The 72,089-nt window shown below is 45.3% G+C and overlaps 1 protein-coding gene across 2 annotated transcripts; it reads left to right on the forward strand.

The window, feature by feature from the left end:
• The first annotated feature begins 11,731 nt into the window (after positions 1-11,731).
• LOC142591019 (uncharacterized) lies at positions 11,732-54,412 on the forward strand. 2 transcript variants are annotated; one of them, XM_075703395.1, is made up of 6 exons: positions 11,732-11,866; positions 18,519-18,670; positions 28,329-28,402; positions 44,074-44,133; positions 48,178-48,264; positions 54,132-54,412. In XM_075703395.1, exons 1-6 carry the CDS (start codon positions 11,780-11,782, stop codon positions 54,341-54,343), a joined length of 672 nt encoding a protein of 223 aa, XP_075559510.1. In that variant the 5' UTR covers positions 11,732-11,779; the 3' UTR covers positions 54,344-54,412. The 2 variants fall into 2 exon arrangements, with proteins under 2 accessions (XP_075559510.1, XP_075559511.1); XM_075703396.1 differs by lacking the exon at positions 54,132-54,412 and adding an exon at positions 48,352-48,543.
• The last annotated feature ends 17,677 nt before the right edge of the window (positions 54,413-72,089 follow it).

Here is a 72,089-nt window from a genome sequence, read left to right on the forward strand (position 1 = left end):
ACCCTGGCAGAAGCAGCCACTGCTGCTCCGCCCCCTGCAACCAAGGGCCAGCAGGCCTCCGGACCTGCCGGTCCCAGGGCCACTGCTATTACAGACAGGCACGAAAAACCGCGGAGTGTGCCCTCCGAGCAGGCGTCATCCAGCGCCTCCGAAGAGGCGATGGGTGTAAAAAAGACGACTCCGGCGTCTCAGACGCTGAAGGACTGGCGTAGCTCCGTGGAGCACGCCAAGGAAAAACAAAAATGCCGTGTCACGGGGCCTGGAAAGGTCTCGTGAGCTAACCTAACTGATTTCTCTTGACACCGACCACAAAACACTTCCAATATGGCCACACAGATAATGCATAAGAATGGGAGAGGTCTAATACACAATCTCGTTGACATTAAGAAACTCCTTCACAAATTTAATCCAAGGGTGCTGTGTGTGCAAGAGACACACCTCAATCCTTCACACACTAACTTTCTCAGACAATATGCCATTTAGCGCAAAGATTGCAGCGAAGCCTTCGCCTCGTCATGCGGTGTTCTTATAATAGTTGATATGGGTGCCGCCTGCCAGCATTTACATCTGCATACGCCCCTTAGGGCAGTGGCGATCAGAGCCGTGCTGTTTAATAAGCTAGTCACTGTTACCTCTCTGTACATTCCTCCAAGCCATAAACTTTCCAGAACAGAATTTCAGACCTTTCGTCACTTACAACTATCTCACCCAGCACTATAAGTTAACCAAGAGAACCATGCCGCTACCGGAAAAAAGCACTCAATAAAGCAGAAGAGGCCACGTACAAGCGGCTTCAGAAGGCCACATACCCATGCCACTCCTTCCTGCACAATATCATTCCGGAAGCGCTCCCTCCCAGTGTGTGTCGCTTTTGTAAAGATATATCCAGCCTTGCTCCCTTGCTCTGGGGTTGCACCCTGGCGCCGGGATCCAGGACCACCAAGGCTGTGCCCCTCAGGCCCGCTATGCGGCTGAGGGGCACAGCCTCTCTGTCCCGACGTGGGAGCGGCCCACTGCGGGCTAATCTGGCGCACCGAGGGACCTCAAGAAGGTTTTTCATCCGTCCATCAATCGCAGAACTACCCGAACCTTACATCGTAGTGGGCGATATAAATGGACATCAGACCCTCTGGGGCGATTCGCGTTGTCACACGAGAGGACGCTTATTAGAAAACTTCCTTTTTGTACAAAAGTACATGCTTTACTAAACAACAAGGAATCCACATTCTGCAGCGTGGCAAACAAAACGTTGTCATCAATAGATTTAGGTATAATATCAAGTACACTCCTGCCATATCTGGATTGGAACGCGGTGAAAAATTCATATGGGAGTGACCATTTCCTAATTGTCTTAACATTAAAAAAGGCGATAAGTAGTCGCCACATCTGCCCTGTTGGAAGGTTGACTTTGCTGACTGAAAACGATATAGAGAGTTGACACATTTAACCTGGGATGACATCTGTACTCTCTCAATCGATGATGCACCGTAATAAATGACGGCATATAAAACTGACGCTGCATCTGTATGTATCCCTAAAACGAATTGATCGTCCTCTAAACGACGCATTCCCTGGTGGAATGAGCAGTGTAAGGAAGTCCGCAAAAATCAAAATAAGGTTTGGAGGCGCCTTCGCGACTGTCCAACTACCGAGAGTTTGATCAGCTTGAAGAAAATAAAGTCGGAAGGTAGGAAAAACGCGCCGCCGCGCCAGAAGGGAAAGCTGGCAAAAATGCATTTCTACTAGTAATTCATATATAGACGAAAGAAAAGCCTGGAACAGGGTAAACAAAATTGTTTAGTGTACACGCGTACCCGTTAATTTGACGGGGTGAGATTTCGCCGTTTTCAGACATGACGTAACGGAAAGGGGAACTGGGCGCTGCCCGCAAGATCTTGACGAATAATGGAGGGCTAATCGTGAAAAATGCGCAGAATGCGAATAAAATTTTTTCATGTTCCGTACAATCATGCATGAACTGCGACTGCGCGTGACGTCAGACTGGGATGGGTGAAGTGAGGGTGGCCCAAGAATGTTTTTACCAATCGTGAAGATGTGATTGTAGAAATGGTATAGAAACAGTTTGAAATAGCTTTACTTTATGGCGCCTGTGAGAGTGGCCATGTCGGACAATTTTTCCAAATTTACAATAGGTAAAAGGATATCGACGCATTCAAGCATTCAAATATTGGTACAAAACGAAGTGCACTTCATAAAATGCAAACCCCCAAAAATTTAAATAATATCACGATAAATGAACAGATAGGCATTGCATAAAAATGCAAGTTACTTCTTGTTGTTATGTTATACATTTCGCTTTGTTAAAAAGAACGGCACAACACGTGGCAATGCATAATAAACATAAAACGTAATCAGATTGTTATGTACCCATGTGCTAACTCAACCGTAGGCGCAGTGTGGAGAAATATATTCAACCATGCTGCAAAAAGCATCATGAATTCTGAGCGAATAAGGCTATCTTTAAGGCTGTTCTAGAGATGGATAGCGCGAGACAGTGGTGAAAAGTGAAGTGCTTTCGTCGTTTCATGTACGCGGACAAACCTGAAACTCTTTTTCAATCTTTGCGATGTGAAGACGTAAGGCGTCATTGATGGTATGGATAATCCGTCAGAGTGAATGCATTGTCCGCAACAAGTTCATCGAATCACTTAGTGTGGAGAAACTAGGAAAATACGTTTTTTTTAATACCGGACACCTTTCATGCGATAAGGTGTGCGCGACGTGCTTACCCAAATATGTAGTAAAGTCATACGTTTAAAGTGGTCCCTAATTGAATGTGCTTCTACATCTGGAGTCAGTTGTGTAAATATATACAAGAAACCCATTTCTTGGTTCCAGCAGTCTTCCCAACTATTCTCTTCACCAACAGGCCGATATCGGCGATAGACGCGGACAACGGTGTGAGTCCGCTTTGCAACCTTAGTGCGAAGACCCGGCGTAGCGTTAAATACGTAGAAAAATTATAAAGTGCGACTTACACACACACAGCCTACAGACATGAAGCATTAGTTTGGGATTTCAGTCCAGCAGACAACAAAATTCTGCAACGCGACAACTAAAAAAACCACAAACCCATTTTCGAGAACTTCTACCATTCATATAGCAGCCACGGACTGCCGGGTTTGCGCGCTCACATCTCAACGGCCATAAAATGGTGCGCGTGGTTGCTTGCAACATCTCCAGATGGCGCCCGCGTCCCCCGCATCGCGGCCCACGCATGAGGCCGCGTTTCTACCAGAAAGGTCGCCTTCGTGCATAGTATTCGCCGCCAGCGTTTCCCGCTAAGCATTTAAGTCACAGAAGTTGTTGCCAGGAAGCATGCGATTCACAAAGCGATCTTTAAATGCTATGGCGTTCAGCTCTTAAAGGCGAATCTTAAGCGTGTTCAATTAATTTTCTCATTCTCAGCCATAGTTGCTGCGGTCACTGGAAACCAGTGGCAGTGGCGGCGGACACCATCGCCAACCAAAACGGCTATTGCATTGAGCCCATCGGGAGTTCACACTGTGAAACTACCGAGAGTAGAAAAAGCATTCCGACAGATGCCATGCAATGATGACTGTGGGTGGTAATACGATTAGCATTCAAGTAGTGTAGCTATGTTTATTAACACTGAACACAAGCCTATTTAAAAGCTGTAGACATTTTGAGATTTCCAATGATTCTGACACATGCCCATCGAACAGAACAGCGACGAACAGAAAAATGGCGTTCCCGCGTCCACAGCACCTATGCGCCTTCTCAAGATACAGCAGCTCATACATGTAGACAAGCGTCTGGCAAAGGCGGTGCAGCTGTCCTGGTGTGCTGATATGCGCGGTCTGTACCGGGGGAAGCTTACGTAGCCAAATAGACTCCTAAGTTCAAGTGCGTTTTAGGCGCCCGCGCGCGTCGGGATTGCACTCGCACGGCCTCTTTCGAACGAAGCGTCACAAGCAGTACCCGAAGTGGCCGACAACCCCAGCTTTGACACCAGGTTGTGACGAGTCAAAAGTGAGGAAGCGAAGCTACTCATGATCGCCCCTAGAGCTTTCAATGTGTACCCATCGAATACAGCCAAACATTAGTTATCCCGTTCCTCGGAGGAAGTGTTTGGTGTCACCCCAGCGACATAAACAAAGCCCCCACAACCAGACTTTTCCGCGCCAAGTCTTTGAGAACCCATTAACAATATTGTTGGGTTCCGAAAAGCGTAAAAATGCGATGTACTCTAACAAAACTGCAATAAACTTCAACTTCATCAACCACGTGCTCACCAGAGAGGTCGATCTAGGTACTTGCGAGTACGCGTAGACCGCTGTTTTCTATAATGAGTTGTATCCATGCTGTTGAAGGAGCATCAAAGAAAACAAAATAGCATGTAAGAAAGAGTAATTTCGCCCACACATTCGTGCCATCTATTTCTTTTTTTTTTTTCAGATGCTTCGCAGGACATAGATAATTTTCAAAAGGATCTTTCGCCCTTACTACCGCGAAAGCCTTACGCGGCTCGTTGCACTGGCTGATACCCGAAAAAGTGTCATCTTTTAGCCTGTGCAATAGTATGCTACTAATAAATGTCGGATTCACAACTTGAAAGGGAAAATAAAATACTTAAATTATTTTCCATCGCTACACCTTGAATTCATAATCATGCTAACGTATCTGATTTGCCACAACATCAAGGAATTTACAATATCCTATTAATGCAAATCCAATACACGTGCTACAGATGTGCAATACTTCAACAGTAAATATCAAGTAGGCACAGTGTTCATAGCTAGCCCTACAGGGTTTTTTGCAATAAAGGCATGTTTAGCTAACTGGTAATTCTAACTGGTTGCTTCTCAATATGGTCTAACGCAGTTTGTCCCACTGGCTTCTCACTTCAAAGAAACGTAAGTTTATAGGGCAGAAGCTACAGCAAGGATTTCTTTCATGGTCTGCGTATATTCATGATTCGTGGCCCTGTTTTATGGTTAGCTAGAGTTTTATTAAAAATTAAATGATTCTCCAAAAACATTATTCTTACACATTCCTATTTGGATCTCAATAAGCGGCCTTCCAGCACATTTCGGTTTGTCCCCTGTGCCGCTTTATTTCCTCTCGTTAGCGATCAGCAAAAGTAGTTTCAATTTAGAAACACAAGATAAACCCGTGTTCTACTTTCACTTCCTTGAACTCATGAAATTGCAGAAGCTCCACTTTTGAACTATATATCGCCCGCGTGACCAAAATTCTATCCAGTTTAGAACTCAGCATTGTCATTTTACCCTATGTCTCGGCTTAGATTCGATGCGTTAGCTTCTCCTGAGTAGTGGCATAAGGGGGTGGAGTCTGGTGGTTGGCTTTCGCCAATTGCCGTCGTGAACGAGACAAAGCCCTGAAGAAGTCTAGCACAGGGCAGTAATTTAATGCAATTTCGCGCAAATGAAAAAGAAAAAGTATGAAAGTGACAATTCCAAAGAACAGGTGTAACAGCGTTGAACAATTATGATGTGCAATGTCAACGTGAACTATGAACATCAGTTCAAACTACATTTCTGAACAGTAATAGGGAAAGTAAATATTTAGGGTCCACAGTCCACAAAATAAAAAGTGACATGCAGCAAACCGGGCGCGCCGACAGTCTGTCCCAACCGATGCGGCCCGTAAGTTACCCTCGAAGTCGGCGCCTCGACGTCGGCGGCTGGCTTCCACGGCGGCTGGCGGTGTTCGGTGTCGGTGCGTCGTGTGGGAAGCTTATTTGCCCGGGAGGTGCTCGGTGTTCGTTTATCGTCCCCGCATCAGACTGGCGAAGTGTCTGATTGACGTGTTTTTTTATAAACCTCTCGAGGCGTCGGCGTTCACTTCTTGCCTTCTAGACATGGATCATACACGCGCACACCGGATTTCGCTGTAGTTCAGACTCCACTGGCGGCCACCTTCACCGGTAGTCATTTAGATCACACACAAAAGAATAGCTGTGGACTAAGACCGCTTCGCGTACGCCGGCAGTGCTTCCACCGTGGTTTAAATTCTGCTAGCGGTCACCTTCACTGGCAAGCAATTTAATAGCACACAAAACAGCAGCTGCGGACGCAGCCAGTTTCACGTATCCCAGGTGTGTAGCCACCATGTTTTCGACCATACCAGCGGTCACCTTCTCCGGCCAACAATTTAATCACACACAAAACCGAAGTCACGAACGCACATAGCTCACCTGCTCTGGATGTATCCAAGATCACGTTCACTACCGTTTGCGAAACGGTGCAGCACGTAGGCCTGCGGCCAATTCTATTAATAGGCGTGTATACCAGCATGAGGGGGTGAAGGGAGAGAGAAGTAAGCATTATTGTGAGACCAGGCTTCTTAGCCCAAAGGTGGGTGGCCTCCTCAGTCCAGGTAGCCATGGCTCGCTGCCGCCGCCCGAGCCCTGTCCACCAACCGCAGCTGCCTGTCAGGGTCTTGCGTCACCAGCAGAGCCTCTCACGGGTCTTCCAATTCTTCTTCTGAATCCGCCCCTTTCTGCATGTTATCCTCTGGTGGTGATAATGATGGTGGTGCTTCTCGATTATTCCTGCATCCAAGCACCATATGGCGCAAGATGTTGGGCGTGTCCGGCGGGCAGAACTTGCAGTCTCGCCCCTAGATGCCCGGGTACATGGCGTGCAGCAGTGTTCCGTGTGGGTAGGTTCCAGCCTGTAGTCTTCTCCAGGTTACCGCTTGGTCCCTACTCATCCTCTTATGCGCGGGCGGGTAGCGACGCCTCTGCTTCCTGTAGGGCGCCAAGTTATCAGAGTACTTCTTGGATATCCGTTCATCATCCTCGTCACAGTCGTCGGTACGTGTTCTCTGCGCGTCGGAGATGGCTCGGCGGGCATGATCTCGAGCGGCGGCGTGCGCCGCCTGGTTCCCCGTGAGAGACTCGTGTGCCGGTGTCTAGCGGATTTGTGCTGCTTCTATCTTGGTGTCGTTCAAGACCTGAAGTGCTGCCTTTCCAATCCTTCCGTTCATATACCTTCTGCATGCTTCTTGCGAGTCCGTCACCACGGTAACCATGGCCTTCTTGCACGTTGCGATGGCCAGGGCTATGCCCACCTCTTCCGCTGTGCTCACGTCCTTCGCACGTATGGATGTGGCTGTGTGTTATCCGCCCTTCTCGTCGACCACGCTGATTCCGAATCGGTCGATGGTACTGTACGCAGCTGCATCCGTATATCTAACGTTTTCTTCTTTGCTGTTGGTGCGTTCGAGTATGCGCTTGAGCGCCTGTATTCTCGTCTGTCTCCTTTCCTTGTCGTACTCGGGATGCATGTTTCTGGGAATGGTACTTATGTGTAGCTTGTCTCTGATCTCGTGTGGGATACGCTGAGGTAGGTGCCTTTCATCCTCGACTTGGTAGCCCAGATCTTGCAGCAGGGCTCTTCCCGTCTTTGTCAGCTTTAGTCTCTCCAGTTGGTTGATGTTGTGTGCTTCCACAAGCTCTTCCCACGTGTCGTGGACTCCCATTTTGAGTAATTTCGCTGTGGACGTGGAGGGGGACAGGCCCAAGGCAATTTTGTATGATTTTCTTATGAGGGCGTTTACTTTGTCTCGTTGACTGTTCTTCATGTCGACGTATGGGGTCGCGTACGTGACGATGCTCGTGAGCAGCGCTTGTATCATTTTCGTGTATTCTTCCTTGAGTCCGTGGCTTTTGCTCGTCACTCTTTTGATAAGGTGGGTTATTTGTTGCACTGTTCTCTGAATTTTTTCCAATTCTGCTCCTCCGGCCCCGTCCATTTGAATCAGGAGTCCGAGAATGTGGAGCGTGGTAACCTGCGGAATCATGATGCCTCCCACCTTTACTACCGGGTCTGGTATCTGCTGCGATTGTCGGCCTCTTGTGCGCTTTCTTAGCACCAAGAGCTCCAATTTTTCAGGTGCGCACGTCAGTCCACATGCTTCCAGGTACTTTTCCGTAGTGTCAACCGCTTCTTCCAGAGCGTCTTGCTGTTTACCTGTCGACCCTGCCGTAGTCCAGATGGTGAGGTCGTCAGCATATATTGCGTGACCAATCCCTTCTATTTGCTTCAGTTGCTTGGGTAGTGAGCTCATCGCCAGATTGAATAGCATCGGCGAAATGACGGAGCCTTGTGGCTTTCCCATTCGCGGTATGTCGAATTTCTCAGAGCGTAATTTGCCTATCGCCACTGCGGCTGTACGTTCTTTCAGAAAAGCTTTGATGTAATTATATACTTTTTCGCCGCAGTTATATACGTTGAGGTGCTGCAGTATGGCTTCGTGTGACGCGTTGTCGAAAGCCCCTTTCACGTCAAGTGCAAGGATGGCTCTTTTGCTGTGCGTGTCCAGCTTGTCGATGACTTCTTCCTTGATTTGCAGAACACGTCTTGCGCGGACAGGTGAGCTCTAAATCCGAACATAGTGTTTGGGACGTGTTCGTTGGCTTCGAGATAGTCGTTCATGCGGTTGTGCACCATGGGCTCGTAGAGTTTTCCAGCACACGAGGTTAGGGATATAGGTCGAAGGTTCTGCACGCTGATGGGCTTGTTGGGTTTAGGTATCATGGTTACCTCGGCATGTTTCCATTCCGGTGGTACTTTACCGTGTTGCCAGCACTCGTTGATGTATTTTAAGAGCGCGTCTACAGAGGATCCGTGAAGGTTCCGGAGTGTCTTGTTGTTTATTCTGTCGTACTCCGGTGCCATGTTGCGCGTGAGCTTGTTCAAGGCCCTCTCGATTTCGGCTTCTGTGAAGAGCCGATCCAGTTCTATATTTGGGTTGCCTCGATACTCGTAAAAGTGCGAATCTACAGTTATGTTCCGCTCCGTACCGAGGAACTTCTCCTTCACTTCTTTGATAATGCCTTCCTCTTTCCCCGGGTGGTTGTGTATGAGTCGCTGCACTTTCTGTTTTGCGGCGTTCTTGTTCTCCTTCTTTGATAGGAGAGTCTTGAGCACCGCCCAAGTGCGCTTGCTGCTTAAGGTACCTTGAAGCTTGTTACATGTATCGCGCCAGTTCTTTCTTTGAAGTTGTTCAGAGTGCTCTTGCGTTTCCTTGATCAGCTTAGAGATTCGAATTTTTAGTTTCCAGTTGCACTTGTTACGCTGCCAGCGTTTGGCGAGACCCCTCCGCGCCTTGCTTGTTACATGTTTCGCGCCAGTTCTTTCTTTCAAGTTGTTCAGAGTACTCTTGCGTTTCCTTGATCAGCTTAGACATTCGAATTTTGAGTTTCCGGTTGCACTTGTTACGCTGCCAGCGTTTGGCGAGACCCCTCCGCGCCTCCCACAGGTGGAGTAAGTGCGGGTCGACAATGTGGGTGATTTGCGACAGCTGGATTGTCCTCGTATGCTTCTCGGCTCTTTCCACGACTCCTCTGATCCATATGTTTATGTCGTCTATCGTCTCATTAATGGCGCTCTCATCTTTGCGAAAGACCTGCCAGTCCGTGATCTTGGCTTTTCCGATCTTCATCGTTGCTTTGTGGTGCGGAATGATCGTTTGCACTATATAACAGTCGCTACCAAGATTCTCGTCCATGCAGCTCCACTCATACTGTTTGAGTCCGTGTGCGAATGTGAGGTCGGGGCTGGTGTTTCTAGATACACTGTTGCCTATGCGCGGGTGTCTGCGGGTCGTTGAGTAGCGTGAGGAGGTGTTGTTGGGCTACGCTGTGCACGTCTTCTCCTTTTTTCTTTGAGGCCGCATAACCCCAGGCCACATGGGGAGCATTTAAAATCTCCAACGACTATCAGCCCGTTACCCTTGCTCAGCTTCTTCACCTCTCTCATTAGTTTGTCTAGATCCTTTAGGTGGTCCTTTGGTGGGCTGTACACGTTTAACACAAAGAGGCTTTGCTGCTGGTTTTTCTCGGGTATGATTTCGACGAGGGTGTGTTCGATGTGGTGTTGGATGTCATGTCGTTTAGCGTTGATGGCCTTCTTGGTCAGGATTGCTGTCCTCGTTTTACCGTCAGTGACGTGAGTGAGGTAATCACTGACCTTGAAGTCTTCTGCTTCGGTTTCTTGTAAGGCTATAATATCTGGGTCAAACTGCTTGCAGAATTGTACAAGGCTGCTTCTGTTACTTCGGATAGAATGACAATTCCATTGCCAAGTTTTGAGCCGTGGGTGTTGCTTGTAGTCACCTTCCTCTTTAGTTAGCCTCGCCATCTTGTTCGCTTAGGGTCTGCATTATCTTGGCTTCTCTCGCAGGGTACTTAGGTTTCTTGCGAGCATTATCTCTTTCTTCTAGCATGTGAATGCGTTGATTGAAACTTTCTCCGGATTGTGTCATTTTGGTCTGTAGAGCCTGAATCTGGTTCTCTATTTCGTTCTTGAGAGATTGGAAGCCAGTCTGTATCATCTGTGTTACCGTGTTTTGCATAACCTGCGTTACTGTGGACAGTGTGGTTTCCATCATGACGGTCACGTTGCGTTGATGCGGTCTTCAAGTGTCTTGAGGTCGTTCTGGGTTATCATCGCTTGGTTCGACAGTGTTGATGGCTCTGGTCGTGTTGGTGATGGTGGTGGGGGTGGGGTGGGTGGGTCGCGATCCCGACTTGGATCTGGATCTTTTTGTCTGCTCGGCCTCATTCGGTGACTGTGACGTCAGTGACATGGTCATCATGTGCTCGTTGTTGTTGATAGATACTACGCTGGCCTGGTACCAGAAGCGTCTCTGTCTCGATCTTGACCGCTCCCTGACTCTCAACGGTGGCGGAGCCGGTTTCAGCTTCCTTGGAGAATCGAAAAAATAACGCGACTTTTGTGACACTGCACCCCCCCTTCTAGAATATTAGTTTATTATATTTATCATACCACAAAAGTGCCTTAGTAGCCACACAGAATTGAAGTCGATTGATGGTTACATATTCAAATCTATGGGTGCCGAATATGTGCTTTACAATTTGTTCAGGTAATCCGCTCCAACATTTTCTTTGCCCTTAATGAGTTTAATGGCGAACTTGTATTCTTGGAGCAACAAACTCAGTCGAAGGGCTCTAGTGTTCAGTTGCCGTGGCTGTGTTAGTAGCTGAGAGGTTGATGGTCCGGCTGGATGACAAATGGGGCCACATAAAGATACGTCGATAATTTCTGTATCCCCCAAACCAGCGCTAGACATTCTCTTTCAATCGTGCTATAGGCTTTCTCGCTAGGCAGCAGTTTTATGCTAACATAGGCTATGACGTCGAGCATTCCGTCGTGGTGTTGCATTAAGACTGCTCCGAGACTCGTGTCGGAGTTGTCTGTACGTAGCACGAATGGCTTACTGAAATTTGGAAGCCGCAAAATGAAAGCGTTGGAGACCTTGTCCTTCGGTTCTTGTAATGCCTTCTCGAGTATCCGTGTCAAATTTATTATCTTTCTCTCGCCCTTTTTGGTTATCACCGTAACCGGAGCGCTGACCTTGGCGTAGCCAGGAATAAAATCTATGTAGCAGCCAGTCAGTCCAAAGAACGCGTGCACTTGTCACTTCGTCTTTGGCCGTGAAGCTGCTTCTATCTTGTTCGCCCTATAATGATCATTATGCTGGAGTAGATGTCTGACGCTGATGTCAGCAGCGGACGTCGATTTCTAGGCATGACAGATGCGGCAGCGAATATCTGATGCAAGCGCCTACTTGACGTCATTTTCGCGTAGTTTTCGTGTCTAATGCAGCAGGTGGCGGGTAATAGATCGTTAGTAAAAGAAAGAAATTTATTATATATACTTGCGCATTACCTCTTGTGCTGCCTACAAAAAATTTTTGTCCAGCATTCTACTCCACATCTACAAACCAACGAGCCGGCACTATCATGCGCATCTATTGCTTTACCATCGCACATGCGCTATTCTTAAACGTATACGGCAGCCGTATAGCAGCAATGTGGCAGCTTTATGAGGTAAGCATTTCTTCGCTACTTGCGGTCTTTTGTTGTTTCAGTAAGATTGCATATTTTGCCGGCTGATGCAGCGTGCATGAAACTTCGTAAACAAGCCACCGTGTTTGTTTATTTTCTTGTGCTTGATCTAAATGTCCATTTTCCGAAATTACTACATATTTACTTCTTGTCTCTGTTCCATACATAGAACAAAGGACGTTTCATTTATTATTCACTGGCTTTCAGATAGTACTTGTCTGGCTTTGGTGTCGCTTTCTTCATGCGTAGCCAAGCATCCTTGATAGAAACACAGTTTAAATTATATGTTTCGAACTGAGCAAACTAGTGGAGTCTGCATCCGATTTAAGTACCACTCCTTTTACAGCGAAGCTGTATACCCCTGCCATCCAAGAAAATTTTCGTGTCATTGTTGGCAGGGAATGCAAGAACTCCCAGTAAGTGGGCTGATCCCGGAGAAAGTGCATTGCTGTGCCGACCCGCGCCGGAGGTGAAGCAGGCGTGAAGCACTCCCCATACGTGGCCGACCCCGAAGATAGTGCGATGCCGGGCCGATCCGCAGTGGAGGTGAAGCAGCGGCTAATCAAATCCCTATACGTGGACCGATCCCGAAGATAGTGCAATTCCGGCTCGATCGACGGTGGAGGTGAAGCAGGCGTTAAGCACTCCCCATACGTGGCCGACCCCGAAGATAGTGCGATGCCGGGCCGATCCGCAGTGGAGGTGAAGCAGACGTTAAGCAATCCCTGCGCGGGCGCCGATCCGAAGATGCGGCAATGCCGGGCCGACCCGCGCCTGGGGTTCAGTTTGTCATTAAGGAGCCCACATACACAGCTTCGCTGGTCATCCTTCTACACAGAGTGTAAGGGCACTGAGATTTTATCCTTTTTACGATTCTCGTGTAACATGCACTACTGATGCTTATGCAAGGACTCGTTTAGCTCGTGAGAAAAGAAGTTATGTTGATCTCTCTCAACCGTGCCTAGAGGCACTAGCTTACGTAGATGACAAGGACGAGGAGCCGCAAGGAACGGCGGTATGCTCGAGAATACTGGTACACGTCCTACGGTTCGGCTGCGCGATGTGCACGGTTCGATGCCCAGTCAGAACACTGCCTTGGTCCTTGCTCCAAGATAAATGAGCACAGGGGTGACCGTGCGCCCACCTCACTTTGCCGTTTTTGCAGCTAACTGCACTGCGCGCCTTTAAAGAACACATATATGCTGGCAAGCAGCAAATGCTTAGCCTATAGCGCTTAAGCCTGAGGACAACTGCGAAGTCGGTGGCATGAAGGCGTCTGGAGTACCCGTGCAACACATGCGGGGAATGAGCTCTTAAAGAGACTTCTTCTATTCACACAGTACGTGCGTGAATGTCCATCTGTAAGCGTACTGTCACTGCAGCGCACTTATCGTTTCCTAGATTTTTTTAAGAGTATTATGATAGTGCACAATTTCTCTTCATGTTTTCGTGATGTAAAAGCCATTTGTGCGGTATAAGTTCTTGCGTGTCTTGTTGTATCTTTCTTAGCATTTATATGCTTTACTGTTTTACCCCGTCTTGCGTTGTCTCTTAAGTCAATGTGTTTCCCAGATTTATTCTACCGTACGGAAGTTGTGGGTACCTGAATCATTCGTTGAGGAAGGCACAATCTCTATGTCTTACCCAGCATGGTCGAGTGGGAAAAACATCACAATTTCATTCATCTTGAATTATCAAGCGCCTTCGTTGGATAGTCCCTTCGTCCAGGTCCTCTCTACTGTCTTGTGGCTTCCCCGCACAGTCCAAGGCCAGGACGCCGCTAACAACATTTGGAAACCTTATTCTTGCTTGGGACCAAAGTCATGCTGTTTGAGAGCAGCCAGGCAGAGACCGCTGATTTTCTCCCGATGAGGAAATTGTAAGCCAAACCGCAGAAGAGGGCAGCCGGTGAAAATTGAGTAGGAGGGGTAAATGAAATGGGCAAATGCAGAGTCTGCGGCTGTATTAAGGCAAATGTTGCTATTGGCACAATCTATGTAGGTCAGGATCATAGATTGCATCTATGGAAGTCACTACCTTATTTCAATGGTAATTTGAAAATCCTGCGGCCGAACATTTTTCAATGTGCTGGCGTTCGCATAGAAGTATACCTTGTTAGGATTCCTGAGAGCATTTTTAGCCTAGTACAAACGACGGCGTCTGTGTCTTTCGGAAAGCCGGATGGGGTGCATACTCCGAGATAAAGGAGCAATGGGAAGAAACCGCGCTTCTCAGGCGGAGTGGTAGCCGTTTCGGCAGTTATGCTATGACCGGTTTCCTAATGGCATTGAGTAAGGCTTGAACCGGTGACGTGACCGACGGTTACAGCTGTATAGCTCACGGTGAATACATATTATTTATGACAGAGTGTTGCCGTGCTCCTATTTGTCTAATAGGACACGCAAGTGTTGAGAAGCCACAGGAGCATTTTCGTGCCTTTGCAGTAGAGGGTCTCCACCTGTTTAGTTCTTTAGGAAGGCTGGTTTATCGCGGATGATGGACTAGAGGCCGTTCAGATTTGGAAGCGGAGCATTGTAAGCCACGTTTTTGCGCAGCATATTCACAACGTCTGTCGCTTGTGTAAGGGTGCTTCAAGTGTGACCGGGCCAACCTGAGCTAGGCCACTCTAGTCAGATGTTATTCCAAACTGCATGGAATTCACAAGTACTGCTAATCGCACTTCAATACCAAACATTGAACGTGACAACAGCGCTAGAAATGACACTGAAAAAATACAAGTTTCGGGCTGATGTTTCACCACATCCCGCCTGCCAAGACGAGCTTTCGAAAGGCAAAGAAAAACATTTATGCCCTGAATAAATAGATGATAGTTGAAGCATGAACGGTCAATCATAGTCATTTCGGAAGAACTACCAGTTTCATTTGCCATTTGAATGATATTTCCGATGAATAGCTCATTTACCCCACTTGGGTTCACAACCAACCTTTTACATCGTGGTGTCAGGCCTTGTCGCTCCCCACAACCATTTTAATTGCTCTCGGATGAGTCTTTACAAGTCTCTCCATGACACATTCTACTTGCTGTCAAACTAAAGAGGCACTCCTTAGTGCTTGTGTTAGTGTTTCTTTCTTGTGTGCGGGAAGTTACGTAATGGCGATGCAGTAATGGCGAGTGGATCAATATTATATAATGTCTGCATAGTTCTTAGTCAATATACAGCTTTTGTGGGAGCTCTTGTCGCACGTTTTAATTGGCATTTTCTAAGTGCTATCGAACTGTGGCGAACATTTCTACAATTGTGGAAGGCAGAGGTTTGCTTAGAATGACACAAATATTGTAAATTTTGCATTAGGATACCACGAATATGTTAAGTTATTTATGTGTGCACTTTATGCACTGTGCTTTTCTGTGTCGTAGTACTGAACATAATTGCGCCAACTCTGATGTAACTATTTGTTTCTTACGGTCCGATCATGAATTCCCGAGATCGACTTACTTTCATCTCCCTAAAAGCGTGTTTCGGTATTGTTCACCTGTGCCTCTCCCAAATGAGGACGTCAATAGCTGCGAAATTTGGTTCATTCAAACCGAGAACTCACTGCGAGGTTTTAGTGGACTTAGCGACCCTTTAACCATTTAGGGGTCGCTTCTGTAAGTGTACAGCACAACCGATCATTTGAAGAAAACAAACTACCCTTTTCATAACAAAAAGTCGCCTCGCGGCGTTCCAGAGGTGGGGCGACATTTCATGGCTTCTAAATAAACAGTATTCTGGAGCTTCGCGCAGTCCGTTTCCACAAAAACTGATTGTTTCGCTTTCTTCTATAGTGGCTGAAACCACGGTAGTATTGGAGTATTCTCACTTCCCTTACTAGATAGAGCATTGTGGCTATGCCTCCGCTAGCGCACTTTATATTCTGAATTCTTTTGAGCGTCCCATCGAGCAAAGGCTCCCGGAAAACTTGGCTCGGCTTCACAAGAATCTCGTAAGCTCGATGTTTGCGTTAGAAAAGATTACGGCCAATCATGATGCTCGGCATAAAATTAGTGAAGATGGCGCGTCAGTTGCAAAGATCACTTACGAAAGGAAAGCTCCGGGAATTCGGCTCCCGATTTCTACCTAGTTTCTTATGACTAGTAGATCACTGCAAGCACTGCGACCTCTGGGCTCTCCTATAGGCGTGTAATTTCTTTGTTTACTGACGGACGCTCGCAAACGGACAATACTACCAAGAGTTCGGCTCTTTCCGCGAGACGCGCCAGTATTGATAGACCGTAGTTTGGTTATCTAAGTATTACCGCAAGCTTATTACTCGCTTTGCTCACCCGCCGTGGTTGCTCAGTGGCTATGGTGTTGGGATGCTGAGCACGAGGTCGCTGGATCGAATCCCGGCCACGGCGGCTGCATTTCGATGGGGGCGAAAACACCCGTGTACTTAGATTTAGGTGCACGTTAAAGAACCCCAGGTGGTCGAAATTTCCGGAGTCCTCCAATACGGCGTGCCTCATAATGAGGAAGTGGTTTTGCAACGTAAAAGCCCATATAATAATTTTTTACTCGCTTTGCTTTTCTGATAGGTCCGCACCATCGAAGTTGCTAGCCGGAGATCACATGGCATTTCTCACTATCGCTATAGTGCAGAGTTAATTTTTAATATTGCATCAATTGTAAGCATTTACGCGCCAATATGGAGAGACCTTGACGCCGTCATATTTGTCTGCTTAGAATTGTCAACGCATTTTTATACTTTCGAGACACAACGCATATTTGATCGTTAGAAGTGGTCATAGTGGTTGAGCTCCTCATGGTATGTTTGCATTGCATACTTGCAAAACAGTTCTCTATGTTTAGTTATTGAGGCAGACAAGTAACTTAGAGCTATTTTTTCTCGTTTGAACAAACAGGGAATCAAGCAAATACTTAACACGACAACATTGAAAGAGACCAGATCAAGAGAACCACAACAACATTTTCTTTTCTATTTATTAAACATCACCGATTTAATGGGGGGCAATATCTCGGACAAATATTGAGCATTTTAATGAGGAAGGAGCGCCTTGTGTCTCTTGCAGAGTGCGAGACCTGACTGAAGATTCAGGAGACATATTTTGTGAGTTTGTGATTCTTGAAGCTAAGTTAGTTGTTTTGTACCATATAGATTGCCCAAGATTCATGTAAAGAAGCAGTCTTTAAGTATTGGTCCACGTTGGACTGCTACACTATCGGAATTTTTGTTTGTTTCATGGTTATACGCGTTTTCACTAGACAAATGAATAGCTTGTTTTTCTGGCATAACAATGTGTCGTTGATTTTTTTTTCAAGTAACGGACCGCCTATGGTCACATATTTACTGCAGCAACTATGGCAGACTAGGGGCTGTGTTTGCTCAATACGCCCCGTTGCATTACATATGAGACTAAGATTGCTGTCGCCAAGTAAGTCCGTCCGATTCAGCCAAGAAAATGAAAGCGTTTGCCACTGCCACATTGATTCGAACTAGTTTCCCTACTTTATTGGCCGGTTGAGATGTGGACGCTATCACAGCTACGCCGTAAACCAGTTTTGTCGCTTGCTTGCAGATACCATGATATCGTTTGCCTATGTTCATTTGCTTGCAGAGCTACAACCGCCTGTAATGTAGCAGACAAGCAGAAAGTTTTGAGTATAGCAAAGTTCTGCTTGACAATGCGGCTGTGTAGGCTCTAGAAGAAGCCTTCGCATGCGCAGGAGTGGGTGATGCCTACTGAATCTATTGTAATCCAATGCACTTATCATATTTGTAATAAAAAAAAATATGTGGTAGAAGATTCCTTTTACTGCCGCTTGTGCAGGAAAATTCCAAGTAGGCACGCACAATTTAGTCTGCACACTTATAGTAAAGAAGATTTCGGCACATCGGGTCCTCATTTCACACCATCTGGGTCAGCAAGTGTTGGAACTGCATCACGCCTGGCTCCGCTAAGCATGCACATATCCTCAAAAACACAGCAGGATTGTTGCTATAGTACCGCTGCTTGTCGTAAACAGGGGGCAACATCTAGTTTTAATTTATATTCGCCAATCGTCAATAGCGTAGGCACAGTAAGAACGATTGAACGTCGCTCTTTGTGGGACAAAGCACCGCTCCACTGTACGGAAGAACCACCTTGCATAAACAAAGATATCAAGCATTTTGTACGAGAATGTCTTTCTGGTAAACCACATCTACCGGATTCTCGGCACCTTAGACGAGTAAGCGTGAGCAATCAGCGGTTTTATGGTTAATATATTACTTGTTAGACAACACTGTAGAAATCTGAAGAGGCATCACGTCACACTAACGTTTCTATATGGCGGGACACACTTTTAACGCCATTAGCTCTTGCTCATCACGTTCCTCGATTTGTTGTGGTCTGCTACCACCTCCCTTTGGCATGAAATATCGAGGAAAAAGTCCAAGGAATTCAAGATGGCAGTGTCTATAATTAATCGATATAGCAACCAACCAATTGGTGATTGATTGAAGTGCAACACTGAACCTTACAATTGCTGTATATGATTTGTCCTTCTAGCAAGAGTGCCAATTATTTTGAAAACATTTACATTGCTGGTTCCAGTCTAAAACATAGAAATTACTTACTATAAATGTAGCAACGTTAAGATAATCACTGTTTGCATCAATTGTTTTTCAGTTATTGAACACTACTGAGAAGATCTGGATATTATCTAGGACACATAATGAACAATACAAGGGCAAAGATGAGAGTTGCTTGTATTACACGACAAGCGATCTCACTAGGCATAGCGTCACTTTATGGTATAATTTTGTGACTGATCGTCAAATGTAAGTTTTTTTTGTTCCTTTAACACGAGTAACGTGTAATGTTCTTATGTTGTTTTTTTCACTCTTGGTATTCGCATACCTTTGGCGTTTGCAAGATTGAAAATAATAATCATGATGTTAATACCTTAACCTCTATAGGACACTCGACTGTATTTTGCTTCGTGTCAAATGTTTCTGTACATTCTGAAGAACTCTCAAATTAGGAGAATTCTTTTAGGCACGTAATTTCGTAAGGGAAAGTTGCAGGCCAGTTGGTGAGACATTAGAGACGTTTAGCGTGTGCGCTATTCCGGCAAACGGGGCTGGTTAGGGTGGATTACCGGATGGTCGGGGGCGTAACCGTGAACGGGCGGAGCGGTGCTGCCACCTGGTGGCGTAGAGCTCAACCAGACAAACACAAAGCTAAAATTGCCGAAACCTACTATATTCTGCTTCGCTGCTGGTGCAAATTTTCGGCAGCGGTGTAATTGTGAACACGATTACGCCGCTGTAGAAAATTTACACCAGTGGCTAAGAAGAATATAGTAATTGGCTCTGTGTTTATGTGGTTGAGCTCTCCACCACCAGCTGGCGCCACCAATCTTGGCGCTCACGTTTACGCCCCCGCTCATCCAGCAGACCGCGCGCGCTTGCCTGAATACTGGACACACAAAAATTCTCTATTGTAAATAAAACCGCTACAGACATAGGCAGGAGGGAGACAATACATGGCTTTTAGGCACAGATCACTGCCATGCTAGAACGAAACCGCAGATCCCATAGGTTGTGAGCTATTTGTTTAGACCAAGAAGGTTACAACCTACTTGGTTTAAGAGAAGCTTTTGCTAGCATTTGTAAAACGCGCTGTTCTGCTTAACGATCACATTCACGCGAAGACCGCACCGCTCAGTTGGTGTCATTTTCGTTGGGAACAGCCTCGACCGAAACGCTTGCTCTACCTAATCTAGCACAGGGCTCGCATAGATCTCGAAGGAATCACGGCAGTGGAACGGCCATGCTTGCATGACGCATGTACATCGACAACGCAACACCGGTGAAATGGGTAGACAACATGGTGACACCTGCGTGAAGATTAGTGAACGACAACTACGGCATGACGACGTTCGACTGGCAACGATTGTATGACGACAAAGGCGTGATGGCAACGTGATGTCGCTGCTCGAATAATGCCGAAAGTTTGACGGCAACGGTGTAACGACGACAGTGTGACGATGTTGCAATGACGATCACACCATGTCAACGACGGCATCATGACATGGCGATCTGTAAAACAGTATAACTGCAATTCAACGGCAACGATGGCTTGACAAAAACTATGACGACGATGCAATGAGGATAATTGCAAGACGACAACAATGGAACAACGACGGCATGACGGTCATTTGACGATGACGTCACAATGGAAACTAAGGCCTAACCATGACGGCGTGACGGCAACAAGATTCGAACGCTGGGATGATGTCAATGGCGTGATTACCGCGACATTAAGATGAGAGTGTGGCCACAGTGCTATGACGATGTTGGAATGGCGACGAATGCATAAAGAAGGCGATGTGTTGATGACAGCATCACGACGATGGAATTAGAAAGATAAAATAGAAACAGCGGAGTTGCGATGAGGGCGTCACGACAACGGCAGGAAAAGAATAAAATAGCAATAGTAGAATAACTGCAAGAAAATGACCATGACAGAACGACCATGATTTTATGACGGCGATTACGTGCCAATGTCATGAAGACATAATGATGACGACAGACTGATCAGGATTGAGTGACCATGACGGCATGACATCGATGGCATGTCGATACTGGAGATCACGTCGACGTCTACGTGCATCACCTGCCGTCGAGGACGGCCTTGATCACCACTACATCTACAGGTTTTCCCACTCAGTTTAATCGAAGCGCCAGTCAATTTAATCCGAGCGCCAGTCAAGTAAATCCAAGCAACAGCTCAATTTAATCCAAGTGCCAGCGATTTCATTCCGAGCGGCGTTTAATTTAATCAAAGTATCACTAAATTTAATCCGAACGCCAGCCGAAATAATCCAAATGCCAGTGAATTTCATCCAGGCATAACGGAATTTAATAACCTTTGAATTTCAAGACATCCGAAAGTTTGCGAACATGTTATGAGGTAACACCTTGGAAATGAAATAGCAAAGTGAGACACCAGTAGCTTTCCTGCCACGTGATTAACGACTTTTCGAGGTCGTTATCTTCTACTTTGTTATGAGAGTGACACAGCAGATGACAATTCTCAAATAATTGAGAGGAAATGTCATCATCAGTACTCTGAGTTAATGATACAAGTGCTAGTTGGTCGTGGCTATCAAAAGGAACAATAAGGAGAGATTCAATGATAATCACTAGGCTATTGCCGGGAGGCTTCAAGCGCTAGCGAATACGATTCACGATTCAACGGCGATATCCGCCGCCTCCAGTCAAACATCTTGTCGTCGATACCACTAAAACACTCATGAATTACATTTAATTGCACAATACACCTAACTGATATGGTCGGGTCACTAGCGAGCACAAGTGAAATACAATGCGCAGTTCAGGGTTCTCGAATGTTTTGCACAATATAACGTCATGTATACCAAATAAAATGCGATAAAACGATTGACTTACTATGCCTTTGATAAACTCATATGGTTAAGCGTCTGGTTAATATTATTGACCTATTTTACGATAATTGAGGCAGCTTTCACTCATGAGTGTCGGCAGTAGTATCAATAAAGCTGTTGCAAGATCACCACTTTTGAGTTACCGCTGCTAACTGATACTGTCGAGCTTTTAGTGATCGCCAGTGATGCGCTAACTGCGATGTTCTCCAGCTTTCATGCAAAATAGCGTCATAGATATCAAATGAAATGACATTCAGACGGCGATTCAATAACTATATATAGGAGATACTAAGATTGACTCACTAGTGATGAAGGATCACCTTGTGTAGTGGGAGGGTCACAGCGATCATTCATGCACGTCGTCAGTGGTATAAATGAGAGTGTGAATAAATGAGTTTTAATCATTCGACATTGCTAATCGACACCACAGAGTCATTAATGATCACTAGCCATAAGCTCTTTTCGATGTTGTACTTTTATGGAGCATAGCGTAATGCACGGAAAATGAAAACTCTTTTGAACAACGATTCGATTATGATCATTTATGATCAGTGAGCATTTGTTCTGCTACCACTGCTACGTGAAAGTGAAGACTGATTTGTGATCACTAGAGACAAGCTCAGTTCTTTATTTCCTACTTTCTTCAAGCATACAGTCATGGGTATCAAATTAAAATTCAGTCAACTGGCAATTCAAGTTTATTAAAAAGGAGGTGTTTGTCACTAGTGATCACGAGTAATTTTTGTATGGTAGCGGCAGCCATCAATATTCAGTCAACTGGCAATTCAAGTTTATTAACAAGGAGAATTTCTCACTAGTGATCACGAGTCACTTTGGTATGGTAGCGGCAGCCATCAACCATGACGTAATAGTTCTGGGGAAACCCGCAAAGTGGAGAGAATTAATGAAGGGAAAAATCAGACATCCACCCGTTCGTAGGAATTGCTACAAAGGGAAACCATAGGGGTTCCTCGAAAGAAAAGCCTCGCGGTTGAAGAAAAATTAGTCCTGGTCCGGGACTCGAACCCGGGACTACCGCCTTGCATGTAGTCATTGGTATCGATCAAAATGTCATTGAATTAGCATTTCTTATGCTGCCATTACTACCTCATAGTAGAGAGATTAGTGATCACTAGTTATGAGCTCAGTTCAGCGTTCTCTTACAATTACAGATTACAGTGTCATGGATCTCAAATGATAGCTCGAGCCATGATTCAATTGTTACAACCTGGAGATGCTAAAAATTAGTCACTATATTAATCACGAATCACTTTGTCAGTGGTACCCGTCATTCGTTCATTTTGCCATAGGTGAATGCTTTTCTCTGAGATTGCAGATGTGGTCGAAATACTTGTGGTGAATGGTGACTGTGTTAACTACAGTTTTCTTGGCTGCTCACAAATCTGAGCTCATGGACATGAAATGAAAGGTCGCTCAAAAGGGTGATTTAATTATGACAACTACGAACTGAGATGCTTGAGCAAATTGTTGCAAAGCAGCCGAGGTGAGGTTTTAGTTGCCAACTATCTGAGTTTTTAAGTCTTGTTTTCTTGTTTTCACCAGAACAGCGCCACAGGTACCAATTGAAGAAATAAATGGGAACAAAAACGTTAAGATAGCGGCAGCAGCGCTTCATCAATTGGCTTGTAGCAGAATAATGGGGGAAATAGCTAATTCCAAATTTAGCAGGAAAGGTTATCATGTTTAAGTGCCTTCAAACTCTTATGAAGCAACTGATTGCGTTGCAAAGGCGACACCTGTGAGTCGCTTATGCAAATGCTGACCATAAGAGCTATGCGTAGATCTGTGAGAGGAAAAATTTATTATTATAATCAAAAAGGACTTTGTAGGTAGCCTGTCGACTTTCCTTTGAGGGCAGCACTGAGCAGTCTTCAGATATTGTGGCACTCTAGGGTACCTCGCACAAAAGTGTAGTTGTGCCTGTCGTAGGCAGCGCACTCTACTCGCAGCATATGCTGCATTGACACTCCCGCTGCTTCAACCAAGAGTGCCCGGCGATGCTGTTTCGTGGAGATACCCGGTGGTGTCGTGAAAAGACGGTCGCGCCGTTCGGCGAGAAATGCCTTCACACCAGCCCTGAACTTCAAAGAAACTTGTTCGATTGGATTGACGAATGGGTTGTAGGGTGGAAGCGGCTTCACTCAGTGCTCATTGGTGGCCAAGACAACCTCCTCGGCACGGCGGTGCGCTGGCTCGTTGTCAAACAAGAACACAGCTTCAGTGCCAGTTTCCTGATGATGAACCTTTTTGGACAGACCATCGAGAAATTCGTTGAATACAGCCCGGTGTATCTTGAGCACTAAAGTCCAATGCAGAAGGCCATTTGCAGATGTGCAAGCCAGAATATTTACATTCGCGCCCTTTGTGCTTGTTGCAAGACGAATAGCTGGGGTGCGTCATTTTGCTCTGCCGAAACATCTTGAGCATCACACGTTGAAATTCTTTTCGTCAATGTAGTACAACATGACTGTAGTACCCTTGTTTTGAAGCCATTGAGCGAACTTGCGATGCTCTGCCTTGACATCAGGATGGTTACGGTCAACCGGCCACTGAGCAACTAACTTAGGTGTATAACCATGGCCATCGAGAAGCCGATGGATGGTAAATTTTCTGGTTTCGGTACCGGGAAACTTCTCTGTCAGAGACATCCTGATTTGCATAAGTGTGAAGGATGGATAATTCTTTCTAGAATAACAAGCAGGGTCTCGACCACACCTCTGCTAAGCTTTTTTGACGAGCCACCATGTTTCTCGGCTGTTTCGCTATCTGTTGCGGAGATTGAGCGAACAGTCTTGATATTTATTCCCAGTGCTTGGGCCAATTGGTTCAGGTCACCACCGCGTCGGTACGCATCGGTGATGCGGGAACGATCCACGGGGAAACGGGAGCGTACTTGGTCTCGTCTTCATCAGGCATCTTCCTTGGTCTTCCAGACAGCTCGCACCCTGCCTGCTACGATGGTACGAATTCTCAAGATATTCACTTTACGTACAAGCTGAGGCACGTCTATCACGATGATAGCACAACGCCCGGCGCTGGTAATCTGCCTGACCTCTGCACGGTATGCCGCGCGCCTGACAGAATCAGCAGCATGTCGTCTGCTTTAATTAGAATGGTAGTGTTTCGTCTTGAACATTTGTTCAAGAATTGATGTTTTGTACATAGCTGCCATAATTCCCAGATGCAAGCTTTTACGGTTTTCATTACCCAATATAAAGAACTGTCTCATGTAAAATACCCAGACAATCGCGGTAGCACCCGACAGAACACTTTAACTTCATTGATCGTCTGCTCGCGCCATGTAAGAAATGGCTTGCGCTATCTTGAACATTATGCGAAATTTGCGCGAGACACATCGACAAATATCAGTCATGCTTCGTTTCTTCTTCTTGCATTCACTGGTGCAACTTGACGCGTTAACACACATTATTAGGCTCATAAATAAAAAAGTCTTTCAACTTTTCGTCCACCAAAGCACCTTGATGCTCGGAAGACTACCTTTTCCAAAACCCGCCTGGCTTCTTGTGAGCCCAAAGTATACAGCGATATTCTTACTTTTGCCAACTCAGTAGCATATGCCAAAGACAGGAAGCGAAACAGCAATCCTCATACGGCAAAATTCATTGTGACCATTCGAAGGGCTTCTTAAGTTTGAAACACGGGAGCAGCAGGCTCATAGCGGTTGCGAGAGTAAGCTTTCCCGCATTTATAGACTCGCCGTTCTTGTCAGTCATTGATGAAGCTCAGCAACGCCGGTCCTTTGAGACGCAAGCGCGCATCCAGTGAACGCACACAGTGAACAGAATTATACAGGAATATTGGCAAGGAGAGAGCATCAACTACGATGGGCCTGACTGATGTCCATAATGACTGAGAGGGATTATGATAGGCAAGGCCATATTTACAAAGAAATTAAGCTCTCGCTGAAACAAATATTGTAAGCAAAAACACGTCAAAGCAAGACAAACACAACCGTTCTCGGCATCTGTTCAACCTGTCACCCTGTCATTAGTACCTTCCTCTTTAAGTGAAGGAAAACAAAACACAGACCAGGCAACACAGAGCTTTGGTTGCGCCGAATAGCACAGGTAGAAACAAATTAGCCATAATAATTTTTCTTGCTGAAGGCGAAGCATGTATATGAACTACCGTGGTATTCTGCAGTGCGGAAGCAGGCTGAGTAGACGTTATTTCTTGTGAGGTCTTGTTCAGTGACTTGGTAGAATCTCCCGATTCCCGAACATATGAAGCCTGGGTCGTGTTTGGCGTTTTTCCATGTTTTGGTGTGTCAGAATCGACAAGTTTTTTTTTCAGCCGCTCCTCGTTCAGATGCTTTGCGGTCGACACACGTCGGTCTCGTAAACACCAGCTCCGGATGCGAAGGATCTCCCGCACTGATGGGGGTTTACCTTGTACTTGTTCCACTATGTGTACAAGTGTAGCTGTACTTCTCTTTGTGCATCGTTTATACGACGCCGGACGAGGTCTACCGCAGTTATCAAATCGCTGCTAAGCAGAAAAGCGCGATCATTGTGTGAATGTGGATCGGCTTATACTCTGCAGCGGATAGTACCTCTGCAGTATTTTGAAATATGGCCATGCCTTTGGCAGTCACAACATGGGGTTGTAGATCCCATGTACTTAGTCACGCGGTACCTGCTGAATCCAAGTAACACACGTTTTTGCATGGGAGAATCCTTAGCGAAATCTAGAATCACTGATCTTCGACGTGCTTCTGCAATGGTTCCTTCCTCGTTACGAATGTAGGAAACTTGCCTACAAGCTGATCGGACGCCCTGTCCTGAAATATATTCTCGTAACTCTTTGTCAGAGTGCTCAACAGGGTCTCCTTGAATACGTCATTAAGTGGCCGAGTACGAAGATGGGACGGCATGTTGCACGGCCGTCTCTCCTAACGTAGTCTTAGGGAGCAGGTGATTATCCGCGATGAGCGACGACGCTCTCACGATGAGGCTGCCGTCCTTATGAGGCGATAACTGAGGCCTTTTACTTGTGCTGTCAACATGATCGATGATGCTAGAATATTCAGGTTTACTTTCCACAGCGCACACCCAGGTTGCCTTGGCAGGAAGATAACCATAATTTCAGCTGGTCACTTTTTTGTGCGCGAGTGCCATAGAATTTGTCTGATCCGTGTCTTCGGTAACATCGTCTGCCGGTAGGCTTGTGTTCACCTCATCGTGTCGTGGTCCCTTCAAATTGCCTTCCTTGCATAGCGGAGACGTAGAAGGGCCCGCTGTCTCCTCGTTTCTCAGAGCCTTGACGAGGGCTTCATAGAGTGCAGTAGATGGCGGTGGCCCACCTCAAAGCTGGTTCCGTGCACAACGTCCTCTTTGGCTTTTGAAGGGGATCAACCGCCTGCAGGTTATCCTTAACCGTGAACACTCTATTGGGAAATATCGAAGTTTTAAAGGGAAACTGTACAGTCTAAAATTACTAAAAAACTAGCCAAGCAAAAGCATCACGTCTGATACCCGTCGGTCTTGGTCGTCCAAGTCGTAGTGATCGTTTCATTGTCCAAATTTTGTCACAGTGATTCCAGTATCGTTCTGCCACTGTCGTCACACCATCGTCGTTATTCCATAGCCATGGTTGTGTCGTCGTGATGCAGTCAGCTTCATGACGTTGAGATCGATTTCATCGAGTTTTTTCATCTTGGGCGGGGAAGCGCGTCTGACTCAGCATGTAACAATCACAACTGTAGAAGCGAAGTCCAGGTGTTTTTTGGGAAGCAGAAGAGAATTTCTGGTAAAATGGTTATGTTCACTTCGAAAAGTTAATCCTGTTGTAGGAACTGAGTGCTGTATATGCGGATTATCGCCAAGTTTTTTAAAGCATAGCGCATAGGCGCTCGTTCCTACAGCGAGTGTTGGCGCCTCTCGTAACCAAGCGAACGCGCACAGAAGAAGATGAAAGTGCGAGCGCGGAGCGCAGCGAGGAATGAAAGAGGGCGATAGCGCAGAAGGCGCAGGGAGGAAGGCCGAGGGGGAGGGTTAGCCGAAAGCGTGAAAAGAAAAGCGTAGTGCCACGCAAGGTGGGTTCTACGGGGAAGATGGCTAGGAGATGGCACTAGAGTAGCACGCGTCGTCTGTTCACCGATGATGCCACCGATACCATATACGGAAACAAAGCGGTGCATGAGCGGAGATCTCTCTGTTGTGGCTCCTGTGAATCGCACCCATACGTCATCCACTCTCTGCCTCACAATCTCCGGAACAGCGAGGAAGTCGCGCCACACTTCGCTCCGTTTACAACGTGCCGTACGAGGCAGATTGTTCGCACCAGCCACTAAATTTCGCAATAAAAACACATAGAGAGCTGTGCTCAAATTTCGCATTAAGGATTGTTGTAATCTTTGGTGAATTATTTCGCAGCTTTTCAGCTATCAGTAAAAAATTGCTGACATCCCTTACGTGTTTCCTGGGTCATGGCTGGGCCAATGAGAAGAAATAATTGGAGACAATTTATTGCGGGTGTTTTTCAAAACCCTTATAGATAAATATATCTGTCGTAGCGAGATTTTGGAGAGACAAAGAATGTACGAAACATCTCTTTGGTTTACAACGACCTCCCCTTGGAAAAAGGTATCCAAGATAACTGGTTTAATACATACTATTCGCTCAAACGTTCCTTCCTTGAGAGCTGTAGTGAACCTGCAGCTGTAGGACGAAACATAGTGCTCTGTATGTAAACGTCGTCATCTAGCTGACATTGATGATGTCTAAGTACCAACTGTCTAATGAACAGACAATGTTACTCTGAGAGTTCAATGCATGAAATCGTTTCATCTCCTTTTCATAACCTCAGTTAGGTGCATACGTCATGGGTTACGTAAGCACTTGAATCGAATATGATGTATTCCTCGACATTTTCCTGGAGACCCTCGTAAAAGATTTTTAACAGTGCATAGAAAAGTGCCTAGTATTGCACTATTTTGCAACACCAGCAGCACACAGACATTAACCTTTTAACCCTTTTCATTGCAGGAGCGCAATTAGACTTGAAGCAATTTTGTTTTCCCGTGGTTTGAAGGCCGCAATGCAAGTCAGTGAGTGGCATAGTAAGTGGTATACAATTTGCCCCTCTTTTCCCTCATTGTCTTCATAACAGTAGACTTCCTCTTGAATGTATCAACAGTGGCCAGATATTTGAAGAAAAACAGAACACGATTAGTGGACATGAGCTTATGCTCTCACGTTATCTAAGTGCTCAGCAGTATGATGTAAATGTATAGGCCAGTAGGTGGTGAAGGCTTGTACTCCGAAGATTCGCACTTGCAGGATGCAGGCGAAAAATGCCAAGAAACATTCGTGGCAGTCAGTAAGTACTGGTCAGCAACGATTTAAACTGCTACTTTTCTAAAAAATTGAGTATATTCTAATTTCCTAAGAGCTTGCCTCATGAAGAAAGTGCGGTTTTGTGCTTTTGTACTTTCACTCCTGCTGATTTGCACGCCTTTCTCTTCAATTTTGTAAATGGCACACAGCTGGCGTGACAAAAATGGGTATCGCAAATCCTGGTAAACCGCTATGAACTATGCTACGTCTCTCAAGAACCTGCAACGAGTGGACGCATGTGGACAGTTCACGGAAATGAATAAATTGGACGAGAAAAATTGCCACAGACGGGCGAAATTTTTCTTAATCACGACCGTATAAACCAAACATACAATGGAGCCTAGGAAATCGTAGGATTAATAGGCTGTGGTTGAAATTGTAATGTAGACTATAATAAAAGGGGGGAAACGTGAAAGCGAAATGTAAGAAAACTTTTCGCCGAGGCGGGATGAACCCGCAGCCGTATTACGCATGCCATCCGTCACTAAATATAGTACGGCGTGGGCCATGAGCATGTCCAGTGGGTGCATGGGTGTTAAAGCTTGTACTCCTGAGATACGCAGATGCAGGATGCAGACAAAGAATGCCAAAAACACTTTCATGGTAGTCAGTAAGTACTGGACAGCTGCAATTTAGACTGCTACTTTTCTAAGGCAGCGCCACCTAGGGCTATCGCGAGCGGGTGTTGGACACCTTTCTTTAGATAAATATCGTCACGTAACACGGGAACTTAGGACAGCAGGGGACGTGTCTAATAAACCTATCCTCACTAATGGCATAAAAGTTGGCGGAATCAAGACCCTCGCCATGAATGAACCAAGGGAAGAGAAGCACATTGGTAAACCGTTTGTTAACGACAGCCATGTAGAGCCAACTGGCAATGGAGCTAAGCAATGTATTGGTAAAATTATAACGCAGTAAATATCTGTGGTTTAAATTTAAACGTAGAAAATCTTCAGGAAAGGGTGGCAGTGCGTGAAAAGTCATTGTCGCTGGTGAGTCCATAAAATTCGCATTACGTGTGCGATGCACCGCCAATTGTTAGAAGTGGCGGCCATCAATCCATCCATTATTATTGCGATAACAATTATATGGACACTCCAAGCACATTTCTGGCTTCACCGTCGGCCTCGCCATGATGTTCTGTATAAAGTCAAAGGACCATCACATCATCGCTGCATACTGTATGCTGTATAAGCGAGTGAATTGAACACCCGCCCAGCCAGGCCACTGTATCTTGAAAGCCATCTGCGATGGGTACAGAGTCTGCGCTGCGCTGTGCTCTCGCGGCGTAGTTCGCGTGGCCATGAGCGGCTGCACGAGGGCCAATTAATTCAACCGCTGTCGCTGTGTTTCCTGACTGCAACGTTCTGACAGCGAGCTTCCGCGGTCATCGACTGAGACGTGCTTATGTTTGCTTGTGCGCGTGTAACACGATGTTTGTTAACTCAGTAAGTCAGCGTTTCCACGTTTATGCGGCCGATAAACTACTATTCTTCCTTTGCATAACTGTCTAGGAATTTGTTTTCGTAATTGAAGCTTCGCCTCCTGGACAAAACTGCGACACTCTTGGGTATTGACGCCATAGCAATAATGGCCCCGTGTCACAGAAAATCCGGCGTCGGCGTCCAGGGTCGGATGCCATTTCGGCGAAAAGATTTTCTGATCACTCATACCCAGGCGCTCCACGTGGCACAAGGAAGTTATTGAAATAATTCAATTTCTCAAGCTAAAACATGCAGAAAATCGTAAAGTGCGACTTACTCACATTTCATAGTCATGAAAGAGTGGGATTGTAATTTGGATTGTTTTCTATTACGCGAAAGCTCAAACCAACCCCTTTTCTAGCATTTCTACCACCATCCATAGACGGGCTACGGCGTCCGGCATCTGCGCTTCCTGCAGCGCAAGTATCTCGGAGGCCACGGAGCAGATCGTCCATTTCCTTAAAACACTTCCAGATGGCGCTCGCTTACGCTGCATCGCGGCCCACGCAAGAGGCGGCGTTTCTACACGAAAGCCCACCTTCGTGCATAGCGTTTGCAGCGAATGTTTCCTGCTAAACATTACGGTTACATACGCTGCAGTTGCCGGAAAGCGTGAGAAGGAAGCGGGGATCTTTGAATCGTGTCGCTTTCCACTGTTAAAGACGACGCTTCAGCGTCCTCCCAATTTTTTTTTTGTTCTACAGGTTTTCCCGCTCAATATATTCCTTGCGCTTGTCAATTTAATCACAGCGCCAGCCAATTTAATCCAAGCGCTGTCCAAATTATTCGAAGTGCCAGTCATTTTATTCCGAGCGCCGCTTAATTTATTCCAAGCACTGTTGAATTTAATCCAAACGCCACCCGAAATACACCAAACGCTAGTGAATTTTATCCAGGCATAACGAAATTCAAGAACCATTTGAATTTCAAGACCGCTAAAATTTTTCGAACATATTACGGCTTAATACCTTCAAAATGAGAGTGTGAGATGAGGGAGCAGTAGTATTCCTACCACCTTACTAGCGACAAGTTTCGGAGATTTGCTTGTTACTTCGTCATGCGAGTGACACAGCAGAGGACAATTCTTGCAAATAATTTAGGGGAAATGTCAGCATGAGTAAGTTAAGAGAGCCAATGACAAACATGCGATTTGGTCATGCCATCAAACCGAATAATAGAGTGATTCAATAATGATCACCAGGCTTTGGCCGGCAGGCTGCGGTCACTAGCGAATACGATGCACTCTATGACCAGGATATCCGCAGCCTATAATTCAACATCTCGGCATCGATACCACTAAAACGCTTATGAATTAACAATTGATTGAAAACACGCCTGTTATAGTCCAGCCACAATTGAGCACAAGTGAAATACAATGCACAGTTCACGATTCTCGGTGTCTTGCACACCATACATCATGTATGTCAAATGAAATTAGATAAAATAAGTGACTTAACTATGCGTACTATGAACTCGTAGGCTTCAGTCACTGTTGCATATTATTCACTTATTTGACTATCACTGCGGCAGCTTTTTCTAGCTAGTGCCGTCAGTAGTAATCAAGTTGTAGTATCAGTAGTAGTACCAGTAGTAGTATCAATCAAGTTGTAACAAGATGAGCAAATTTTTGTTACCACTCCAAACTGATACCGCCCATTCATTAGTGATCATTAGTGATGCTCTCACTGCGATGTTCATGAACTTTCATGCAGAATTGCGTCATAGATATCAATTGTTAGTCAGCCGGCGATTCAATAACTATAATTTATAACTTAAGGAGATGCTAATATTGAGTCAATAGTGACGAAGAATTCCTTTGTGTAGTGTGAGGGCATTCGCCATCATTCGTACACGTCGTCAATAGTATAAATGACAGTGTCAATAACTGAGAGTTTCAATCAATGAACATTGCTAATGGACATCACAGAGTCATTAATGATCACTAATGATAAGCATTGTTGGGTGTATTGTACTTTTATGCAGCATAGAATCCTGCAGGTCAAATGAAAGGCCTTTTGAAAAACAATTAATTTACGATCATTTACGATAAGTGAGCATTTATTCTCCTACAATTTGTAACTTATGATGCAGGGCGATTAGTCGTCCTTAGTGATAAGCTCTTTGTTTTGGTAGTTTGACACAGCATAAAATGATGGGTAGCAAATGAAAAGTGACTGAAACGGCAATTATAGTTTAATAACTAGGAGGTGCTAGGAATTTGTCACTAGTGACCATGAGTCACTTTGATAGGCAGCGGCACCCATCAGCGTGCACATAGTTATTAATATCTATCAAAATGTAATTGAAATAACATGTTCTCCGCTACCATTGCTATTCTGCTATCACTGATATCATTGTAAAGAGTGAGAACTGATTCCTTTTAATAAGCTCAATTCAGCGTTCACTTACCATTACAGATTATAGTGTCGCGGATGTCAAAAGATAAGTAATTCGAAGGATGATTCAAGATTGGTAACCTTGAGATGCTAAGAATTGTTCACTAGTAATCACGAATCACTTTGACAGCAGTCACCATCTTTCGCTCGCTTTGCGACAAGTATAAATCTGTTTTTTAACTACTTACCTCGGAGATTGCAGAAGTGATCGAATTAGTGGTAGTCAATGGTGACTAAACTCCTTTCAATTTTCTCGACTAATCACAAATCACAGCTACATGGAAATAAAATGAACGCTCGTTCAAAAGGTGATTTAATGATGGCAATTATGAAATCAAAAGTTTGAGCCAGTAGTAAGCATCAATAACTTTTTTGCTATTATAGCGTTTACTTGGACGCGCAGCCATCGAGTAGAATAAAGTGTCAATATAGCAGCAATAATCTGGAGGATATCAGGAACACCAGCGAATCAGTAGCAATAAATAGTGATTTGGCACAGTTCTGTGTTGTCGGGTATTTACGATCCTTCAGTGGAAAAAAATCCCATGAACCGTTGTTAGTGGGGCAAATAAATTATGGTGTGTACGCCCTCACATGCTTTAGTCCCTAGAGATAAAAAATGACGTCACATTTTCCACGCGTAGCACTTATATAAACTGTGGTAATGCTCTACGAAGTGAACACAACGTTAACGATGCTTTACAAGGCGGGAAGTAGCTATGCGTGTCAGAACGTTATGGAAAGTCTGATACTTTCAGGGAAAGGGGGCCGATTAGACGGTGTGCTATTTCAACATATTTCCTCAAATGGCATATGGTCTTTATCAGTAAAAAGTGGGACAACAAAGGACGAAACGCTCAACAGGACTGGGATGGACACATAATTACTCAAGAGGCAATCGCTAAGGAAGGATTTAAAGTAATAATAAAACAAGCATCACTCCTCTTGTAAAGAAAGCATACCTGTATGTTCTTCTATTTGTATTCGGTTTTTATTCCCTTAAAAAGGACCATACTAATAACAGTATGAATAATAAATTCCAAGAACGGTTGCATTTGTTTTCCTTTGAAGTGTTTTTGCGTACATTATTGCTATCAGGGAGAGCCCAATTCATTTCTAAATATGGCCTTGCTTATTAGCATTTCTCTCAGTCATTGTTTGTGGACATCAGTAAAGTCAATCGTCATAGGTGCTTTCTTCGTACCAATATTCCTGCATAATTATGTTCAGTGTGTGTGTCCTCTGGATACGCGCTCGTGTCGCAAAGGCGCGGCATTGCTGAGCTTCATCAATGGCTGACAAGAATGGCGAATGTTGGGTGGTAGAATAGCTTACTCTCACGACAGCCATGAGCCCACCACTTCCGTGGTTCATATTTAGGAACCCCTTTGAATGGCGACAATTAATGTTCCCGTTTAGGTATTACAGTTTCGCTTCCGGTCTTTGCCATATGCAATTCACTAGGCAAAAGTACGAGCACAGCTATATACTGTGGGCTGACAAGAAGCCAAGGTGTCCTAGGATGAGCTAAACTTCTGAGCATCAGAGTATTTTGATGTAGTAGAGCAAAAATCCAAAGTAATTTTTATTCATCAGCCTAGTAGCCTGTGTGAACGCGTCAAGTTGGATCAGCGAATGCAAAGACAAACGAAGCGTGAGTGATATTTGTCGAATGTTTCTCAAGCAAATTAAGCGAAGTTTCAAAGTAGCGCGAACCATTTTTTGCAAGACGCGAGCAGACGATGAGTGAAGCTGCAGTTTCCTGAGGGGTGTTACCGCGATGGTATGGACATCCTAAATGAGACACTTCCTTATATCAGGTAATAAAGACCGTAAAAGCTTGTGTCTGGAAATTATGGCAGCTTTGTTTGTACAAAAGAAAAATTCTTGAACGAATGTTGAAGAGTAAGGCTGCCATTCTAAGTAAGGCATACGACATCTGCTGAATCTGTCAGGGGCGTGGCGCTTCCGTGCAGACGAGAGGCAGGTGACCAGCGTCGGGCGTTGCGCGATTGTCGTGAGTGGAGTGCCCGAGCTCTTATGTAATACGAATATTTTGACAATATGTGCCATGAATGTACCATGGCACATACTACCATGAAGATGCAAGGTGCGGGACGACCAAGAAAGGTCTTTTATGAAGAGAAGACCAAGTACGCTCGCGTTTCTGCCGTGGATTGTTCCCGCTTCGTCGATGCGTACCGACGTGGTGGGGAGTTCAGGCAATTAGCCCAAACACTTGAAATAGATACAGAGATTGTGCGTCCAATTGTGGTAACACATTACGAAACAACCAAGAATTGCGGTGGCTCGTCAAAACATTTTGGCCGAGATGTGGTCGAGACCCAGGGTGAAATTGTAGAAAATAATCCATCGTTCCCATTTATGCAGAACAAGGTGTCTTTGACAGAAAAGTTTCTGGGTGCCGAAATCAGCAAATCGACCATCGATCGGCTTCTCGATTGTCATGGTTATACAGTTATATTTCCTACTCAGGCGCCGGTTTATCGTAATCGCCCTCATGTCAAGGAAGAGCGCCACAGTCTTGCTCAATGGATTCAAAACGAGGGGACCACCGTCACGCGGTACTACATTGACGAAACGAATTTCAAAGTGTAGTGCGGAAGAAGTTTTGGCAGAGAGAAACGAGGTGCCCCAGCTATTGGTCTTGCAACGAGCACAAAGGACGCGAATATAAATGTTTCGGCTAGCATGTCTGCTAACGGCTTTCTGCATCGCACTTTAGTGCACAAGATCCATTCGGCTATTTTCAACAAATTTCTAAAAAATTTGTTCAAGAAGGCTCATCAGAAACCTCGTTTTGAACCATTGTTCTTGTTCGGCAACACGCCAACACGTCTTGTACATCAATCAGCACTCAGTGATGCGGCTTCCACCTTACAGGCCATTCTTCAAACCAGTCGAAGAAGCTTTTTCGAGGTTCAAAGCTGGTGTGAAGGCTTTTCTAGCGGAACAGCTCGACCGTCTTTTCACGACATCACCGGGTATCTCCAAGAAGCAGCATAGCCGCGCTCTGGTGGTTGGGGCCGCGTATAACTCAATGCAGCACATCGACGGTAAGACGGGCACAATAAGTGTAAACTGTATTGTGCTGCACGCAAAGGAAAGTCGATAGTCTTCAAATGAAGTGCTTTTAGTTTATAATGTAAAACGTTGCCTCTCACAGGAGGGGGCGGGATATACGCATAGCTCTTACGGTCAGCATTTGCATAAGCGATTCACAGGCGTCGCCTTTGCAGGGCGGATCATCAATTCCTTCATCAGAATTTGAAAGCAGTTAACCATACTAACCTCTGCTGATAAATATTTATTAGCTCTTGTCCCCATTAATCTACTACACGCCAATTGATGAAGCGCTGCTTGCACTACGTTAAAAACTTTGTTTCCATTTCTTTCTTCTAATAAAGTAATGCTTGGGGCGCCAATCCAGTGAAAGAAGCTATAAAACTATAGTTGGGAACTAAAAAATTACCTAGGGTTCTTTAAATGAAATGGCTCAACTTTGTCAGTTCCTAATTGTCATAAGTGAATCACCTTTTTGACCTTTTCAATTTATATCCATGAAGCTGCGATTTGTGATTACTCGAGAAAATTCAGGTGAACATAGTCACCATTGACGAACATTATAACGACGACATCTGCATTTTCAGAGGAAATGCAGCCATACCTCATAGCTGTGGCAAAATGAACGAACGATGGTTACCGCTGTCAAAGGAATTCATGATTACTAGTGATTAATTCTTAGCGTCTCCAGGTTATTAATTTTGAATCATCGTGCGAATAACTTATCATTTGACATATGGGCACTATACTCTGTAATTTTAAGAGAACGCTCAACTGAGCTTATCACTAGTCGTCAGTAATCACTCTTCATTATCAGGTAATAATGGTAGCAGAAAAAGTGCTATTTCAATGAAATTTTCATTGATATCAATGAGCACGTGCACGATTGATGACTGCCACTGCCAACCAAAGTGACTTGTGATCACTAGTGACAAATTGCTAGCACCTCCTAGTTATTAATCTAGAATTGCCACTTGGCTCACTATAAATTTGCTGTTCATAATTTTATGTTGTGTGAAAGTACGAAAACAAATAACTGAGCTTATCATGAGTGATGTCTAATCATCCTGCATCATCAGTTACCTATTGTATCAGATTAAACGCTCACTAATCGCAAATTATCATAGTTTAGTCGTTGTTTAAGAGAGTTTTCAGTTGACAAGGATGACGCTATGCTGCATAAAAGTAAAAGACACCGAACAGTGCTTATCACTTGTGATGATGAATGACTCTGCAATGTCAAGTAGCAATGTTGACTGTTTCAAACTCTCATTAATAGAAAATTTAATATATACAATTGGCGACGTGCACGAATGACGGCTGCAATCGTCACACTGCACAAAGGGATTCTTCATCCCTAGTGAGTGAACCTTACCATCTCCTTTAGTTATTAAATTATTGTTTCCGAATCGCCGTCTGAATGACATTTCTTTTGACATCTATCACGTTATTCTGTATGAAATTTGCAGAATATCGCAGTGAGCGCATGAGTAGTGATCACCAACAACTCGGCGGTATCAGACTAAAAAGTCCTCATTTTGTTAGAGCTTGATTCGTACCACTGACGACACTGACGAGTGGTGGCTGCCGCAGGGACACTGAAATGGGTGAATAATATTAACTAGTGACTTCAGCATACGAATTTGTAGTAGGCATAGTTGAGTCCCTGGTTTTATTACATTTCATGTGCATTACATGATGTTATGGTTTGCCAGACACCGAGAACAAGAGCTACACATTAAATTTCACTTGTGTTCACTAGTGACTCGACCATAACAGTTCGGTGTAATATGGAATTAATTGATGAGCGTTTTAGTGAGTTTGATGACGGGGTGTTTGATTAGAGGCTGCTGAGAGCTCGGTAAAATAGTAAAACGTATTCACCAGTGGCCGAAGCCTGCCGGCCAGGGCCTTGTAATTACCATTGAATCACTATTAATATTTTCCTCAGATGACCATGGCCAAATCACATGTGTGTCATTAACTCACTTAACGTACTCATGTTGATGTTCCCTCTCAATTATTTGCAAGACATTTCAGCTGCTGTGTCGCTCGCATGACGAAGTACCAAAAGAAAACTCCAAAACTTGTCGTTAGTCACGTGGCAGGAATGCTGCTATTTATTTATTTATTTATTTATTACATACTGCAAACCAATCTGGTCCAAGGAGGACGGGGTATACAATTTACGGAACATCTCTATTACACAAAAAGAGAACAACAAGAAAGCAAACATGTTAGTACTTGAGGAAAGAACCCAAAAAGTAATAGTCATCTAGTTGTACAGTGCATCATAAGGTTCTGTTAGGCTATTCCAGTCGGACACAGAACGCGGAAAAAAGGGAAACTTATAAATGTCTATTGTCGCAAAGAAAAGGATTAGAAAGTGCGTTTGGTAATGTCGCGCAGGGCTTGTGGCGAAAGAGTGAAAGAAAGTGTGTCTTATCAATGACCATTTTACCGTTAAGAAGTAAGTTAAAAAGATTCAGGCGACATCTCCTTCTTCGTCATTCAAGTAGTTCAATGTTGTTAGCTTTCTTGAGCTCAGAACAATCAGTGTACTTTAATTTAGAATATGAATAAATTAATGAAAAACTTTATTTTCGCAAAGGAGGTATACTGGAGAAGGTGGAGCCCTCAGGCCAGGGCCCCTGTGGCCTTTGCCATGTTGCTAGATCTGTCGATCAGCTTGCGTTGTTCTTTGGGCTTCGAGCAGCACAGTGCAGCCTCCCACTGCGCTGGTGTTGGCGTTTTGTGTACTGGCGCTATCTTTGATTTTTGGCAGGCCCATGTAACGTGGTAAAGCGTTGCGTGTTCTCCACATAGCGGGCATTTATTGTCATATGTTGACGGATAGATTTTGCTGAGCAGACTCAGATTGGGGTATGTATTAGTCTGCAGTTGTCTCCTGGCAACTGACTGCTCTCTACTAAAGTCTTTGTGGGGAGGGGGGTAGATCCTCCTTAGGGCTCTTTGGTTTTCTAAAATTGCTCCATAGCGTCTGGTGACTGTGTCCGGTACCCCGTCGTGGTGCGCCCCCAGGTAGGCGTATGCTCGAGCTTTTGGCGTCGGCACGCTGGTTCCCTGTCACAGTCTCATGACCTGGTGTCCTTGTAATGAAGCATCTCGAAAAGGTGATTTTTCTCGTCTTGAGTATCCGGATGGCCGCAGTGGATATGCGTCCACTGCTGTACCTTCTGCACGCTTCTTGCGAGTCCGTACGTATTGCTGTAGTGGGCTCTTCGCCCGGGTGGGTGATATCGAGTGCGAGTGCCGCTTCCTCAGCCTCGAGGATGTCGTTGCCTTTGATCAAAATCAATTGATTTACCTAAGCTGGTGAAAAACAAGGCTGGCTACCAGCCCGGAGTGGTCGTTGTATGTGGTCGCATCGACGTATAACACGGCTTTTCTTCCCGCGACATATATGTTGTGTGCTTCTGATCTTGCCTTTCTTTTCGCCTTGTGTATTTCAGGGTGCATGTTTCTCGGTATCGGGCTGATCTCAATGATCTCTCGAATCGCTTGAGGTATGCTTTCCGAGCTGTTAATTTCTCTGCAAGCATCCCTCATACCTAGTATCTTCAGCCTGTTCCTGTCCGTTTGAGTCAGCATGAGTCCCATTCTCTGAGCGAGAAGGTGAGCTTCGATGTTTTCTTGCACTGTGTTTTTTATGCCCAATTTATGGAATTTCTCCGTCGAAGTGTTGACCAGCAGTCCGAGAGCGCATATGTAAGCTTTCCTAAGGATTGCCTCTAATTGTTCTTTTTCTTGCTCGAGCGGTGTTTGGTAACGGACACTGTATACAATCCTACTAACCCCAAGGGCCTGTATTAGCCTACATGTGACCTCTGCCTTCATACCTCGTCGTATGTTTGAGATTGTTGCGATCATCCTGGTGATCTGAGCTGTATTGTTCGGCAGCTGTCTGATTGTGTGATCCACACGACAGTTGCTTTGTATCCACATGCCAAGGATCCTAACTTGGTATACCTCCGGAATCTTCTTTCCCCCTATAATGATGTCAATGGAGTTTTGCAGATTGTATCCTCTTTCGTAGACTCTGAGCACCTCGGATTTCTCCGGCGAGCAGGCAATTCCGCAGTGTGCAGTGTATGCGTGGACTGTATATGCTGCACTCTGCAGAAGGTCTTGTTTTTCTCCTAAGGTTCCCTTGGTGACCTAGATTGTGACGTCGTCGGCGTATATGGCATGCCTGAGTCCTTCAATTTTTTCGAACTTGCGTGCTAACCCGATCATAACAATGTTAAAAAGCGTAGGGGATATCACCGAGCCTTGCGGTGTTCCCATTTTGGGCATGTTGAAGGTGTCAACCCTGATACCTCCTGTACCAATAATGGCGGTTCTGTCACTGGGGAAAGCTTTAACACAGTTGTGCATACTCTGCCCGCAACGAATGTTGCTGAGACCCTCCAGCACAGCCCTATGACTTACATTGTCGAAGGCAGCCTTAGGATCGAGTGCAAGCAAGATATTTTCTCCGTATTTCGGGATGGTAGTAAGTACCTCCTCTGTAATCTGGAGGAGGATGTCTTGCATTGAGAGGCATTTTACGAATCCAAACATAGTGTGTGGCATGAGCTCGTTATCCTCCAGGTGGGTCTCCAACCTCTGAAGCACAATTCTCCCGTATATTTTTCCCAAGCAGGACGTTAGCGAAATGGGTCGCAGGTTTTCCAGGCACGGAGTCTTTCCGAACTTCGGAATCATTACTGCTTCCGCATGTCTCCAGTCGTCCGGGATAATCTCACATTGCCACTGTTTATTTACGAATTCTGTAAATCGTTTGATAGAGTCTTCGTCTAGGTTCCTTATCATGACGTTCGTGATGCCATCCTTGCCTGGCGTGGTGTTCTTTGTGGCAGACATGAAAGCGTGTCTCAGTTCTTCTGTGGTAATGGGTTCATCTAGAGCGGAATTTGCTTCACCCGTGCATGCCAAGCTGCAGTTGACGTCCGTTGTATCCCCAATGTAGACCTGCTTGATGTTCTCTAGAATTTCCCGGTCTGTGCTTTGGAATCGGTGCGCGATCCGTTGAGTCGTTTTACGATTTTCGGACTTGGTCATGGTCGGGTCCATAAGAGTCCTTAGCAAGGCCCATGTCTTTTTCCAGCCTAGGTTCCCCAGTAGTTCGTTGCATTTTGGTCCCAGTTGTGCCCTGAGAGTTCTGTCACATACTCTTCGGCTTGCCTGGTGACCTCAACGATCTTTAGTCTGAGTTTTCTGTTGTGCTTCTGCAACCTCCACCTTCATAGTAGCCCCCGTCGGGCGTCCCAAAGGTGTAAAAGATGCTTATACAGCTCCGGTGTGTTGGTGGTGAGGGCGACCTGTAGGCTTAAACTTTTGCAGTCTTCCTTGATTCGTGCGACCCAGCTCGTAATGTCTGTGATCTTAGTGTCTTCCGACTCAGCCTTAGTTTTTCCATAGGCTACCCAGTCGATGAGCCTAGCCTGATCAAGTCTTTTCGTGATAGGGAGGGTTTCTATCTTGAAGTGAAGTGGTCGCTACCAAGCGTTTGCACGTCGTTTTCCCATCAAGTATCCCTTACCCCTCTGACGAATGCCAAGTCTGGCCACGAATCTCGGTTGATACTGTTCCCCACTCGCGTAGGTTGGATGTGGTCTCTGATGAGACTGAGCCTACTGCGATCCGTTTCTCTGGCTAGGCCCCTGTCCTTTGGAGTTTCCTTAACAGGAGTTTCCGCAGCTTTTGTGCCAGGCATTAAAATTCCCCAGGATGACGAGACCCTTCTTGCCTGCTGCTTGTTCTGCCTTGAGTAACAGGTATCCGAAGTTGGCTTTCCTCTGGCTGGGCGGGCTGTCAATGTTGAGGAGAAAGAAGCTTTCTTGGCTTCCTTTTTTGGGTAATAATATAAGACGTGGTCAATATCCGTTGTGTCAATGTCGTGTCTGATTACGGTGACAGCTTTGGCCGAGTCCTTGATAGACAGAGTAGTCCACAAGAGTGGGCGAGCAACCGGTTTCCTTTAGAGCGATTAAGTCTGGCGGAGCTGTGCAGTTAGTGATATGTAGTTTAAGGAGACCCTGCTTTCGGCGGATCCCACGGCAGTTCCACTGCCATATATCGAGGGTTTCCAAATTGACCGAGTGTTTACGGTTGCTCACCATACACAGCCGATGGCAGTATAGGGTTTAGTGCTGGGTTTCATGCCCTTAAATTGTACTAGGCGTTCTCTATACTTGCGCGCCTCCTCTTGGATGTTAGAAACGAGGTTGCTAAGGTTCGCTAGTTCATCATTCATAGCTACCATGGCAGTTCTGAATTTCTGCCGCCTTATGGTGGCCGACTGGGTTTCGTCTGTTTGTGGCTTTGAGATTATCTGCCCTGTTCTTAGTGTCTTAAGTTCATCTATGCACTCATTGAGTTTTTGTTTGAGCTCAGCATTTTCTGCCCTGAGAGTCTGAATAGTTTGCCTTAGCTCATTTAGTTCGTCCTTCTGTGCGTTTGTGTTCTTTAGAAAAGTGGGAGAGGCTGAGGAAAGATGCGCTTTCCAGCTCAACTTAATGTCTTCTTCCTTCTTGTGTATGGTCTTCTGCTGCTTCTTTTTCGTGTCCGGAGCCTGCGTGGTCTTGGACGCGCATCTCGACCTTGATCGGGACCGGGATGTCGAGCTGGAGTCCCTCCTTAACCAGCGTTTCCTGGGCCGGCCACGTCCGCCGGCGTCCCTGGCTTCGGCATACGGTTCTTCGTTTTTTTCTCGTCCGTGGGCTCCTCGGTTTCTAGAGGCGTTCTTTGCACTCCTTTTCCCGTGCGGCGTGCGCTTCCTTGCCCAGCACACACTGGGCTTGCACGTGTGTCCGTCTTCGATTACTGGCTCGGCGCAGTTCGAGCAGACAACGGCGTCAGGTGTCGGGCATACATCCGCCCTATGCCCAGGCTTCAAGCATATATAGCAATCTTGCCGCGATGATCGCTAGAGGTAGCAACGTGTCTCGCCGCCGTAGTAGTAAACGTAGCGGTTGACGATCTTCCCCGCGAAGGTAATTACTGCGGTTTCGGAGTTTCCAAGCATTCTTGCGTAAAGTATTTTGACTCCACGGGTACGTACCCGACGGTGGGCATGTTATTCGGTCGGCGTTGTACCGGCGTCCAGTCCGTGAATCACTCCATGTAGGCCGATACCGAGGATATTGCAATGCCGGGTCGAACGATGGCGGAGGGAAAGCAGGCGTTAAGCACTCCCAATACGTGGGCCGATCCGCAAGATTGTGCAATATCAGCCCGAACAGCGGCGGAGGTGAAGCAGGCGTTAAGCACTCCCCATACGTGGGTCCATCCCGAAAATAGTGCAATGCTGGGCCGACCTGCGGCGGAGGTGACGCTGGCATTAAGCACTGCCCTTTGTGGGCCGATCCCGAAGATAGTGCAATGCCGGGCTGACCTGCGCTTGAGGTGCAGTTCGTCATCAAGGGGCCCACATGTACACATTCGCTGGTCATCCTTTTTCACGGAGCGGAGGGCACTGAGATTTTATTTAACACCCATAGCAATTTTTTCTTTCTTTCTTTGACCTGCTTAAACTTCATTTGGCTCTAATAAACCACCTAAATCCGAAGTATTGCCCACCCATCGCTTTCCTGTTCGAAACTTTTCCCATTTAACGTTGTCGAGTGCTTCTCAAGATAGTTTTCAAGAGTGCCCAAATTCATCCAGGCAAATTTTACTTCGCAACAACATTGGTCAAAATGTCACCCTCCCAGCTCGATTTTCGCTTAATCTGACTTCTGTAGCGTATAGAATTGCCCAAGGGTCGCGGAATAAATTTACAAAACAAGTAAAATAGTGTGATTGTTTCCAGATTTATTTTATTCCGAAGGTCGTAATTAGTCCGCACTCCCGGAACTCCACCTACATATTACCCATTACCACTCCTAATTGTATACAAACTTATGCAAAGTGCCCTGTAAACATAGGATATGGGGGAAAACTTCTGTGAAGCTCTTGTAACAAATAAATGAGAGGTGAAAAATTCGGCAGCGACACTTAGGACGACCTGCGCGTGAAGATGCGAAAGCATTATACCATTTGTAAACCTTGCAACGTCATGAACGCGCACATTTTATACACTCATCACGTGGCGCCACCACATCCCTATTGGTTACGCCGTCACGCGCTCAGCGACACATGCCAGGGTTAATGCTGCGCTCTTGATGGATGCGGCACAGTCAACTTTGTGTCTGTCTGCGACACAGATGTTTCGATACAGTAGTGTTCCTCATGCGTAGTAAATCATATTTGGAAAAAAATTGTACTGATGTTTTAATTGTTGACCTGGCACATACTTTTTTAGTTTTTGAGACCTACTCAACCACTACAATTATTACAATTGCACTGAGTCAAATTACATTCTGTGCACATTTCACCTGTTCCTCTTCCTTACTATTTCAGGAGAAAGACCAGCACCTGCTGTATCGGGCAGGGCAGAAGGGCAGGTCAAGAAAGCCACAGGTGAGAGCTCAATATTGTAAACTATAGCAATAGAAGAAGCCACTTTGTTCTTCGTACTATGGTCACAGTGTTGCAATATCTGCTCTAACTTTTGTAAGTGTCCGGATCAAGACAGTGGTGCCTCTACAAATAGGAAACGGAAGAATATCAAGACTGGTGGTCGGGGAAAAAAAGAAGAGAAATATTAATAAAAAGGCAGAGTAAACGGACGTCTTCTGTACTTCCTCGTATGTTTGGAGCAGCCGTCACAACCCGAGGCTGATGTATGCCTCATTGAAACTGGTGGACACCATGAAGTTCGTGGGTGCTTTCAGAGCCATCAGGTCAAAGACACTGAGCAACTCGGCTTCCAACTTGGAGATAGTAGAACGAAGTTCATCGCCTGCGTCGCTTCTAAGTGGGTTCGGCTTTGGCCAAACTTGCTCAATTTAACCTGAAGATTTGTGTCAACATAGAACATTTCTATGTTCTTCTGATGGTTTGAGCTCCGAACTGACGCATTCGCGACCAGCGCAGACGCAGTTACCTACCAGCGAGATGTGATTAAGTCATCCGGTTGCCATGTAAATGTAATTGTTATTATTTTATACACGTTCAGCAAATCCGAAAGAAAGTACGGTACCAATGAAAACGAAGCGTTGGCAGTCGTCATGGCACTAAGGTACTTTAGAAGTGAACTAGAAGGCCGACACTTTAGCTTGTTCACAGTAAATTTACTATTCAGCAATTGAGAACGAACAAGAAACTTTCAGTGGCATCTAAGTTACTGCGGTTCTGCAGGAAATGACCAAGCACGCACAATAATTCGATCGGCTATTAACAGTGTTCATTGAGTTGCTATCATCAATCACAAGCAGATGCGAGACGTTCGTTCATCGATGCGCATTGTCATTTTTCCCCGATTGTATCACTCCCTTCCCCGTTCACTTCTGCCTTTCCCCTTATATAAGGCATCCGTCTTCCGTCAATAAAAGTTAGTTGACAGTCAGCGCTTGTGTCCCGTCCTTCATACTTTGTGGTTGCAAGTGATTGCGCTGTAACAATTTTTATGTCAAGTATGCACCAACTCACCCAGAAAGAAGTTTTTATGAAGTACCTTTCTTGTTCAGTGGGCCCTTCCTTCGGTGTTCTTCCCTCTTCTCGCATCACTGACCTTTTACTGACCCACATCGTGAACGCTACATGCCGGGCAAGACGCTACGCATTCTGTATCCGCAAGGGCGTCATCCCACATGAAGTGAGTGCTCTTTTTGGCCCTCTAAAACCGTCCTGGGGACACGTTAAAAGACTGTGCAGATTAATGCGGTCAGAACTTTGGCGGCAAGTTCGTCTTTTTCAAGATTGGGTTCGATTGCTTTGCTACGTTGACCACCCCGGATGGCTCGCCGCAAGAAAGCTAGCGTCGCTGATCAAAACAGGTGCTCAACTCACGGAGTACCATTGGAGGTGCCTTCTGAACCTGTTGCTGTCTTTTTTAGGTTACAGGGACATAACACAGGGGAGTAAAAGAAGTGTAACCGTCCTTGGAAATGTTTCCCTGCCTGAGAACGCAACACGTCTCCAGCAAAAGGGCCCAAAATATGGATTGGAGCCTGGTGTCTCAGCCCATGAGCTGAGTGCAATGAACAGAAAATTGGCCATGAAAGCAAGAAATGAAGAGGACTGGGACCGCTGCCTTCTTGAGAGTGTAGACTGTCTGCGAAAGTGCTCACGCAACGTTCTTGACGCGCAGAATCATAGAAATGTGTTAAATGGTGTGGTTTCTTTGTTTAAAAGAAATAACCTTATGCTTGTTCAAGCAGACAAAGAGACAGGGTTTGTTGTGCTGCCAAAGGGAATGTACAATGAAAAAGCGCAAGTGGCCATCAATAAGAATTTTGAGCCTATTAAGAAGAGTGCCGTTAGGGTCAAGACCAAGTTTATTAACTTCTGCAGGGAATTAAATCTTGACAAACTTGCGAGGGATATTGCTAATAGCATAGGTAGTAGCCTAAACGCATTTTTTACAGCCAAGACCCACAAACCTGATATTCCATTCCGGACTATGGTTAGTGAACAAGGTTGATGGCAAATAAACGTTAGTCGGTTTCTGCAAAAGCATCTCAAAACGCTTGCTTTGGATGATCCGTTCCTAACAAAGAAATCTATGGATGTCGCGCTGTTTCTTGAGAGCACAGATAACATTGGCTTTGGTTTTTCCGTAGATGTACCAGACTTGTTTTATTCTGTGCCTCAAGATCAGCTTCTGTTGGCTTTAGAGAATGCGTAGAAGCAAACGGCGAAGTGTCATTCCGGAATTCAACAGGCTTGTCAGTAGATAATTTTATATCGTTATTGCAGTTTTACCTGAAATCTACTTTTATTGTTTAGGACAACCTGCCTTTTTTGTAGCACAACGGTATCTGCATTGGGTCCTGCGTGGCTCCAATTCTTTGTGATATTTTTTTAGCAAAAGTAGATAAACTTTTAGATAGGTACTTTTTGGGGGGGTTCGTTTTAAAGGTATTTAGGTACGTAGATGATTTTTTAGTGCTTTTAAAAAAGCAGACGGCCTTCACCTACCTCTCTACAGTAGGTGAAGTTTTAAACGCATTTGACAAGCACACTTGGGCTAAATTTTACCCACGAACTACCTGACGCAGATGTCTTACAGTTTTTAGACCTGAGACTAACCTTTCATGAAAAGCACGTTTGCTGGGGCTACTTCCATCGCGCAAAAAAGGACTTGTTACCATATGATTCAACGCATTCCAAAACTCTAAAAAGAGCTATAGCGTCGCACTGTTTGGAATCGTCTCTTCAGAAGTCGTGCCCGCACCTGATGCAGAAAAGTTTTGAGAATCAGGCCAGCCGACTTTTGGCGGCGAGGTTGCCCCATTCGGTCTTGATTGCAGTGTCTGAGACCCTCCTTCAGAAGCTAAAACTGGAAACACGAGGAAAAGATGACCGTCGGAAGACCGACAAGCCTTTGGTTGTGCCGTACCTGCACAAGACTTCCCACATTCTCAAGAAGGTAGCCAACAGGCATGGGGTTTCCGTTGTTTTTCCGGCACCCAACAAGCTGGCTCAGTTGTGCCCACGCATCTGAAACTCTAAACAAAAGAGGTTGTCAACTAAAACCTGAGAAGCCGTTCATCAAGTGTTCCACAGGAGTGGTCTACGCCATTCCCTTGAAGTGTGGAAAGGCTTATGTCGGCCAAACCGGCCGCTGCATTAATGAACGCTTGGGGGAACATGCCCGAAATTTGAGCAACTTAAAGGACAAGTACGCACATTTGGTCGCGCACGTAATTGAATGCACAGGATGCGAGGCTCGTTTGGGAGAGACGAAGATTCTCGGCAAGAGTGCCGACGCGACGGCGCGCGTCACTTTGGAAGCGTTCCACATACACAAATATGGCAGCAAGTGCGTAAGCACCCCTTCTGTATCACTTTTTGCTGCAGAGCTTCATTTTTTGGAAGCGGCTGCTTACTGATTTCAATGTTTGTTAGTATCCCTCGCCTTTTGCTAGTGTTTTTTTTTAGTTTTTCTAGTTTTCTTGTTTTTTCTGCGCTGATTCCGTTGACTGCTGGCAGGTTCGTTCATCGATGCGCATTGTCATTTTTCCCCGATTGTATCACTCCCTTCCCCGTTCACTTCTGCCTTTCCCCTTATGTAAGACATCCGTCTTCCGTCAATAAAATTTTGTTGACAGTCAGCGCTTGTGTCCCGTCCTTCATACTTTCTGGTTGCATGTGATTGCGCTGTAACAATTTTTATGTAAAAAAAAACACTATCCTTACATCGTACAGATATCTACTAATTTGCTGTCGCAATCGCTGCTTGGCCTTTCGGGCCGTACAGACAACTTTTTTAACAAGAAAACGAAGTTCATCTACAGGAGGACAATTTTGCTTACCTTTTCTTCAACATGAGTAAACAAATAAAACAAGCCTGGTGTTTTTATTGCGGATTGAGAGAATATATTGATCATTTCTATTGTGGCAGCCTTTCTCACACTCTTCATAATGCTCATGCTTAATGGTTTTTCGGATCCTTTTCAGGCATAACAGTTATAAAGGAATTAGAATACTGGAATTGGGGTGCTAAGTGCGGCATATTTACTGTGCACCTCAGGACCAACACCTTCAGTAAGTGTAAACTTCAACTTGGGAGAAGTTGCTTTAATACAAGTATACTTCTATAATTTCCTTTAATGTCACACGGACTGTCCACAGAGAGAAGAAACATGCGGGACGAAAAGAAGCCGACTGGTTGCGTTTATTCCTCGTTCTTGCCTTTTCCCTCTTCTGCTGTTTTTTTTTAGCATGACTCACCAACTAGCTCAGCTAGCCACCTTGCTTGTAAGTGAAATGGCATGTAGGACCCTTCAAGCTAACCATACTGTTCCTTGAGTTGGCCTATGTACAGAAGAAACAAGTTGACCGGGAAGAAAAAAAAAACTAAAGAGATGCAACACGGATGCGGTAAATAATTTGAAGTAAAACTTCCTATAATGTTTGTGGTTAAATATACTGCTGTTAGCACTTACGTTGATGCACATACTAATGCTGAAGTTCAATGTGGTTCACGTTTCCATTGGTACACATGCTTATAGAACTGTAGCGAACTGTAGAACGAGTTGCCACTGTCAAGTTCACATAGATTCAAACGAGTGCTTTGGATCTGCATGATTCGTTCAAGAAATCTATAGCTGCATGTTTCGTGGCATAGTGATACCATTTGCGTTCCTTCTCAGCGAGATATCTTGTCTTCCACTTTCTGTGGAGTCAGAATGCGCCTAAACCTTATGACACACGCCTACTAAATGCGCACTGATATAGCACGCGTACAAAAAAGACTCTCCTGGATTGTCAGGTGACTTAGTACGAGAAGAAATGAAGACGTACACCAAAACCTACGGGAGATGCAAAGAACGCATCGTTAAAAAAAATAGGTTTTGATACCACTTGTGTCATAGAGGCACATCTACTCTGGGCAATTGGCCAAACATGGGTACCTTCCACAGTGGTGCATAACAGGTGAGCCAATTTTTACTGGGCTACAAACAGCTAGCAGAACCAGCTCCGCCTCTCTCCCTGCACACACACGCGCACACAAACGCACACAGGCATATATATATATATATATATATATATATATATATATATATATATATATATATATAATCACAGTTTTCCGCCTCGTTAAATGTCCTGCATTACGGCACTCATATTTTCATATGTGTTGTAAATACCTGTACAGGGGAAACGGCAACAAATTTTACGGTTGAACAATGAAATGTAGGTGTCTCTCTCTGTTGGCTACTTTGTTCCTTTACAACGAAATCCACGTAGCAGTACCGCAATTAGGCTCAGCTGGGGTTACCAAAGTGTGATCTAGCCTAGTGCTTATGGTATTGGTAGCGATGCAATTGAAGAGCTTGCCGATGCCAGACGTGGTTCTGTTTCATTGCCCTAGTCATCGCAGGTTTCCTAAATTAATTGTTTGGGTGGATCAGCTGCTGCGTCGGCTGACGAATGCGTTGCAGATGACGACGACGTCAAGACGTAATTCTAACGGGCGACCAACGACGACTTCAAAATCAGCTATGGCGGTAAAGACGCAAGGATCAACGAAAGTTGCGGTAATGGAGATGCTGCACACAAGCCCCTAAAGATACATGCGTTCCCTCGATTGAGAGTATGTTTAAACATGAAATGGCTGCCGGCAAAGCACGTTTTGGAGATTATACTAGCCACAATGTTAAAATGGGTGTACTGCGTGTTCGCAACGGTACCCCACGACAACGCACCGCAGCCCGCCATGGTGTACAGTGGTCCACATTGACACAATAGTTTCCTGTCACCGACAGCATCTCATTGCAAGGCTCGTCTCGGCGAAACAGCCATTATGGATGCGCCGAATGCGCCGCAGAACCCACGAACCGCTGGTGTTGAAAAGCGCACACTCAAGCCCGGCTCAGCGCCAGAAGATAATAAAACGTATAGTGCTTTCTATTAGCTTTTTTAACGTCGCTATTGGAAATGACAAGTAAAGCTTCTGCATACTAGAAGTTACAGCGTCATTTATGTTGTGAAGAAACATGAGGTTGGAAGAAATATGTTTTTGTAACTTCTTTGGGCACTAGCGAGCGCATGTAAGGCATGCGCTCGCTAGAACAAAGGTTTGGGGGCCAAAAGCCGCATTTCCTTATGTTTTGACTGGCTGCCCGACGATCTCGTTTTTGAGTGCCCCAATAACGGCTCGGGATTCTGGCTCAAGGCATGTTGAAGTAGCCGGCCTCTGGTGCGATTTATATGGTCCGTAATCTTGACGGAAACTTTTACAAGTGCAAACAAAATATGTCCACGAACGAGGAACAGCGCTCGTTTGTGTAATTCGTGTTCCTCGTCCTTCATATCGTTTTTTTTTTTTCGCGCTGGCAAAAATTAGCTTTAAGGCCTATTGAAGGTAGCAGATATCGGAAGATAAAGGCATTTCAGGCTTAAAACCTGGACAAGGAAGGGTCATGATGATATTTGACGATCTGCATTGCTACTTTGCGTAGCTCCTTCTTTACGCCATCGAACAGGTTGTGAACCTGGCTGCAACAGGCATAGCTGCAGTCACACACAATCTCAGACACGGTTCATAAAAGTTAGCTGCGTACTTCACAGAGTATATTGCATTTTAACTAAGATATTTTTTGCCATGTAAATAAATGTATATAATTAAAATTTAATTAAATAATTATATATATATATATATATATATATATATATATATATATATATATATATATATATATATATAGAGAAAGCGAACCCATAATGAACCCATGGAAATCATCGGCGAAATTCGATGTGACAAAAATGTAGAAAATATTAAGGAAAACGTAAATGAAAGTGGATGACAAATTAAAGTTCCGTCTGTAGGAGACAATCCACAACCTAGGTCGTGCATTTGTAGGAGGACGCTATGACAATGACACTGGGACAACTGCGTTATGCCTGTGTTCCAATATACCCATTTTAAGACGACGATGGCCACTGCTTGACGAAAGGAATCACAGAACTATGGGAAAGATGGCGTGATGACAACGGGATGACGATGCTAAAATTATTAGTGTGGCACGACGATGACTGCATGGCGGCAATAATATGTCGGTTGTTTTATTACGCTGACTATAATCACGACGGCGTGTCAAGGCAGCATGAAGACAATGGGATGGTGAAGTTCAAACGATGGCGACGGACTATAACTGATGGAAAAACAACGACTGCTTAACGGGACGTAGGCACGACGACGCTTGTGTGAGGATAGTTGGTTCAACAGGACAAAATGTTGACGACAGAACGACCTCGATGGAATAATGACAACGAACTGATGACGACAGAGTGACAGTAACGGCCCGTTGATGTTGGAGCTCGCGCACGCGCGTACATGCATTACCTGCCACCTTTGGCTGCACTTGATTCGCATAACAACCAGCATTTGTTTGCAATACATCCAACAGTGGTCAATATTCCGAGACAGTAGTGAGGTGCTAGCATGGATGACGATGGAACGACAACGACAGCGTCATGACGACTTCATTTTAGGGATCACCCACGTATTCGCCAAAGCAGCAGCAACATCAGCAGTAATGTCGAAGAAAGATGTAAATTTTAAAAGCAGTAGAGGAGAGTCAGGTTGGACCACTAGGGGAATCGAGGCGCCTATCCTGCCGAGAAACCAACATGGTCCATTAGGTACATGCGCGAACAGACAGCTTGTTTACAGCTTCTCCTGACCAAGTCGACAGCGTGTGTCACTGGGCACGTGCCTAAGAGACGTGTCGCCGCTATCTGTATGATACAGGTATGTGCACGCTTTTTGCCAAGTTCCCAGAATGAATGTGACATGGTGATACAAGTTAATCGATAGTTTCCTTTAGCAACTTCGCCCACATTGAATGGACGCCCACCAACCACGCAAAATGAGAATCGGGTGGTAAGGAAAGAGCAGACAGAGAAAATACAGAAGGGGGGTTGGATGAGCTGAGCACTGCACACCATTGGTTGAAGCGGGCGCGAGTAACGCCACGCTTTGGAGGAGGAGAACGGGGTGAGGAGCCCTCGTGCCAGTAGCGAGTCCCGCATGCTCAACAGACAACACTGGGTTGAGTGCGGCAGCTTGATGTATAAATCATTGCAACAAAGTAGCAGCCGGGACACTTAAAATTGTGTGGGATAGTATGGGGTTCAAACTTGGGTGCTTCAATTACCACAAGATTTTACGCGTTGTGGCATCATTTGGCAATGTGGTTGGCAGCCAATCGCTCACTTTGTGTCTCTACTGATGGACCCATAAGGTTTCGTGAATCTTGAATGGTGCAGTGACATGCAGAAACTGAAGGCAGCAAATCACTTAGAACCTTAATTTTTTATGCTGGGGGCCACATCTTTATTTATTACTAAACAACATAGTCGTTTTAGTAATGCAACGCCTGTCAATTATAGCCTAAAACGCTTTTACTTACGTTGGAAATTTATGGGTACATAAAACACAGCATACAGATATTTACGCTGCTCAGGCTTATTCGGTGGTTTTACCGACAACCAAAAGTAAGTAGCTGCTGCAGAGCAAGCTCCAGTGAATTACTAGTCAAAAAGGTATAGCGCGAACATGCAGGCAATTGTCTCTAACGTTACTATTTGGTATTTATCTGAAAATACGAGTACTCCATATTGATATGATTTCGAAATCCTTTTCTTAGTAGCACGTGAAGGGTTACAAAAAACAACTATAACAGAATTCACTAATATGCTTGCTTGTTTCATTTTGTTTCGGTTGGCTTTGGAGCTGATGGGTGAATTCATAAATGTAAAGTACTCATCTTTTACATACACCTTTACTGTTTCTTCCCCCGAAACCTCGTTGCAACAAGAGATGCGACGAGAATGAATTACGCAGTCCTGTTGTATAATATTGGCGAACTTGTGTGTTTTCTTGTATATTAACAGTGATATTCCGGAAGACATGTATATAACTTATGGAAGCCTCAGAAAGGACAGCATATGCATTCACTTGCACGTAGGTTTCTCCGACGTGCGTTGCGTTTGTATACGAAAAGGAAATATTTAAATAGGTATATTTTTGTGCATGGTGCAGTGAAGTGCTCTGCATAAATTTGGACCAACTAGGAGTTCCTTAACGCGCATGAAATGCACGGTGCTCGAGCGTCTAAGCATTGTGTGCCGATTGGAATGCGACCACCTCGGCCGCAACTGAACTCGCACCCTCGGGCTCAGAACCCAAACCTTGGCCACTGAGCAGCTGCGACGTGTGACAAAGATATTTTTCATGCAGATTATCGTAGCTTTCTGAATCTTACCTCCGGATGTGAATAGGAATTTGCCCTGATTCAGTAATTGAACCGAGAACAACCACCTATGCAGCGAGGCCTCTCCACATTTTGGTTTAACGACCACCTTAGCACATCGCGGAATGAGACCGAAGCAAACAACTTCTTGCTTTCATAAACTATCTTTCAAATTGCGGATTGGCGTAAAAGTGATTTATCTTATCAATCTCCCTGCAGTTAGAGCTCTAAATAACTTGCCTTTGCACTGCAGTCATCGAGTTAGCTGGTTAACCTAGATTATAGAGTCATCACCCCGAAAATGCCGCGATACCGGGTTCTAATGCTGGACCAGGACAAATTTTACTTTAACTATGACGCTTGCTTCCTGACCAACCTGTGCGTGTCCGTTTAGTATTTTCATGAAGCTGTGAAGTAGTTTATTTTTCATATTTCTTTGAGACATACCCTTTCATTAGGATTTCTACACTTTCAGCATGTAGACAGAGTGGATGCTAGGTATATGAGGGATGCGAACAATTTTTCTTTCTGCGCGCTATCTTTGTTATATGCTCAATTTAATGAAGAGCCAACCGGCTTTAGTGCAAAGTGTTAACGGGCGTCATGCCTCGTACATGTTCTCAATAAAGCCTTCGGCTTTTTTCTGTGCAGCACGACGTAACTGCGAGGTCCATGTATGGGACACCGCATTGAAAAATGCTTACGCGAAACGATACGGCGGCTCATCTTTAATTTTATGTGTACAAAGGTTTCACAAGTTTTGCGGAGCAGACTCAACACAGATCGTGATCTTTTCTACGGACTGTCAAAATTCCGGGATTACACAGCAGGCAGAAGGACGGCTTCTGGAATCTGAAATATGACGTGACACCCATAGGCATTGTTTTTGCAGTGCTCATGTATGTGTAAGCAGGTAAGAGAAATAAAGCTTACTGTAACGAATTATTTGTTGATGTTACCTCTCATTTCTTGCTCTTAACACTAATAAATTTACTATCAAACGCTTAAAAACGTATGTCTTTCTTTCCCTTCTTTACTAATTGCGTAGTATCGCCAACTTAGGTGGCACATCAAGGTGAATGTGTTATTTTTCCATTATGGTTTCTGTTCTTTTCCTCTACAATGTCAACATGACAATATGTGTCCGTGTTGAATGATAACGCTTTCAATAAGAGAATAGTAAGACATTGAGCTGTCCAAAGATCAGTCTACCTTATATGTCATTTGGACACAATCAAGATGCACCTCCTGTTGGTGAGCAAAAGTAAACCAGCAATTCACCGTTTTGGCACATTGTTCAACGCCTAGGCTGCAAATGATGATGCTAATCGGGAAAGATATTCCTTTTGCCTATCTTTTGCGTATCTTATGGCGACCATAAGCCACCTAGCGTATGTGAGCTATTTACGTGTTGTCACATACAAGCGATCGTTCTACCCATCTTTCGTTTATATTGTAAACTTTCATCAGCTAGTAACAATATCGTGGCCATTTCACCAATACTTTGATCCTCTTTTGGATGCCCCCACCGAAGACCAATTGACAATGCTTTACTAAATGCCGTTTAGGTTCGAACACCACTGCTTCTGGAGGATGGATGCTTTCTACGATTCGAGCAGGGTGAATATCTTTCCGTTGCACTGCTTGAGCTGTGGCAACTACAAATTTCTTCTGAGGATGATACAATGCCTCATAAAGTTGGGAATATTTCCTCTGTAGTGGGAAGGAGAGTCAGGAGCCATTGACAGAAGACGATGAAGACCGGCAGCCCGGAGTGCGCGAGCGTCTTGGTCCAAGGCTATTGTTGCCTAGCCCTGCTCGTAAATGAAGCCCCTTACACTTTGTTGTAAGGGCCTACAGTTTGTTGTTACAGTACGTAGCCGTACGTTACCTACGTTACCTACGTAATTACGTAGCCGTACGTTATCTCCAGCCTCAGCAATGCCGTAAGAAACCAGGCCAAAAATCTCCCCAGACTCAAGGCACCGTCTGTCCGTGCGTGCGGCTTCAACGTCACCAAAAGATATTCAGGGGGATTGACAACCAAGACGCCGAAGACTGGTTGGCAACTTACCTAAGCGGGGGCGCAGTCAAAAAATAGGACGATGCGGCTGGGTTGACAAATGCAGTATTTTACTTGTCTGGCGCGGCCAGTCTATAGCTCAGAAATCACGAAGAAGAGATTTATAACGGCGTCGTTCAAGACAACTTATTTGGAAACGTTCGGCCGCTCCGCGGTAGCAAGCTCCACGTGGCACCACAACTTCATGAACGCGCTCAAGAACCCTGTCAGAACTTCCCCAGTTATGCTGAAGACGCCGTCGACTTGTCTAAGCGTCCAAACCCATCAATGTGCGAGTTGGATAAGATCATGCACATCCTCAAAGGAATAGCCGATGATGTATTTCAAAAGTTATTGGCCAAAGACACACAAACCATTACAGATATTGTCAGCTTGTGCCAGAGTTTTGACGAATTGCGCAAGCATACGCGACGAAACTTCAGGGCCTGTGGTAGAGAACGACGCGACCACGGCCTTGACTCTGGGCGACCAGAAAACTCTGTTGACTCAGATAAAGCAGCTCGCGCGTGAGGAGGTCGCCCGACAGCTCTCCATTTTATGAAGCACGCCCGAGCCATCACACGTGCAACATCTGGCCCCAGTCATGAGACAAGTGATGCAGGAACAGGTCGCTGCCGCTTTGCCTTTCGCTCATGCGCCAACTAGGGAATCTGCGCCTTTGTCGCACGCGAAAGTCGCGTTACCGGATTGCCCTGTCAACCAACTTATTCTTCCATGTCGGAACCCGTTCGCTCACCACCAATTCCGTTAGGCTGACCAGTCCCCACGTTTTCCAATCCATGGTGCACTACGGTCGATTGGACTATATGTTATTCTTGACAATATGCAGAACATATGGCACGCTTCTATCGCCGTCGCCCTCCTTTTCAGACAGAAGTCATGCTCTCATCTGCGTACGGTCCTAGATGCTTTAGCGGAACCGCGCGGTTATAACAATCCTCTTTGCCCGAACGCCTGCCCTCTGCGAGCCGCCAAACTGCAGCACCTAGACGTCACCCTCTGTAACCAATGCGCCTTCAATCCTGCCCGTCTGACATGGAAAGTAGATGCTGCAGTTCCCGAGCCACGAAGTGCTTCGTCGTCGAAATATTCAAGCCCTCGATTTCCTCCCGTAAACCTCATCGAAATTTGTATGGATGGCTTCAGTACCCTTACCCCTATGGACACTGGGGCTGCCATTTCAGTAATAGATTTAAAACTTTGCCGCTTGCTTAGGGAGGTTACCACGACGTAAAAATGATTATCCCTCCGCACCGCCATCAGACAGCATATTCAGCCGTCAGCCGCCTCCACAGCCCGCGTCGTCATTAAAGATGTTGTGTATCCCATTGACTTTCTTGTGCTACTGGCCTGTTCGCATGATGCCGTCCTCAGTTGGGATTTTCTCTCTCGCCATCATAAAGTTATGGACTGTGCACGTGCAGAGGTGGAATTCTTTTCAGTGTTAGGCGGCGTCTGAAGCCACTCTTGTAAAGTTTGTCGCCGACGAGACGAACATACTACACAGTAGTAAAAACCTTGTCCCAGTGTCCTCGTGATGATTCAACAGTTCGTTTTACCCCCTCCGAGATCGTTTAACACTGCAGGAATCTCGCGTTGCTATTTACCGTAGTCGACTGCAGACCGATTCCGTTCTGAGTCATTCTACACTTTATTTATTCATTGGAGGGATTACGACTCCGTCTGTACTAAGTGCTACAACGGAATGTTTCTCCACTCCGGCACACATCAGCTTCTGATGCGAGAGTAGCCCTGCCCCACAATCATTACTAACAGCTTCTTCTGAGGAGGGTTGGAACCAGCTGCTGACAAGAGCAGACAAGAAAACACAACTGGCACCGGTCTCATGGGCCCAAGACGTCGCCCCCACCTGGGAGCCACACTAGGCCTACCTGCCCTAACTTCCAACCCTGCAGAAGCAAATAAAGTCGTTTCTCTCTCTTTCTCTCTCGAATCCCGACTGCGCTAAATCGTCCTTTGTTGTGAATTCGTTGCTAGTTACCTCAATCTTACTCCGTTGAGATCTTAAAGGCAGAATTCAGGCATTCCGCATATCATCCATCCTCTGCTTTCACGACGCGGATAACTTGCAACTTAGTGCTCTAACACCTTTAAGGCTTTAAGCATGATTGGCCCGCCATTGACGACGAAACTGCTACACCAGTTTCATAGGTCCTTTAATTGCCAGAAGCAGTTATTAGGCCAACGTACACTATTCTACATCCGAGTGACGCCGGCTCTCAAGCACCACTGCGACAACGCCCTTACGCGCATCGCCTGGTAGGCGTCGTGTGACCTCCCGACAATTCGACCACATGCTTCAGCGCGGCGTCATTCAGCCATCCACGGGTACGTGGTCGTCGCCTGTTGTTCTTGCCAAGAAAAAAGACGGCTCGATCAGGTTCTGTGTCGACTACAAGCGACTAAACAAAGTTACGCACAAAGATGTGTATCCCCTGCCACGCATCATCGGTGGCCTGGACTGCTCGCAGGGAGCCGAATAATTTTCATCGCTAGACTAAAGGTCCAGTTATTGGTAGATCCCTATGGAACGATCCGATCACCCGAAAACGGACTTCGTAACTTCCAATGGGCTCTAGGAATTCAATGCTATGCCCTTTGGCCTATGTAAGACCCCAGAAACATTCGAAAGGATCATCAACAGTGTCTTGCGTGAGTTGAAATGGAAGACAGCTTGTGCTATGGAGATGCCATCATCGTTTTCTCCCATGATTTCCAGTCACTTCCGGCGGCTTTATGAATTATTGAGCTGTGTGGCGGGCACAGGACTTCAGCTTAACCTCTAGAAGTGCAGGATCGGAACTCGCCAGCCCACCATACTGGGGCACGTAGATTGCAAGAACGGCGTCCTTCGCCATCCGCAGAAAATTCGTGCTGTTGCTGAATTCCTGAAATCAACAACCATGAAAGCGCTTCACAGCTTCCTCAGTCTGTATTCATACTTTCGTCGCATCATCAAGAAATGCGCTTCCATAAGAGAACCACGGACGAAGTGTCACAAAGTGCGCGTACTCCACGGAGTCTCCACACTGCCGTCAAGAGATCCCGCCGCGGTGTGTCGGCTGCTCGGAGCACTGTCCCTAAATCCCGTGCAGCTCCAGACCGGTTCCTCACGTTAAAGCCAGCGCTTGGCGGGAGAGAGAGAAAGAGAGAGAGGGAAAGCATTGGGTGAAAGGCGGCAAGCGGGCAGAGTTGTTGACCCGGCGAGGTGAGCACCACGCCTATTGGTGGTCAGACTAAGTTGAGGTCGGCAGCCTGAGTTCTCATAGCTGGACCCAAGTCTGTTCCTATCTTGGGAAGCAACGAGCGGTGACCATAAATCCAACAGCCCGGCGCCTCTCCAGCTCGGACGTCCTACGTGACAATCTGCAGATAAGCCTACGTGTTCAGCAGCTCTCATTTACTCCTTCGGGACTCTTTTATTTATCCGTGTGGCATCTTTTATTTAGTTATTCATCGCGCGTTCATCTTTGTATGTTTGTTAGTGCAGTGTTTGCCACGTTTAACCTCGTGGGTATTTTTCGTTTGTGTTGGGTATATTTTTATTTCGCAAGTGTTCGAATTCCTCACGTGGTTGACTTTGTTTTGCGCTTTGCGCTAGATTTAGGTTGTATGACTCCCATTGTAGTTTGTGCTGCGTGTATTGATGGCTTTATCGTTAACTTCCCGCGTATAATCTTTGTATTTTGAATTGGTAAAGGTCGTACTACGCACGACGTCGGCCTGTACGTGCCCCGGGGAGTTTTACGTAGTGGGGGCAAACGCCTCGCCGGCCGGTTATGCTTGCCGCGTGGGTGTATTTTGTGGGGATTGTCATTCCACTTCGCTGTTAAGATTTCGGGCTTAATTAAACACTTCGTTCTTCCTCGCCCACCCCCTGCCACGTGCCTCGGGTCCACGGTCGATCAGGCGTGGGCATTATCGCCGGTCAGCCTGTCGAACCACCCTTAACGCACGCGGGATGGTATTGTCGTCCCACGATCACCTCCGCAGCGGAGAGTGCGGTAATCCAACCACCAAACCTTGACACGAAGCTGCTCACCTGCGATGACAAGCTGTCTGGCTCGTCGCCGACGTGTGATGAGGCTTTCGCAACATTACTTCGTCTCCTGACTTCATCGCCCATTCCACGGCACTTCCACCCTACTACTCCGACCAAGGTACACACGGATGCCAGCGGGATCGCACTTGGAGCTGTACATGCGCAACGAAAGCCGGGCATTTCGGAATACTTTGCTGCATATGCGAGCCAGGCCCCCTCTACAGCAGAGTGCAAGTACTCGGTCACCGAAAAAGAATGTTTGGCTATTGCTTGGGCGTTGCAGTAATTTCCCCTTTACTTCTTCGGCCATTCGTTTGATACCGTTACCGATCACTATTCGCTCTGTTGGCTGACTGCATTAAGGGATCCGGTGGGTCGGCTTGGACGCTGGGTGCCACGTTTACAAAAATTCCATATTCGCTTCATTTACCGCTCAGGACGCAAACACGCCGGCGCACATTTCCCTTTGCCCATACCTTCTGACGTTGCACCTGATTATCTCTTGTTTATGCCATCGAACAGCCAGCTGAGACCCTTAAAACGAAGCATTATACTTTATGGTCACTTTGTCTCTATAGCGACAACAGTTATGTGGACGCTTCAGATGAAAGAACGACTTCCAAATTGGTGCGCGCCCTATTTCGTGCAGCTGCAGTAGAGGAAAGTCTGGTTGGAAAACGAGGCATATATTAGACCGCTTCTCTGCAAATTAGGTTCGAGTGCTTGCGCAGGTGAAATGCTTTTGCTTTGTTTATGTAAATACTAGGCTTATTACCAAATAAAAGTTGTGTGTTCCCGACGAAAATGCAGTCGTCGGGTGAGTATTAATGACTGCACCCACAATAAAATTTTCCAAAAAAATTGAGACCTTTCCTAAACAGGGATTGTTCATTTGATGCTCGGAGAACCCGCAAAAAGCTAATAGATTTATTGAAATCACCACCTCAGTCCGCAAAACCCAAGGTAAAATATGATAAACTATCGATAAATGTATGATTCTATTCAACGCAATTTGCGACAGCGTTCGGGAACATCAAGAACAGATATCAGCGCTCATCGTTCAGGTGCTTCATCATCGCCTTCAGCCTGGGGCAGCAAGAGTGGCGGTGGGTTCCACTCCTGAAGCAATTTACATCGGCAACTTTCATTTGACAATGTCATAACCATACAAAATAAATGTGATGTGACTATTTTGCTTTGTTGATTAATGCTCCACACACATCATTGCCCTTACGGAAACGTGGCTCAGCCCTGGCGTTCTAAACCATGAAATCTGTCACAAGCAAATGACTTTATTCTCTGCCAATTCGATCGGCTTACGCATCGTCGTGGTGGCATTCTTCTCGCTATATCTAACAACATTCCCTTCTCAAGAAACAATATGAGTACTAGACTGGAAATTGTCTTGGCGACATTATTGACCAATGTTGACTTACCATTATTGACCATCGTAAATGATTGACTCTTGACCATCGTAAATTATACTAGGCGTTTGCTACCGAATCCCGTCTACCCCGCCTACTTTTACAGGTTAACTCCGTGACTTGCCTAATGAAATCGTTGCGACATTTCCTTCCGCTGCTATACTTTTACTCGGAGACTTTACTTTTCCGAGCATTGTTTGGAACGAGACCCGCTTCCAAAGCGCACGGCAATGAAGACACAGTAGCTTCTGTGAGGGGTGTATGGACACTGCCCGCACAGATCAAGTCCACACTGCCCACGCAGATCCCATCGGCATCAGTCACGCTCTTCAAGTTTTGCGCCCACGAGCCCGTACTGCTACCTTCATGCACTCATTTTTTTCGCGAACAGCAGCTGACTGGAACGGCCTTCCCCACCATGTCGCTGCCATAACCTGTCCATCCACATTTTCCACTTCTGTGAACGCCTGCATCTTGTAAACCCCACCCCTTATGTAACACCCCAAAAGGGGTCTTTAAGGAAAATAAAGTGAAGTGATGTGATGTGATCCATAGCCAAAATTTTTTTTGTAAATGCAAGATTAAAATGTCATCTCCATCAGGCCACCCTCTGTGTCACGTTTAAAAAATCAAATGCTTTTTTTTTCGACCGTTTGAAAGATCGATTGAAGGCACGCTAACACAAGCGCTCCCCAAGCTGGCGATCTTTGGAACGTCAATAATCTCACGTATTGTTTCCGTTGGGCTTCTTCCTATCACCAGGCACTGTTTATAAATGGGACTGCACCCACGCTATCTGGAGTGAAAAGCGAGATGCCCCACTCCTCCAGTTCGTACATTATTTCCATGTTTATCTTCAAAAACAAGGAATTGGCATTGGTTCCTGTATTGCGCCAATATTAAGTGACCTTTATCTTGCTCGTGTACACAGGATACTGGATGCCAGATAAGAAAACTCAAATGTAAGAAATGTGCACAGGTACGTTGACGACTACCTTGTGCTTCTCGATCCAAGTCCTAGTGGGGAGGTTTGTCTTCATGTCACGCGAGTGCTAGATCTTTTCAACAAGTCTTTACAACCGCTCACTGCTACGCATGAAACGCCACAACATGGTACCTTGCGATTCCTCGATATAAGAGTGTTTTTTGAGGGACACCAGGTGTGCTGGGCATACGATCGAACCAAGGGCGAACATGCCGCTACTGCGATTTTCGTCGGGCCACTCTAAGTTGGTTAAGAGGGACATCGCAAAGTCAACCCTAATGAATGCGCTTCGCCACTCATGTCCTCACAAGTGTTTGTCCAGTTTTCTGGCGCAAGTGGATCACCTGAAACAGGCTAGTTTTCCGCAGCATATCATCACAGCTGTGGCCGAAGGTCTCCTTAAGACCGCAAAGCGCGGGTGACACGACGAGCAGTTTACATCACCGCAAAATGCGCGAGTGAAGCAGAAACGCGCAATCATACCGTAGATCCACGTTATCTCGCTCAGACTGAAGATGGTTGGCAATAACGCAAATGTACAAGTCATCTCCTCAGCACCAATAAAGCTGTCCAACTTGTGCAAGGCCAGCTACTGCGGTTCTGAGAAGCCGAGCTGCCGGACAAATCACAAGGAATGCTACGTTCTTTGCGAGAACAATATCGTGTCTGAGCTGTCCCTGTCGTGCGGCAAAAATACATCGGCCAAGCGGAAAGGTGCGTAGATGATAGGTTGTGTGAACATGCAAATAATGTGCGAACTGGAGGAGTGGGGCATCTGGCTTTTCAATAAAGAAAGCATGAGTGCAGTCCCATTTATACACAGTACACGGTGATAGGAAGAAGCCCAACGCAAACAACACGTGAGATTATTGAAGCAGCGAAGATTGCTAGATCGGGGAGCGCTTGTGTAGCGCGCCTTCAATCGATCTTCAAAAAAAGGAATTCGATTTTTTTGACGTGGCACAGAGGGTGGCCTGATGGAGATGACATTTTAATCTTGCACTTACAAAAAAAGACAAATTCGCTATGCATGGTCGTTTTTTCATCTTGGATATCATCTTAACTTTCCATTAGACATGTCTCGTTGCTGTCTCATTTATTTGGAAATCAGTACATATGCGCATGCGTACGGTGGTGTCTGTTATCTGTATGTATGTGTACCGCTTTGTGGAGTAATACAATTGTTGGAATTTAGCGCTGTGTCCGCGTCCTGCCCCTGTCTCTCGTACCTTTTCGTGCGCTAAAAACGTCAGTTATGGATTACCAACACACCCTAACCTACGCTCTTTCAAGTTACATATACCTAGATACATACGGAAATTTTCCCTCACGGACAATTCCGCCCGCACTGCCACCAGATTTTCTGTGACACGAGGCCTTTAACGCTATCGCCTTAAACACTGCAGTTGCAGTTCTTGCAGTTGCAGTTGCATTTATTTCGTGTAAAAGCGTACACGTTAGTTTCATGGGGTGAGCTTTCTCAGTTTTCTGACATGGCGAAAGAGAAAGGCGAAGCGGGCGCTGGGGAAAGCTTTTGAGCAGCAATAGAGGGCTTATGGTGAAGAAGACTATCAATCGGAAATAATTTCTTTCTTCTGTTCCGTATAAGAAGAATATGATGTACCTATGATGCATACATCTCGGCCGTCCCGGTTGATCACACAGGTTCTGTTCTCTCCGCCGCTTCTATCAGAGAGGTCAGTCCCGTGGAGCAGGTAGCTATCGCCCTCGCTCTCCTTGACAATTCTAAGGAAGAGATCGACACAGACAAACGAGCAGTGGTCAGGGCCTTTGCGTCCGGAGCGGTATCTGCTGGGGTGACTCGCATTACAAGTCGTAGCGAAATTCCGAGGTAATATACTTGACTCCAGGCTTGCTTTCATTCCACACATTAAATATCTTAAAGAAAAATATCTCAGGACAGTGAACTTACTTAAATTCTTTCCCACACAACATGGGGTAGCGACAGGAAGTGTCTGATGAATGTATATAAGAGCCTAATTCGATCACGATTGGAATATCGTGCTGTCGTATCTGCCGCTCCGAGCGCACTAAATATTCCAGATCCTGTCCACCATCTACCTATCGGCGTAGCAACTGGTGCTTTCAGGAGAAGCCCTATTCAAAGCTTATATGCAGAATCAAATGAGTGGTCACTGCATCTGCAGAGAACTTACATCAGCCTCACATATTTTCTAAAAATTAACGAAGCCACAAACAAAACCACGAACATACATGTCCCACTCCTTGAGCTTCGCTTAATGCATCCAACAAAGCTGTTACCAACTTGTGCGTGGCAGGTGGTAGAATGTGGCATATCCTTTCTAGAAGTTAGAAAGCGCGCACCAGAAATTGAAATCCGAATGCATTTCCTAGAACTCCAGCACAAGCACTCATGCACAGAGTTCTACAAAAACGCTTCGAAGTCAAATGCCGAGGGTCCGATGCAGCCGTCGGCCCATCCTTTTCGGAATCCGATGTACTACGCCCGGAAATAAGTATCTTTACGGCCGAGGCCTGCGCACTATTGTCCGATGTGAAGCATATAAGAAAATTAAAGGATAAGAAAGCAGCTATATATACAGACTTCCTAAGCGTCGTGAAGGCCTTGATGTCAGTCTATGAGCACAAAAATCCAGTCCTTACTGAACTCTATTCCCACCTGTGCAATGCTTATCTATATAATCATCATATCATTATATGCTGGGTGCCTCGCCATAGGGGCATCGAGGGTAACGTTCTGGCGGACGAGGCGGCCACGTCAATCGCATCGCAAGCTGTTAACCCTATCGCTAATGTGCCTGTCACAGATATGAGGCCTTTCTTACGAAAGAAACTGCGAAACAACTGGCAACGCATGTGGGACACCGAAACAAATAATAAGCTCCACCTGATAAAGCCACCGTTAGGACTGTGGCACTCTGGTACAAAATCACGCCGAACAGATGTCCTATTCTGTCGTCTAAGAATAGGACACACATTTGGCACCCATAATTTTCTACTCACCGGAAATGACCCTCCAACCTGTGGTAGATGCGTGGAGAGGCTGATCGTCCTCCACGTCCTCCTGGAGTGTCGGGAAGCCGAATCTGAGAGAAAGAGACACTTCTCCTTAGCATACCCGCAGCCCATTTCTCTAGATCCTGTATTGTTTCTCGGTCTAGAACCGCTTTTTAATACAAACCCAGTCCTGGGTTTCCTCAGAGATGTAGTTTTACATGTGATTAGTCCCATAAATTTGTAGGGCTTGCACTCTTCAGAGGATGCCGCTGTGATAGTCGTACTATATAGTACATGCCTCCAGGTCCTAGTGGTGAGGCAGTTGTGCTGTAGCTAATTTTTCCATCTCACATGTTCTGTATGTTAAATAATTTTTCCCCAATGCAGTGTAATGCTCATTGTACTCGTCATAAGGCATTGCCATAGTCTTGTTGCACGTAAATTTTACGCACGTTACAGAGACTATTTTAGGCCCCTTTAAAGCCACGTCACATGAACTTCACAGAACTCATCATTCCACCGCGAATTAAATAACCTGTCATGGTGCTCTTTGGCCATACCTGGCACATGCGCCACTAAACAACAGACAGTCATTCATTCACGTGATATGACATGAGAGTCAAAAGATTCGATAAAAATATGCGACAATATCGAAGGTGTTGCCTGGATAAAGTTTAGAATTAGCAAGTAATAACATCAAGCAAACTGCCTACAGTGTGCCTCATTCTCTTCTATGACGCTAATTCACCATTCCAAGCTAATACATGTATGAGAACACGGATTACACACTGATTTATATTCGAAAATAAGGTTTGAAAGTTGTGTAACAGTAGCTTCAGTACTATTATACCTTTTATGGACGTTGGGGCGATAAGATAGTATACAGAAGGAGCCGTTGTAAAGAATGTCTGCCAGCAGGAAGCTGCGCTTGTTCCCTTGGCCTTAAATTGCATTACCGCAGTTGTACTTCCGCTACACATAAATATATACCGGATCTTCAAAACTCAAACAATAGTGTCTGTGATAAAATGGGCACGGTAGCTCCAGAAATGTGTGCAAACATGGTTTGTAAGCTTTGCCGGGAAGAATTTTCTTGAATAAGTAACAAAGAACGTCATTTTTATTTATTTATTTACAGATACTGCTGTCTCAATACACGAGCCAAAGCAGGAGTGGATACACCAGACACTAGGTCAAAACAATATACAATGAATTGGAAACGTAATAACAAAATGTGGTTAGACAATTCTTTCAAAAACTCATTATGTTTTTGCCGAAAGGAACCAGCTAGGTTGTTCTAAATTTCAACAGTGCTTGGAAAAAGCGAATATTTAAAACAATTTACAGAAGACTGGAAAGGAACAATATTAAGTAGGTGTGAACGGCGCTTGGCACGCACAGTGGTATGACTGAAGGAAATCGGGGCATGAATGCAACTTTGGCCGCGTACAATCTTATGTAGCAAAGTGATACGTTCAAGTGTGCGTCGATGTGCCACGGGTTCTATTGATAAAGCGCTTGCGTGAGATGAGGGAGGAAAGTCGCGGTCATATCTACGAAAAATGAACCGTATTCCTTTCTGTTGTATGGCTTCAAGCTTACTGATGTCAAGTGCAGTGTATGGTGCCCTACCACTGAGGCGTACTCTAGTAATGGTCTGACGAGGGATTTATCGGCTGTTAATTTGCAGTCCTTAGTTAAGCATTTGAGGGTTCGCTTTATATACTCGAGTTTCCTAAGTGCCCTAGCGCAAATTGTTTCAATATGAAGGTGCCATTTTAAGTTTTGAGTGACGGTAACTCCAAGATATTCGAAGGTATTCACAGAATTTAGGTAGTGCCCATTGCAACTATAACTGAAATTGAACGGCTCCTTTTTATTAGTGAAAGTCGTTTGTACTGTTTCTTAGCAATTAATGCTCATTTGCCACGCGTTGCTCCAACCACAAAAGGACGAAAATACATTGTTAAGAACCTCTTGATCTCGTCTGTTAGTTACTCTGGTATAGAGCACGCAATCGTCAGCGTACAATCGCAGTTTCACTGGTGTGTTCCTAATGACCTGTGTCACATCATTAATATAAATAATGAACAGCAGAGGCCCAAGGACTGAGCCTAGCGGTACCCCGGAAGTGACTGTGGCTGACGATGACTTCGCGTGATCAAATGTAACATACTGAGGTCTTAAATTTAGCCAATCAGCTATGCACCCAAGCATTTTGTCATCGTTAATAATTTTACCAAGCCTAAGAAGAAGTCTGTGGCACACCATATCAAACGCTTTGCTATAATCTATGAATATGACATCAACCTGGCCTCGATCATTTAGAGCCGAAGTGATGTCATGAGTGAATTTAATGAGTTGAGTAGTTGTAGAAAAACCAGAGCGGAAACCGTGCTGATTCTGCGACAATATATTATTAGTAGTTAAATACTGAAGGACGTGTTTGTGAATTATATGCCCTAAGATTTTGCAACAAGTACATGTTAACGAGATAGGCCTGTAGTTGGAAATTAGTTGCTTATTACCCGATTGGAACGCAAGAATTACATTAGCGATTTTCCAAATGGCCGGTACAGTACATGTCTCTAATGATTTACAAAACATTATGATTAGGTAATGAGCATTCCATTCTGCAAAGCGCTTCAAAAACGTGTTTGGTATACCATCTGGTCCGGCACCCTTAATAATGTGGATGTTTAAGAGAAGGTTATTTATACCGGTATAGCTAATTGCAATTCTTGGAAACGGAGCCATTTCCTGGATAATACCAATGTCGGGGGTGGTACCATTGCCATCTCCAAACACGGATTTGAAATAGCCAATTAACGCCTCCGAGATTGTCGAAGGGTCCGAACAGGACACACGATTTATTACGAAGGATGACGGGCAGGAGGTAGCAGGGTTGATGGTTTTCCAAAACGTAAGTGGAATATTTTTCATAAAGGAGGATAATGGGGTACTGAAATAGAACTTTCTAGCTTCACTCATTTTCGCTTTTAGTTCAGATTTAAGTAATTTATTTAGGGACTCCCAGTCATTATTGTGTGCATTCTGTCGTTTTCGCAGCCGCTTAATGCGACGTTTGAGCTGTGTAATTGGTCTAGTATACCATGGGTGTGTAGCATGGCGTTTTATACTCTTTTGAGGAACAAATTGCGCTATACATTGATTAACTATAGTATAAAATTGGTAAGTCAACATATCAACACTGTATTGTTCACTACAAGACACAATATTATCGAAACATGATGCAACTATAGCAATAATAGAAGAGACGTCAGCACGCTCAAAATTCAAGACAAGTTTTAAACGTTGGTAGTACTGGTACACAAGCAACATTTAGATGAACAATAACAGCCTTATGGTCGGAAATTCCGTACACAACACGGCACTGATATCCATTCTTTACCAAGTCATCATTGACAAAAACAAGATCTAAGACAGAATCTTCGCGCGTTGTATCGACAACCAGCGGCGATAGGTTGAAAGCTAGTGACATGTCAATTAACGAATCACAAATTATCCTATCACGGCCAGCTGATGATAACGAATGCCAATCTATGGCGGGTGGATTAAAGTCACCGGTTAGTACCAGTTTAGAACACTTAAGCTTTTGTCGGACAATATAATCACTGATAGCCGAAAACATGTCAGGGGCGTAATTTCGGGGACGGTAAAAAGCAACGATAACAATAGCGAGACAATAGAGTTTTAGTTTACACCATATTGATTCAACATTTGGAAGCTGAGGTAGTAAAGAGAATTAAATACCACTTTTAATAAAAAGTGCTACTCCGCCACCACAGCCAGAAGGCCTGTCTTTTCTTAGAACCGTGTAACCGGGAGGCAAGAAGTCATGATCTAGAATGGACTTGTTTAGCCAAGTCTCAGTCACACATATAATTGATGGAATATGACATTCAATTAGCCAGTTAAAGTTTTCAATTTCATTAATGAGGCTACTTGCATTTAAATTCAAAAGCGTGAAGCATTGCGCTCGAAACTGCCAATCATTGTCTGTAGCGGTCAAGCGACGGCTTTCTCTAACGATAGCTTTTTTCTATCGTCCCAAGAGTGCCGAACGTTGTCCACCAACAGATTATCATAGTGCAGCCGGGATTTTGGCGCATCTTTCCTTATCTCAGCTGAATTCTGCCACAGCTCCTTGCGCACCTGCCTCACGCGAACAGAGAAGCCTTCATTTATAAATATTTTTGTGCCCTTCAACTTTCTTGCATTACTTAATATAGCGACCTTGGTTCTAAGCTCCTGCAACTTAATAATTACAGGTCTTGGATTATTGCTCTTTTGCATCCCCCCCCCCCATGACAGCGTTCGATATCGCTGCAGTTAATTTCTAGTTTCGATGTAATCAGTACAGTTTCCGCTTCCAGCAACTCTTCTGAAGACTCGCGGGAGCTTTCAGCAAGAACGAATATAAGCAAGTTATTTCTGCGGGACCTGTTTTTCTAAATCGTCGTTTTTGCGATCCAATTTATTAACGATCTCTCGAAGGTCAGTTACAGCCTTTTCAAGCTCACATGCGAGCAATGCAACATCAGCAATTGGTGCAATAGACTGCTCTATACCAGTTAGTCGCTCTTCGAAGGATGCAACCCTAGAGGAAAGACCCGCTAGCCCTTGGCTAATTTTTGTTTGCCCTGAGAGTAATTCGAGCAACATTTTTTTTAATGTAGGGGCCAGGGTTAGTTTTCACATCACCGCACAATAGCAACAGTATATATGTTTAAGAAATTTATGAGCGAAAGAAACACATTCATGAGGACTGTAGGGGGGTCCGGCAGCAGCAACAGAAAACGATTGTCACTTCTATAACTCTTGAAATTGTACTTCAAGCTTACCTGCAAAGCATAGCATAAGATTTTGAAGCGAGTGCATTCCACGCTGCCGGCGGACCCACTGATGCGAGCACACGATGCGATGCTTTTATGGGCTCCGGTGTGCTCGTAGTTGTCCTGGTACCCTGCCACGCGCAGTTCGACCACGCATTGACAGTCCAGAAGTTATGGTGGAAATCAGGTTCTTTCACTGTATCCCTGCAAGCAACTTCGCCGCACGAGGCATTGACAAAGCATCCGCTGACCGGCCAGGAAGCTAGGCGGTCGAGATGGCTTGAATAGGATGGGCCGTCCTGAACGCAGTATATTCCGGTGCATGCAGCAATCTGCAAAGCAGAGCATAAGATTTTGAAGCGAGTGCATTCCATACTGCCGTCGGACCCATTGAGCGATCAAATTTGTTTTCCTTTTTTCTTTCGCCTTGGTGGCATACCATTATTAAAAGGAAATTCAGACATCCACCCGTTCGCAGCAACTGCTATAAAGGAAACGCATGCCAGTTCCTCGAAGGAAAAGCCTCTAAGTTGAAGAATTCGTCCAGGACCACGTCTAATTTTTTCTTAAACAGCGAGGCTATTCTTTCGAGGAACCCGTATGAGTTTCGGTTGTAGCGATTGCTACTAACAGGTGGATGCATAATTTTCCTTTTAATAATTCCTTCTGACCCCCTTGCGGGTTTTCGCACAACTATTAAGTGGTATACCTTTAGAACGAAAACTTCAAGACTAGCGCCTTTGACAACAATTTCATTATTTGACTGTTAGGAGCATGAGTTATGAGATATTAGTCTCTAAATTTGAGACTTAGTGCGCAAATGTTTATTGAGAGGTGGGCGTCCCAATACGAAGGAGCCCGCTCTCCCACCTCGGCATGAGTCGCCTTCCAAGACATCTCCTGGTGTTGCAAAGCGCGAGCAGCATAAAACGTATTTGATCGCACGCTTTCCGCATATTTTTTTACAGAGCGGTGTGTGCGTTAACTTTAGCTTCAGCAGTTGGCAGCTTGCTTATATGACGGTTCGCCAATACCATTTGCTTAAATGCGTAGTCTGTTCCTTCCAAAGGATCCTCGGTCTCTAAAGGTCGCAGTTCAGGTTGACATGGCAAGTCGTTCCTTGCTTTTGCGTCATGCTACGCCGCGATGGATGGGTTTTAGAAGCGTCATCTTGAAAACAATTGCGGGAACGTGCGTAGGAAGGTTGCTGATTCCGATGTTGGTCACATTTGCATTTCTCATGCGCCTGTTACTATGCAGAAAGAACGGCTTGCTTTAACAAAGAATTGCTTCTGAAAGAAATTACTATCATAAAATACATACTTTATGTTACTTTACATAGCCCGATAACACTCTCGTTGTACTTTACTACCCTCCACCGGCACTTTCCATCCGCAACATGGCGCTCTCCCACAATTGCGAAACAAAAATTTTTGGGCATATTTACTTTGGTGTACCCACGTATACGTTACTTTGAAGTGAGTTTTCGCCGTTTTCTGACATGGCGTAACAAAAAAGGGAACTAGGCGTTGCCCGCAAACATGTGATTAATAATGGAAGGCTAATGGTGGAAAGCGCTCAGAATTGGAAATAAATACTTTTTCTTATGTTCCGTGTAATCTTGCATAAGCAGAGTGCACGCGTGTTCTCAGGCGGGTAAGTATCGTGATTTACGTGATGGTGTACAACAGATAGGTGAAGTGGGGATGACCACAAATTGTTTGATCAATCGGCGAGCGCTGATGGCAGAAATGGTATAGAAACAGTTCAGAATAGCTTTCTTTTAGGGCGCCTGTTGTGTCCCAAAACGTGAGTGCACATTTTTGAGGCTTCCCACGAGGCAGTCCCTTCATCAGCGCTCCCTTAGACTGCGACGGGGCCGGGCAATCACCGTGGCGTGCAAAACAAGACATTCACTTCGAGGCGACAGCGACCGTCACCCTCCGTGGAAGCGCTAACGAACGCGAAGGCCAGTTTCATGACTCTGACAATTGGCTATCGCAAAGGGAAATACACCAGTGTCCACGACTTCAATAGAAGGAGTGTGAAGCAATGTTTTCAGATTGCCTCGTCCTTCGTTGGAAGGTCGAGCATCGGAGACGGAGTCCCGCAAGGTGGTACGTTCATGGGCGTAGTTCTGTGAACAGTAAGAACCCTCTGATTTTTTTATTTAGTAAACTTCACAGGCCTACGAAATG

Source organism: Dermacentor variabilis, chromosome 8, assembly GCF_050947875.1.
Source record: "Dermacentor variabilis isolate Ectoservices chromosome 8, ASM5094787v1, whole genome shotgun sequence".
NCBI classification, from domain to species: Eukaryota; Metazoa; Arthropoda; class Arachnida; order Ixodida; family Ixodidae; genus Dermacentor; species Dermacentor variabilis.

Bases quoted from the DNA above. Each gene is read 5' to 3' on its own strand.
- LOC142591019 (XM_075703395.1), top strand. From the start codon at position 11,780: ATGCGCATCTATTGCTTTACCATCGCACATGCGCTATTCTTAAACGTA. The intron at 28,403-44,073 runs GTAAGTGGTATA...TTACTATTTCAG, and splicing joins GCAAGTCAGTGAGTGGCATA to GAGAAAGACCAGCACCTGCT. The intron at 44,134-48,177 runs GTGAGAGCTCAA...GATCCTTTTCAG, and splicing joins GCAGGTCAAGAAAGCCACAG to GCATAACAGTTATAAAGGAA.